Raw genomic sequence first — 72,089 nt, forward strand, 5'->3', positions numbered from 1 at the left:
ACGCTAAGCCAGGTCTCCTTAGTGCTAAGCAAGTCTTTCCCACTGTGCCCCTCAAATTGGGAGGTGCACAAAACCAGGATCTAGAATAACTTTGCTGTATCCATCCAGACCACCCCAACTCTGCTCAATTTAGAAAAGAGCTGAAGACGACTCTTTACAAAGGCTACCTCACTACAAAGTAATAGTCCGTCTTCCCTCTTAGAACCCAGTTTCTTCTTAAATTACTTGTAAGCTGTGTGCTTACCTTCAAACCTGGACAGTGCTCCACTGCCTTTGGGTTCGGTTTGCATTATATAAATACCACACAAGTACATTCTTACATACCATATTATCTTGATTTATACTAAGTTTCAGTTGTAAGGCAACAATGTTATGATTCCTTTTCAATTAATGATTTTAACCATCTTTAGGACAAAACCCAATCTGGCTCTTGTTTCCTATAAAACACTTGATGTAAGCATGGGTGTCATTTAGGAGTTTCCAGGGTCTCAGCAGTGACCCTTGGCTTGTCCCTTGTGACCCCTGGCACTGCCTTGGTGATGACCCCTGCCCTCGGAGGTGGCAAAATCAGTGGCTAGAACACAGGGGGTAGCTCGTCTTAATGGACGCCGGTTGGGGCACCACTTTCCTGGTTTTCTGTCAATTGTTTATATCACATAAATAGTGAATAACATTATTCACTATTTGTGTAATAAACATGGAGTACAGTTCGCTGGAATATGACCCTATCTGGCAGCTATGGTAAGTAAAAAATGCTTTCAAATGTATGTGGTATGCCTGCTTGTGGGTGAGAGTGTATTTATGTGAGTGAGATTGTGTGAATGTGTGTGCATGTGTAAGCATTTGTGTGCCACAATAAAGGTCAAGTGGCATGTGATGTCACTTCCGCTATCCCTGGCATTTTGATGAGTTGATATCCATGGATGTAAGGAACAGTGTTCATAACATGACTGATCAAAGGATATGACCGAGCCACATCACCATTAGACTGATCCTAATAGAGTTAAAAACTCAGTTCTTGAGATTGTTGTCCGAACATGACAAGCATGCAGGTGTGCAGTGTGCAAGATAGGTCTAAATTTAAATTATAGTCAAGTAAGGCAGTACAATACCGAACCTGAAATGCCAGTTCTGTTGTGTAGACATTTCTGGCACTGCTTACCTTTAGGACCAGCACATGTCCAATGGTGTAGCCATGCTGTACGCATCCAGTGCTTTGGAGAAAAGAAGTGGCATGAAAATCAGCGGGTGAATTAAATAGCGATTGTTTCTACAAGAAAATGCGGAGTTTTCGTTTTTCTGAAAGACTGTCATGGCATCGCCCAACATATCCGTCACAACATGCTTGATTTTGCATTTGGTTAGCAGTGAATCAAATACACTGGGGTCCACATTTATACTTTTTTAGTGCCGCATTTGCACCGCTTTTTAACGCAAAAGCGGCGCAACCTTACAAAATACAATTGTATTTTGTAAGGTTGCGCCACTTTTGCGTCAAACAATGACGTAAAAGTATAAGTTTGGGCCTGGATATCTTGAGACGACAAATAGTCAGTCCTGTCACCATGTTGAATAACTGATAGCTAGGAGAACTCTTGGGAATGTGTTACTATTGGAAACCAACACTCACTGCCCGCATACCCATTGCCAGAAGTCCTGCTTCTAAGGCCTCGTCTTCCAGGCGGCAAGCAATCCAAGGGGGATTCAGTCCGCACTCGCAGAAGACCTACCCAGTTAGGCTGAACTTTAGGTAGCTAGGGAATGGACGGTGCACGAGCATTAAGGTGCTTCTCCAATGACACTCAAGGGATATACCTCTGTGAGTGATAAGGGGGGACACTGTTCCCAATGGGCAGCCAATAACCTGCAGCCTAAACTCCTGATCTTCTGAGGTGAAAAATCCAGCTTCAGGGAACCGGTGCCAGAGAAGGTATAGTTTGCACTGTGGAAGTCAGGTAGAGTCAGGAATCTTCGCCCGCCATCACAAAGTTAAAATTTCGCATGGCCTCAGATAAAACAAAGTCATTAAGCTGTCAGTTGCTTTAGCAGAATGCTTGGCCGGGAGTCCTTGCTATATCATGTATGAGAGGTCTGATATCAGATGGACCCGTATTTCCTTACCTATTGGCATGAGACACTTAGAGGAGATGTGACACAGAAATAACTAGAATCTCTGGTTCAGTGACACCCACTTGGTGATATTCACGCGCAAAGTTCATGGTGCCAGTGTTGGGCTCAGGGTGTCAGAATATCTAATACCTGTTTTCTAGTTTGAGCTACTTTTTCTGCACTTGTATGTTTCATGATGGGTCGCATTTCGTATTTCAACGGCCACCAAAGCGTCATACAATTTATTTATGCATTTGGGGATTTATTTTTGATTGGAGAATGTTTAGTCGTTTAGTTTTTTTTGGTTTGTATTTATGTGCAACGAAAGGGTATCCGTATTGGCTAATTTTTTTCATGTATTAATTCACCATCATGTGAAAATGAACAACATACAAAATCGGTGGAAATGCAACCACGATCACACATTTGTCTTTCAATTTCTAACCATGTAGGACAGATCAGTAAATATCAATAAAGGGCAATGCTGGACTTCTTTCAAACTCAATCTAAAACATGCTTTGAGTAAAGATTTCATTGTACAATCCGAATGTGGTTTGAGTTGCAGAGCTTAGACTGTGTTTTCTTAAATCTGCTAAGAACAAATACCAACTGCCTTAATAAAGCTAATTTAATAAATCCTAATCCCAAAGCTAAATACTGGCTGTGGGGCTCACATCCTTGGCCTCCCAAGCATCAAACAACAAGTCTTCACTGAGCACCCTGGCTAAACACTAGACGAGGCTTCTCCTTTTATGTTCTCCCAAGTCAGAGAAAAATGTGCTAACTTTCCTAAGATGTCTCAGAAAAGAAACTGGCTTCTGCAAAAATATTTGGCACATGCAAAGTCACTGCGTGTTTGAGAGCAGGGACTTGTTTTCAACCTTTCTAAGCTCCCCCTTCCAGCTTCAAAGAATAAAACCAAAGTTCCATTTTCCCTGTCAAATAAATTTAAGTTATGCTGGTGTTAAAGTTGTGCCTTGTGGATTATTTATATAGAATATTTCCTCTTCTTAAATCAAATGGAATATATTGATGTAGAAAAGGGACTGTAAAGAGAGGACATGATTTAATCAAAAAGACAGTAAGGGCCCCATTACAAGTTAATTGTTTTTTTCTGACCCTGGATTAACCCCCTGTTTACCCACGGGTCGGAATTTCGCGTTGACTTTTATTTAGTGCATCCGATATATCGAATGCATTAAATACCTCAACCTTCACTATATTTCAGCAGGCCAAACCTGCTGAAATGTATTAGGAGAAAACCATACGCTATTATCCACTGTATCGTGCTGATTTTGGTGCATTAAACAACAAAATATGCATGTTATTCCCCAGAAACTCGCAATAGGTGCTATTTATCTTACTCAGTAAATAACGAACTCCGTGGCATTGTTATTTTCTAACTGCAATACATAGCAGCCATACTTGTATTCAGGAACTAAGTGTGTTAGAGCATAGAACCTGTAGGGGTGCATACATTTATTTTGTATAAATAACAAAGCAAACATTTTTGTTAAACAAACAAAGCAAACATTTTTCTTCTAGATTGCCTGAGTGAGTGATAGGGCTTCTCAAAATCAAAGTGGCAAACAAATTATTTCAAGCACAGAAAACATTCTGCAATAATCTACAAACCAATTATGCTATGGTTCGGTATTTTAATGTTAGGTAACAAATATGTATTTGAAAAGTCTTCCTTCTCTGAATCCATCAATGTATGTAGGTATGTATGTGGTATTTTTATAGTGCAAATCTAGCCGCAAGGCAAAAGAGCATTGTGTGGGGTCAAAGGCAAACAGGCAGTCAGCATGGAATAGGAGGGGCAAGTTGGTTTGGGGACTGTTACTACATCATGATGCAGTGCTCCTGAAAGCTCTTTTGTAAACTGGTGCATGGCTACAGCAGTCATGATGGATGTGGGAATATTGGTCCCAATCCTATGTGCATAGATGGAGACGGCTTGTCGCACTTTTTTATTTTTGCACATGAGTGCCCCCAACTGCAATAATGTATATATAGATCTGTGGTGCTGATTTTTGAGGTCAGGAGAACATAGATCATGTGTGTGCACCGTGGCATAGGCCTGTCTCATGGACTGAAGACTTTTGGGACCTGGGGGAGCTCCCAAAGCGCTACCATCATAGTGGTGAAAGGCTACTGACTTTGCAGGAGTTATGCAGCATGTGTATGGTGGTGGCAGCATACCGTGTAGTGATCAGTAGAAGTGAACATGACTTTTTACCTATGTTATTCGAGTGAGTCCTACAGGCTCACTCATTTAAAGTCCTGCTGCTGTGTGCTTAGCTCACCCTTGGTCTACATCATATTATTATATGTGTGGTATATCCATGTGCTGGGTATATGTGTGTCTGTGAATGGTTCAATACATGGAAGATATTGTGCTCCAAGGTGACCTTGTATGCCAGGTAGGCTGCCTTGAAGATTGCTGCTATGCTGATCAGGCCATAGCCTTTGTGCGGAATGAGGACAGTGACCCTGTATGCCACCAGGAAAAGACATAGTGTGGCCTAGCAAAGACCATCGATGAGAAGAAGAGGCTAACGTGGTAACCCATATGAACCCAAGGTCCAACAGTGGATGTGTACGAGGAGCATTAAATTCCTCCCCACACCTGTGGAGAGGAGCTAAGGAAACTTACTGGCATTGGAGGAGAGTTGAGGACGCCCTTGTCGCTGTTGCCACACGAGACCGCATGAGAAGAATGCAGGGACACTGGACTGCTGCCCCTGCATCATGTGCAATACTCACCAGACAGCCACTGACGCTTCCAAGCCTGTGAGGGGAGAGCTCTCCTAGACTTCTGTTGTGCAGGTCCTGTTGGTGTGGGTAAGACTGATTGATGGGCTAGAAGGCTCCAGGTAGAATTTGCCTGTCATAAAGTGTTTCGGCCCTGGAACACTTTGGACTTTAATTGGAGTTCGAGTGGGACACTTGTGAGCAGACTACTTACTAGTAGGGCTTAACCTGAACATTGCCTTTAGTGCGTGGGGAATAACCTCTGCTACTAGTGATAGGAGTATGTCATGTAATAACCCACCTATTGCAACACTAGAGCCCTGACTTTGTGGGACTGTGTATTGTTTGTGAATGCGCTATTTTACTTAGTTTTGGCATAATAATACTCCTTTTTTCATAAACAGCAAGTATATGACTGGACAATCATTTATTGCTGCTATACAATGTATTTGAGTCGTGAGACTTTGTTCACCCCCTCTGTGCCTATCTCCCACCCCCAAGAAGCCCTGTGTTGCTGGACCCATGCTATCACTGAGAGTCAAGTGTTGAAGGGGTACTTGGCCGAGTTGACCAGTATCCATAATAGGTAAGGCCCCAGGACATCAGGAGTAAAAAGTGTCAGCCCTCACCGTTGGGCCCAGTAGGTCCCAGTTGGCCTGGGGGCCTCTGAGCATGGGTTCAGATAGAGGTCAAGGGGGAAAATATATTCCCCCATTTTTTTTAAACAAATCTTCCACTTTCCTGTTCTAGTATGTTGGCATGCATGGATGCAACTTGCTTTAAAGTTGGTGTGGGCTTTGAAACCTCCAGGGCATCGCCACAATCGGGATGCTAGAATATGAGGGCTTGGGCGGAAGTTATGAAGTCACTTTCAGTGGGGAATGTTTTCACTTAAAGGAAGACAGCTGGATTCAGGACCTTTGAATACAACTTAAAAGAAATGAGGTTCAGGGCTGGAAGAAATGAATTATGTTTGCATACCCACTGTGCTTCTGCCACAAAAACTGTAATGAAGTGTGAGATTGCATTGTGACCCAGATTATGAGACCCACTTCGGCAGGAAGAGGTACAGGCCTCGCTGGAGTATGGCACCCCGGCTGGAAAACCGCAGCAGGATATATTTCCTGCATGTTTAAAAAGCTTCGCGAATGGCCTTTAGGGAGCTGAACTAAATATTGTGACCTTATACACGTAGAAGAACGGAAAGAACAGAGCTGTAGTTAGGCTCTTGGGTGTAATTACACAGATATGGATGTGGAGCACGTGCAGCTCATCCGGCGGGACGTTGCGTCTTGTCTTTGTGCGCGTGGCAGTCCAAGCAGAAGTGTTTCGGCGGGATGAACTCTGCGCGGTATTTTTGTTTCCGCTACGCCTCAGTGGCGCACGCGAGGCCTTTCTGCGCTCGGTCCGCGTGACTGGCATCCATTGAAACGCTGGCGGCGTCGGTCGCACTCTCCTGAGACTGTTTTCATCTGCAGAAACGGCTCCCAGCTATTCTTAGGCCCTGTCACTAGACAATGAATGCAGCTGAGAGGGCTGGTCTCCCAGTTTTACCGACTCCGTTATTCTGCCCTACTTTTCATCCAGGGCAGGGAATTGCTATATTTAATTCTACGAAAACATACTCGGCATACCTTCTTCAGTCTCACATTCTAAAAAAAACACACTTGGGACGTTCATTTTATTCCTGAAAATGAAAGTGGGTATTCTGCAATACTCCCGATTTACTCCAGTATTGCAGGAGTAAGCACGAATATTCTTGACATACTCCTGGGATACAGGAGTGACTCAGGAGGACTAGAAGAAAAAGTCACACATAGCAAGCTGTTTGTGAACTGAGCTCCCGTATATTTATATAATTTTTTAAATAACGGTTTGAGCACTTCATGTCATATATTGTGCCAGGAAGGCAAACGAAGGCAGCAGCAATTCAGTGAATTCGAATTTAAAATGTTACAAAATAGGGGTGAAAAAGTCAAAATCGGGCGCTTTACAATCATTGAATCATTTTAGAAAACGATTGAAAAAACACAGCTGTTCTGGTAGCTTGGACGGCCATCCACGATTTACTAAGTGGTCGGGTTAAAGCCACAGTCTCTAAGGCGCTTTAGGGCCGATTAGTAAATCTGCAAACACTTTTCTAGTTACACCCGTCTCTCGGTACCTCATGTCGAAGTTCATGGAGCTTCGATAAGGATAGGATTCCAGGGAAGAGAAACTTAGCAACAAAAACATTCACGAGATAACTTCGTGGAGACAGAGGAGAGAGGTGGCAGAAGGGCAGGAGGGGAGGGGAGGTTAAGGCTCGATAATGCTTCAGCAAGAGGGAAAAATGACAATATATTAAGCGGTAAGACACCTCAGTGGAATGATGCGCCCGCTGTTGACGTCTCTGTGCCATCTCCAAGCATTAGTTCGAAACTCATCATTTCATTTGTCTGATGTCAATACAATAAGTGCAATTGGAGCTAGTAATTGTGAAATGTTAGGAGAGTATAAGACTTCAGAATGTCTAACGCAGAGCCAGTTACACACCAGCAGTGCTTGCTTCAAGGCTCCTTATATTCAGTAGCATTGAACCATGCAGGACTACAGTGAAGGAGAGCTCATAGCAGGCCTACAGCTTTAAATGTATAACCTCCAAGTGCCCACAAGTTATGTGTGAAACATTCTGGATATAAAATAATATGAAAACTTCTCAGACCTGTTTACCCATCTCTTTCTCACACCACAACCTACCATAGTGGACCCTTCTAAAATAAAACAGTGAAAAAACAAATAAGAGAACTTGGAACCGCGGGTCTAGGCCAAGGAAGTCTGTAGTTTATTCACTTAGGGTCAAATTTAGGAAGGGATTTGTGGTAGCAAAACCTTCAGTTCGAAAAACAGGAGCCTTTTTGGTATGTACAAAGCCCAAATTGTGATTTGGTAACATGTTACCGAATTGCAATTTGGGTTTGCGAGTACATACTGATTCGCTATTGGGAAGGAGTGTGTTTACAGTGCCCCTTCTAAATAGAGATTTGCAATGCGATATATGAATGTTTTGCAATGGAAATCTGACTGCAAAACATTACTATTTTTCTAACTAAATAGCGGGAACCCATTCCTAAAGGCAAAAGGATCCTCAAGGGACCACTTCCCTTTGTTAATGTTTTAAAAACATTTTCCAGGAGTCAGGGCCGGATGTAGCAAAATAACATTTTGCGACTTGCAAATAGCGAGTCATTGCGACTCGCTGTTTGCAAGTCGCAAAATGTTATGCAGTACGGTGTCTCAGACACCGACTGCGACTCGCTATGGGGTCGCAATGACCCACCTCATGAATATTCATGAGGTGGGTCGCAAATTGCGGCCCCATAGCGAGTCAAGGCACTCGCAAACATGGAGGCCTGCTGTAGTCAGCAGACCTCCGTGTTCGTGACTGCTTTAAATAAAGCAGTTTTTTTTTTTTTTAAGTGTAGCCCGTTTTCCTTAAAGGAAAACGAGCTGCACTTAAAAAAAAAAACCGAAACCTTTAGTTTCGGTATTTTTTCAGGGCAGGGAGTGGTCCCTTGGACCACTCCCTGCCCTGAAAAAATGTTTTTGGGTCCAGTCACAAACTGGAAGGGGTCCCATGGGGACCCCTTCCAATTTGTGAGTGGGTTACCATCCACTTGAAGTGGATGGTAACTGCGATACGATTTGCGACCGCGTACGCGGTCGCAAATGGTATTGCATCCCACACAGACTCGCAAATAGGAAGGGAACACCCCTTCCTATTTGCGAGTCGGAAATGCATATTGCGAGTCGGTAACGACTCGCAATATGCATTTCTGAATAGCAAACCCACGTTTGCGAGTCGCAAACGGCGATTTTCGCCATTTGCGACTCGCAAACGGGTTGCTACATCTGGCCCACAGTCGTGATCTAAGGAACCTCTGCTTGCTCATAAAAATTCTTTGTATAGAAAGTTTCAATTTTTTTAAATGCATCTCATTTCCTTTGTAGGGAAATGGGATGCATTTAAAAAAATGCTTTTTTGAAAAGCATTCAAAGACACGTTGGTTTGCTGGCCCTGGCAGGGCACCATTCCAGTGATGGTAACCAATCAAAGTGGGTCGCAATTTGCGATGTCCCTCATGCATACTAATGATGAAGGCCACATTGCGACCCACGACAAATGATTTTGTGAAACGACCTATTAGTAATGCTGGAGCACGGAGATATCAGTTAAATATTGGTTTACGGAGCCAGGTTTACCTTCTCATCAGGGTAGGAACCCTAGCGTCACATGCCAATAGACCTTGGACGTCAGTGAGATTAACCAGGAGCTGCACATCAATCAATTAGTCATAACAGTCAAGTATTAGTTTTTCAATGAATAATGAGAGTTGGTGTGAGTTCAAAAGCTTTATTTATAAATCTTATTAATCAATTCTTTATTGAATCAGCATAAGAAACCATTAATCAATTAGTAAATCAATATAATAAAATATCATCAGAGCAAATGCATAAAGTGCGGTCTGTAAAGAAAAAGTCCTAATCTGAGTCTCAAAATGGGGTTGGGAAGGGCGAGAAAAGGTGTCAGTCAGAACCCATGGAGAGCTTCAAATAGACAGACTAAAGCATAACGCTTCAGAGTCAAATCTCAATGATCAAAGCAGAAACTTCCTTAAAGAAAAGTCCATGAAACTCAGTAGAGTCTCAAAGCAGCAAAGATCCAGGCTGGAAAATGAATGGACACAGAGCAAATCTCCTGCAGAGAGTCTGGAAAAGAATGTGCTAAGGAAAAGTGTCTGAGCCTTCCCTAGAAACATCATGTTTAAACTTTTGCAAAATATATCCTCGTCTTCTTCACGCCAGCCAATTAGCAAATTATGTCTTCATAGGAATAGGAACATTTTGTTGTTGTCTCAGTAAAATCAATAGTCCATAGACCATAATGTTTAACTGCAACATTTTAATCAAAATTTTATATACGTTGGTGTGGTTTCTCACCATTGACTCTAGTTAAGTAAAACTTCAGGTCAGGGGTAGGCTTTTACATCATTCTATTAAATCACACGCTGCCTCTTGATTCTTAAACTAAGCTACTGTGTGTTTTGCAATATTTAGTGGAATTAAGCTAAAACATTATAATACATTATTATATTGATACGAAAATATGCCAATGAGATGATTAAAACTAACTTCTTTTGCACTAAGTCTTTATTTTCTCAGAATGTTAGCTTTATTTTGTTCCTAACTTAGGTCACCGATGCAAACTGTAGTATCAGCTTTTCAAGTCTAGTGCGTATAAATGTGACTGTTTACTGCTTTTTACTTGAATTGAAACATTACATTTTCATCTAAAGTCCACATGTTAATTCTACATGTTATTGCATTCATTTTCATTACATAAAACGCTTCTTCAGCACCTTTATTGGTTTACAAAATTAGAATCGATTCAGTAAAAGTCAGTGTGCAAAGTGCAGCCACTTATACTGAACCAATTCTTAGCACATCTGGCCCTTAATTCCTCTCTCTAGCTAGGAGAAGATAACTAGCTTCAAAGGTGACTTTGGGCCAGATGTACTATGTATGAGTTTCAAAATACGAGTCACAATTTGCTACCAGTATTTGTGCTACCAGTGAAAATTTATAACTGACCTATGTACTGATAGATTGGATCAAGGGAGTAGCCAGAAAATTAAAATACCCCCCACTTTAAACTAAAGCTCTTATTGCAAAACGCAAATGAAGCAAGTCATTGCAACCCTCCCCAGAACAGCTTGCTTGTCTCTTTCATCCAAGCATCTATCCATTCATCCTTTCATATTTCTGTCTACCTGCTGATATCCTCTAGTTCACCTTTACTTTGTGTCATCTATTCAATCTTTCATCCATTATTCAGACTCACCATCCCATTTGTACGCCCACCCATATTCAAACATGTCTGTCCATCTTCAAACCTAACCATCAAAACTGCCCATCCATCCATCGTTTCACTCGGTCATCCATCCTTTAACATATACTTCCCTCTGTTATCATCCATTCATCTTTCTATCCATCCTTTCACTTAGCCAGCCATCCTTTCACTCATCCATCACTCCTTTGATCCATCCACTCATCTATCCATTTATCCTTTCACATATCCATCCTTTTGCTTACTCATCCATCCACAATTTCACTCATCCATCCATCAATTCACCTTTTCACTAATCCATCTGTCCACCCTTTGACTAATCCACCCATCCAGCCTTTCTTTGAGCCATTCATCTACCCTCCCATTCACTCATCTGTCCATTCTTTCACTCATCCATCCTTTCACTCATCTATCCACCCTTTCACTCCATCCATCCATGCACTCTTTGAGTCCATCCATCCATCCCTTCACTCACTCATCCATCGTTTTTCTCATCATCCATCCACCCTTCCACTCATCCATCTATCCATTTACCCATTCACTCATCCATCCACCCTCCCTTTCACTCATTCACCCTGACATCCATCCTTTCACTCATTCATCCACTGGTCTATACATTCATTCTTTCACTCACTCACCTTCCATAACTTTCACAAAAAGTATGACCCCTGTCTGGCAAGCTGCAGAGAGAAGAGGCCCACCCATGCTGTGGCTGCTGAAAGGGTGGGGAGGGGAGGGTTGACGACACACCTGGGTAAGATTGTTAAAAATCCGAATTATAGTGGGCTGGTATCTGACCTACCTCATAAATATTAAAGAAGTATGTTGCAAATTGCGAGTCACTATGATTGGATTCCCTCACAGGGATGGTGGACTGCTGGGATCAGCAGACCACAACGTCTGATCGCATTTCAATAAAGTCAACTTTTTTTTTTTAATACAGCTCATATTCCTTAAGTAAACTGGACTGCGTTTTAAAAGAAAAGTTTACTTTTTTTAAACAATTTTTTAACATTCATACTAGCAAGTATTCCCTTTCGGAATGGGTTACTACCTTAACTTGGGTATCTGTAACTTTTCAATGGTTTACGACTGCTATTTCGTACCTAATCCAACTGATACTTATGAGTAGGAATCTCTATATAGAAGGGAAGCTTACAACATGCCTCTTCCAAATAGCGATTGGTTATCCATTTCTAAGCCTGTTTTAGGAGTCTGTAAAAGGTTGACTCCTAAATGAGTTTAGTGTATTGCTAAAAACATGTTTTTGGTCACAAACTCCTTACTGGAGCGTTTACACCCAAAAAACTGCTTTGTACATCTGGACATTTTTTGTGCATCGGCCTATTTCACAATTGTGAGGAAGTACCAGTCCTGGTAAAGGTGGAAGATAGCAGTTTTGACTGTTGAATTCAACTGTTCACCGAAGGACATGAACCTATCTCTTTAAGGTGGCCTCACTTTCCTGTTATTAGCTTGACTGTCACCAAGGCTTTTATTCTGTAGTGAATGAAACAAACAATATAAACAACAGAAATCATTCAAAACAGTGAACTGGATAAGGAAGAAGATGTGAATCACAATTATCTACTAAAAGGCAACTCTTTTTTTCTTGTAGAGAAACCTCTTCTAAACCCTCATGAAATATGAGGGTGCCCCTCTCTGATTCTCAGCCTTGGACATGTAGTTAACTTTTCAAGTGTCCAAGTGTGGGAATGGCTGTTGGGGAATACCCACAAATGCACGTTTTTCTTTCTTTCATGCATTTTGCATGATGACCTCCTGACACCACCCCTTTCCTGTGCCTCACCCTAAACACAGTGGCGGCTGCTCTCAATGCTAAGAGGTGGGACAGGGCAGGGGCAAACACCAAAAAAGAAAAAACAAGAATGAAATAAATAAAATAAATGTAAAATAGTACTTACCAGCCGCTGCCTTGCTCCTCTGCTCCTGTCCCAATCCCCGATCTCCGGCATTCCATGGGCTGGTGCACACTGTGCAGGCTGCCAAATGCAAATCCAGACACTGCTGTCGTGCTGAGAATGCTATTACCCGGCATGAGAGAAGCACTACGATTGGTCTGAGAGGCCTGGTTTAGCACTCAGGCAGTGTCTGGGGGCCTGTGTCTATCCTCCACCTGGCTGCGCAATACAGCTCGGTTTCGAGAAATGCTAAGTGCGCATGTTGGTTTGGCTGTCCTAAGATGGGCGGCCAAACCAACATACTCATTTACAGTGACCAGCACTCCTCTTCCCTGAAGCTTAGGTTGGCCTCACCCACCCTAAAACTCGGCTGGCACAGTGAATAATAAAATGTTAATAAAATTGCTTTATTATCATTTTATTTTTCAAGTTTGCCTCTGCTGGCTATCAGCAGTGGTGCGACGCTCCTCCGCCATAATGGAGGAACCGCCAATGCCTAAACTTATGATAGTACAAGACTACTATACTGGTAGATTTTCCTCATTGCACGTAGACTTTTCTTAGAATAATCCTCTCACCACAGGTATCTGAATTTAGGATTGTAATTTTCTTATTCTTTTACACTTGGGACATGGCCCATACTAGGGGTGAGCCTTGCTGGTCCTCTCTGAGATGATTTTAGACTCATATAGTTCTTTTTAAAAAGCGGCTCTTTGAAAAAAAGAAAAATAACTGTGAAATTGATTTTATCTTTGGTTACTTGATTTACCCTTTTTTGGGAATCTATTGAGGTTGGGGGTGGGGGCGGGTTTTCACTTGTGAAGGGGACTGCTACCTGTGATCCGTGTTTTGTGGTCCAGTAGCTTTCACTTCATTCTGTTTTTACTTATTTTGGGGCCGCTCTTTTACTCGCGGCCGCCATTTTTCCTTTCCTGCCCTTGTGCCATCTGCGGCAGCCATCTTGGAAGGGTTAGCCATCTAGTTTTTTCTTCTAAATCACTAATTGCTGGTTCCAAGACTATATTAGGCGTGATGTGGCAAGCGTGCAGCGGGCGCGCCGCTGGCACGCCAAAGGCGAGCCAAAGGCAAACCCGTCCGCGCCAGGTCGGGCCTGGGGGCCTGTCCCCTTGATTCTACTTTGGAGGTAAAAGAGGCCCTACCAATTTATCGCTACTCCTCTAAGGATCTGCATGACATGAGACCCTTAGGTAATAAGGATTGTATTACATGTATAGAAGTCACTAGAGATATGTGGTGTTGCCCCGCCTGCCATTGGACTTTTTATCCGAAAGGGGTTGGGCTGGATATGGGTGTCAAACCACCGACCTCCTTTTTCTATACAAACTGCCGCTCATTGGCCACCCATAAACTCGACATTAATTTACTATTAACGGAAGCTTCCCCCACAGCATTGTTTCTAACTGAAACATGGCTGAATGAAGCCTCTGACCCTGACATTATCCTGGCATTACCCATAGGATATCGAATTGCTAGATTAGACAGAGGGATGGCAAGAGGAGGGGGAATCACAGTTATTTACAGGGATTTCCTGAACTTTACCTTTCAGCCTCTTCAGTTAGTGGAGGGGGAAGGTATGTTTTTTTTTCTCTTGCTCTTAACCCCCGCTATACTTTTTCAGGGATCCTATTATATCGCCCCCCAGGTCAGTCGGAGAAGTTTTTATACTCTCTTTTAGACTGCATAGCAGATTTTATATGTTCCAGACCTAGTCTTACTATTTTAGGAGATTTCAATATTTATGGTGAGATTTCTGAACATTCAGATTCAAGACGTTTACTTGGCGGGATGGAGGCAATGGGCTTGACCCAACTTGTAAAAGGCCCCAACCACGAAAGGGTACACACTATTGATTTAGTGTTTAGCAATACTCCTGCCTTGACATGCATACCCCCTATTCCACTAGCGTGGTCCGATCATTTTCTAATCCCTATTGAATTAGCCACGGGCTCCGTGGAAAGGTGGACTAAGCCCGCTGCTCAGGTTGGGAGATCGTGGAGTAAGTTGAACAGAGATAATTTTCTTGCTACTTTGGAATCTCAATAGTCCAACTTCTTGAACAAGGGGGAATCTGAAGTTGAGGACTCCAATGCTTGGATCACGGACAGCCTGGATATGGTTCTTCCCCGGAGGAAAAAAGTCTGCTTACGTAGGATCACCCCTTAACTACTTCTCCTAAAAAAAGAATGTAAAAAATTAGAGAGAACCTGGAGAAAGTCATATGATCCGATAGATAAGGAAGCATATAAGGGGGCTATCAGAAGATATCACTCTGAGATTAAGGTTGCACAGAGTGATTTTTATCAGCATAAAATTGAAGAAGCGGCAGGATCCCCCAAAGTAGTTTTCCAAGTCCTAAAGGATATTCTTCAAGTCCCGATTGAAGACAATCCTAAAGAGGCCTCTTTTGAATACAGCGACATGCTAGCCCAATTTTTCCATCAAAAAATTCTGGACATTTATGCCACTTTTGGGGACAATAGTCCTTCAATGGAAGAGGAGGAGTTTCTTATCGGTGATAGAGCAGTGTGCCTATCTCACTTTACTCCTCTTTCACAAGCCCAAGTACTAAATCTTTTGAGTACTCTCAAATCAGGATCCCCCTTGGACCCTGCCCCATCACACATATTGGTTCAAGGGGCAGAAGCTATAGTTCCTGTGCTGACACAACTACTTAATGAGTCATTAGCCAAAGGTTTAGTACACAGCTTATGGAAGCATGCTATAGTGAAACTGCTTTAAAAAAATCTACTCTTGACCCTACAGTGTTGAAGAATTTTAGACCTATTTCTCTTTTGCCCACCCCGCCAAAATTTCGGATAAATACATTAATCTTCAACTCTCTGCCTTTCTAGAAGAGAATATCTTACTCCATCCCTCTCAGATGGGTTTCAGAGCGGGTCATAGCACAGAAACTGCACTAATTGCGGTTATGGAAGAGGGTAGGAAGAGGGTTGACCAGGGTCGTACTACAGTGATCATTATGCTGGACTTAAGTGCAGCATTTGACACTGTAGACCACCAGGTATTGATTCAGAGAATGAAGGACATGGGAATCAGGGAACAGGCATTGGCCTGGTTTACCTCCTTCTTACAGGACAGATCCTTTCAGGTCCTAGACCGATCATTCCTCTCAAACAAACTACAGTGTAGGTGCGGTGTACCTCAAGGCTCTGCCCTTAGTCCAACACTATTCAATATTTATATGGCTCTCCTGGCCTTCCTGGTGGAATCATTTGGGTTAGCTTTGGTATCTTATGCTGATGACACCCAACTGGTGGTCTCGTTTTCTACCAATGAGACTTCAGAAGGTGTCACTCTTTCTGTGTGCATGCAATCGGTCTCAGGCTGGATGACCCAGAGCAAATTGCAACTAAATGAGGAGTAGACGGAAGTGATGATTTTGGGTCCAGAACCAAGGCCTGGAATCCTTCATACATGTCCTTGGGCACTTAGTGAGTTTTCGCCTCCCAAAAAGCAAGTTAAGAGTTTGGGGGTCAGTTTAGGCCCCCTTTTGAAGTTAGACCTTCATGCTAGGCATATATCTACAACTTGCTTTGCCCTACTGAGACTTCTCAGGAAGGTCTTTGTTATCCTTCCGGCATTGGCTAGAAGAATTATTGTGCAGGCCGTTATTCTCTCAAGACTAGACTATGGGAATGGCCTCTTCTTAGGTTCCCCAGTCTATGCGAAAAAGAAATTACAAAGAGCTCAAAATGCGACAGCTCGGCTACTACTCAATATTCCAAGAAGGTTATCCGTGCAAGCTGGGCTAGCGTCCTTGCACTGGTTACCGGTTGAACAACGGATTACATTTAAGGCCCTATGTCACATCCACAGGGCTTTGCATGACAGAGGACCTCCGCTCCTTAAGAATTTGGCTACTTTTTATAAGCCGAACAGAGATTTGAGATCCGGTACAGTAGCTTTAGCAACCGTACCGAAAATAAAGAAAGCCAGATGGGATGGGTCCTCTTTGACATTTTTAGGTGCCAAACTTTGGAACTCGTTGCTCCTCAAAATACAGCTGATGAGTCAAGAAATGGAGTTCCGAAAGGCCCTGAAAACATGGTTATTTAAGGTCTCTTTCTCACTTTATCTTCTTCATCCCTTTCTGTGGTTATGGTCCATTTGTGCTGGGAAACCCGAGGGTATCCATGTGCTCTATAAACTGTCTAACATAACATAACTTAGATGCAATATAAGTTGTGAACCCGTTCCATAATATTTGTAATAAACAAACTCCAACACACAACAAAAATGTAGTAACTGTAAACTATGTAGGTATTTGGCTTGCATAGCTCAAACCAAGCTACAAAATGATGGGGAGCTGTAGAAAATGCTCAAATAATGAAGTAGGGACAACGCAAGTACCTGAGATAAGAATGGGTATAGGCTGGTACAGGGGAGAGGAGGACAAAAGAGACAAAGGATTACTTCATCAGCTGAAGTGCAAAGAGTGCTAGTGTATGCAAGGAGAAGGTTCTGCTGAACTGCTGAATCTTCATCTCTGGAACAGAACAATGCACCTGTTGGATCTGGGTGGGGATAATATTCCAGAACCTAGGTACATAGCAGGAGAAGGCCTGTCATCTTGCGTTCCCCTAAACATTTTAGCCCTGGCGAGGTCGCTGTTGTGAGCCATACCAGATGTTTATCATTTACAATGGGATGCTTGAGTTTGCCACTTTGTTGATTATGGGGCAGAATGTAGATTTTCCTAGTTCATGACAGAAAGTCTTAATTTTATTAAAGACACGGAGGCGAGTATTATGCGTTCTCTTCTTGCTTTATTAAAACAGCAGTCAAGACAAAAAAGACTACAAATCCCATGTGGCTAACACAGACAGCCAATGGGATTGAAAACGTAGTATAGAACAGGTTGACCAATAGCAGTATTCCCCATGCTATTGTGACGTCACTTGACTGCAAGCAGCCCTCTTTTCTTGCAAATAAAGTCAATTGCTGAATAAAAGTGGAAACAGCGTACAAAGAATAAACATTGCCATTAGGAAAGCAAACACATCAGAAGCAAAGTCCAAAATTCTACAAATGAAGGCATATTCGGTGAAACCAGGACAGGATCCTGAACTTGTAATGAGTGAAGGATTCACCAGATGTGAGGAAATCGTATTAGGATGCTGATGGATTGGTCGGACTTGGCGCTGGAAGAAAGGGAGGGAGAACAGTATTTATTACCAGTGGTGGGATAATACTCGCCTCCGTGTCTTTAATAAAATTAAGACTTTCCATCATGAACTAGGAAAATCTACATTTTATGACAAGACCGGAGGCTCCTATTATGCGAGTTTAAAGCATATTAATTACATTAAATGAAAGATCATCAACAGGTTTGCAATAAAAGACTCTAAAGGTATTGTCATTAGACCAGTCTGCAGATTTTAGAATATCCTCTAAACGGGAACCCGCCCAGAAAGCTTTGGAAGCCATTGCCCCTCTGGTAGAATGAGCTCCAAATCTGGAAATGTCGATACCAGCTAGGGACATAATCCATTTCACCCAACGAGCTAAAGTGGCAGATGAAACCGGGTGGTAAGGTTTCCTAAAAGAAATAAGTAGTTGGGAGGAGGATGTTCTCAAATCTGCAGTCGTTTGTTCATAAACTTTAAGGCATTGGCCTACACATAATTTTGGTTGCTGTGGGAAATAAGGATAAAAAACTGACGATAAATTGGTTTTGGTACGTCGAACAACCGAAAATAATACCCCCGAAGGGGTAAACTGACGGTTGGAGACGTCAAGTGCTTTTACATCAGATAAACGTTTAATAGAGATTAGACATAATAACATTGTTAACTTAGCAGATATCATTTTAAGAGATAACAACGTGTTATCCGGCCATGAAATTAAAAACTTCAGAACAACATTAACATCCCATAAATGATTGTATTTTGTAAGAGGAGGTTTGGAAAATTTTACTCCCTTTAATAATCTGCACACCAGTGGATGCTCGCCTATGGGTTTACCGTTGACCTGGATATGATTAGAAGAAATAGCCGACCTATAAAGGTTAATGGTACGAAAAGCCTTGCCTTTACTAGCTTCTGCGGCTAGGAAGTTAACTACAAAAATCACATCTGCTGAAAAGGAATCAAGTTGCCTTCCCAAACACCAGCCGTCCCATAAAGACCAGGCTGCTTTGTAGGCTTTCTTGGTACCCGGGGCCCATGAATTTGAGATGTATTGAGAAGCTTCTGACGAAATGACAGGGCTAGATTGGGGATTCCTGAGATCTTCCAGGCGGACAGAGTGAGGATATTGTCTACAATGAGGGGATGGGGACGTTGAAAAGGGTCCAACAGTAAGTCTGGGAAGGATGGGATTAACAAGGGAAAGTCCACTGAAAGTTCCAGTAGAGTAGGAAACCATACTTGGGATTGCCAGAACGGGACGATGAGAATAAGGGATGCATTCTGACGTCTGGCATGAGCTAAAACTCTGTTGATCATGATAAAGGGGGGAAAGGCGTAATTGAGGGAGACCAATTTTGAGAGAAAGCATCTGATGCCAAGGCTAATGGATCTGGACGCCAACTGTAAAATTGGGGAAGTTGAGTGTTCAGACGGGATGCAAACAGATCTATGGAAAACGGACCCCATAAGGAATGGATCTTGTGGAAAACTGAAGGATGAATTTTCCTATCGCTGGAGTCTCGGAGGTGGCGAGAATGCCAGTCTGCGATTGAATTGAGAGCTCCGGGAAGGTACTCTGCATGAACCGAAAGATGGTTTAAAAGGCAAAATTCCCAAAAACTCTTGGCCAGATCCGCCAGAGGTTTTGATTTTGTGCCTCCACGATGATTTATATACCTGACTGCAGAGATGTTGTCCATCCTGAGGAGTATTGCGCAATTAACTTTGTGCTTTGCTAGGCTTCTGATTGCAAAGGAGCCGGCAAGCATCTCTAAACAATTGATATGCAATTTGGACTCCTCGGAAGACCATGTACCTCCAGTCGATATGGGACCACATCGGGCCCCCCAGCCCAGACGACTTGCATCGGATTCTAAGACAAGATCTGGGGCTGATGGAAATATACTTTTTCCGTTCCAAGCGTCCAAATGGTCTATCCATCATTGAAGCTCTGTTCGGGACTCTACGTCTAAGGGAATGAGGTCGGAATAAGATAGACCTTTTCTTAAGTGTTGAATCTTCAGTCTTTGAAGGGAGCGGTAATGAAGGGGACCTGGAAAAATAGCCTGAATAGAAGAGGACAGCAGGCCTACTATTCGAGCTAAGGTCCTGAGAGAGATGAGAGAGCTGCGAAGAATTTGCAGGATCTCTGACTTTATGGATCTTATTTTTGACGTGGGAAGAAGGAGAGTAGCAGAAATGGAATTGATTTGAAATCCTAAGAATTCTATGGTTTGGGATGGAGTTAGTAGGGACTTCTCTCTGTTTATTATAAAGCCTAGATTCTCTAAAAGAGAGGAGGCTGTTTGTAAGTGAAGTAGAAGAATTTGAGGAGATTGGCCTAAAATTAGGATATCGTCTAGATAAATGAGAAGCCTTATGCCCTGGGATCTTAGGAAAGCTACCACGGGCTTCAATAGCTTGGTGAAACACCAAGGGGCAGATGATAGACCGAAGGGCAGAGAGGTAAAGTGATAGGTTTGGTCGAACCAATGGAACTGAAGGAATCTCCTGGAGTCTGGATGTATCGGGACGACTAAATAGGCATCCTGGAGATCCAGTCTGACCATCCAGTCGTTTCGAAGAAGTATGTCCCTGAGGTGAAGAATTGTTTCCATTTTGAAATGTCTGTACACCACAAATTGGTTGAAGTGTTTTAAGTTGATGACTGGACGCATCTTTTTGTTTTTCTTTTGAACTAGAAAGATGGGGCTGGTAAACCCTAAAGGATGTGGTTGGGTGACTGAAATTGCTTGTTTTAGTAACAGGGAATCTACCTTCAGAGAGATTAACTGGATCATTTCTGTGGAGAATTGGGGAGAAGGAGTGTAAAATGTTTGAACTGGGATGGAATACAGTTCTATTGTGTAACCTTGCACAGAATTTAGAACCCATACATCCGCTGTAATTGTTAACCAATTTGAAAGAAAATGGCAGATGCGACCCCCGGTTGGAAAAGAACCAAGCTGAGGGCTTACCTGTAGGGTTGGAGGCTTTGGAGTGTCTAAAGGATCTGGAGCGATAGCCTCTGCCGCGCTGGGGATAGAACTGCGGTCTAAATTCATGTTGGTAGGAACGGTAATATCCTCTGGAGCCTTGGTTGATGGAACCTCGGCCGGTAAAGCGGCCCCTGCCTCTACCGGCCCTGGCAAAAACCCGTTGGTTAAACATTTTCCTCATAGACTGTTGTGCTTTGTCTAATGAGGTAAATGTGGCCACGTACTTGCTGAGATTTTTGATGAAAGAATCACCGAACAGCTGTCCTTCAGTATGAATTTGGGGTTGGACCGTTGCCAGATTAATCAATTTAGGGTCCAGTTTGATCAGGAGGCCTTTGCGTCTCTCATGTATGAGGGCGGAGTTAGCATTCCCCAGAAGGCAGAAACAACGTTGGACCCATAAGGATAACTCTTCTGGATCTAGAAAACTGCCATCCAGCCTGGCTGATTCGATCATGTCAAAGATTCTTGTAAGTGAACCTATGACATCCAATAGTTTGTCCTGACAGGACGACCATGCCTTATCAACTCCCTTACGAGGGTCCTTGCCCTGTTTAGTAAAAAATGTTAACATCTGTTCATCAATGGAGGGAGTGGAAGTAGCTTTGTGTGGAAGGACAGGGCCTGGACATTCGGACTTGAGCTTGGCTCTGGTCTGCTTGTCTAGGGGAGAAAATAATTTCTGAGCCACGTAACGCCCGACATGGTCAGCGGGGAGCCATTCGGTGGAATTGGGGCGAAGTATGTTGGAGGGGTCAAACATGGGAAACCCTTCTGAGTCAAACAAAGGGGGAGAAACAGAAGGACCTTTGGGTTTCTTGGGAGGAGGTGAAAAAGAATCAGTGTCGTCTTTGTCAGAGACATAGAAATCTGAATCCGCATCTGGGATATCATCATCCGAATTAGGGGTAGAGGTATGGGGAGTGGGGAGGGAAATGTGGCGTTGTTTGGCCTTACGTTTCAAAGAGGGTTTGGAAACCATATTGTTATACTCCTTGGCAGGAGCCTTGTGAGGAACCGCGTCCTCTGTCATATGTGAGGTAAACTCACTCTCCGTCTGTGCCGGAACCATAGGGTTGGCAGGCTGGCGTTGACTGCATTCCCCCGCAGACTGGGACGAAGATTTGGATAAAAGGTTAGAAAATTTTTACTCCAAATTCTTAGATAATTTTTGCATAGATTACGCCATAGCCTGTTGAACAGAACTTTTGATAAAATTACGTAACTCGTTTCTTAAGTCCTCAATTTCACTGGGAACACCCTGTTCCATAGCTGAGGAATTAGTTTCCATGTTAAGGATAATTAAATAACAAAAGGAATTTTTCCTGGTGAAAATATGGCTTTAAAAATTACAGGAATTAAATTCTATCGGAATTTCCTATGTGAGCTGGGCAGCCGGGGGTTAACTACCGAGATGGCTGAATATAAACAAGGAAGAACCCTCCTACACGAGGGCGGGGCCGAGGAAATTGGTGCCGTGAGGAGCAGGAAGGCAGCCGATAAAGGCACAAGGGTATTCGAGGTGAGGAAGCGTTTCGGGGCGCTCCGTAGGCTTTCCTCTGTTCGCGTCAGGCAACCGAGTGACGGTTGGTCCTGAACGCGAGGGGAATCCTCAAAGGAGCGGCACGCGCGGCGCGCGTTGCGCAAGCAAAATAATTGGAATTCCTGCCTCGGAAGCACCTGGTGTGTGCTGCCGAGGACAGGAAAGACAAAAACACGAGCGCGAACAAGCGCTTATGAAATGTAATGCGGCAACATGCCGACAACAGCAAATAACACTATGTACATATGCATACCACGTAATAAATATAAAAGAAAGATAAGACGATATAAAGGCGTGACTTATCTTGACTGCAGCAGCAAGAAAAGAGGGCTGCATGCAGTCAAGCGACGTCACAATAGCATGGGAAATACTGCTATTGGTCAACCTGTTCTATACTACGTTTTCAATCCCATTGGCTGTCTGTGTTAGCCACATGGGATTTGTAGTCTTTTTTGTCTTGACTGCTGTTTTAATAAAGCAAGAAGAGAACGCATAATAGGAGCCTCCGGTCTTGTCATAAAATTTGAGTTATCTGAGCAGATGGCGAGAGCTGATGGGGTTCTCTAAATGTAGGGTTACGCATGATGTATTTCCTAAGGCCTTTAATGAGAATTTCTGCAACATGGTGAGCATGAGGAGCATATATAGTGCATTGGAGTGACAAAGGGGCCGGTTTGTAGTTACCAAGAAATACCCATACAGCTCATGCCTCTTTGTGTCGCCCACCCTCCATACCGAATAAATTACTTTTGGATTACTGCTGTCCATACACTTATTATGTATACACATAATAGATAGACTGAAATTGATATCTAGATATTAATAGATGGATAGAGGGAGGGATAGAGAGGATAATGGATAGATATTTCATTGCATGCTTTTTGCTGAATGTGATGCCATCCACTCTTTTGGGGTTGATGCTCAGCAGTCTTAGCAAGAGCCCACTGAAAGTATCTATGTCTCACCCTTCTGCATTGCTGTAAAAGATTTTCAAGTATTCCGTGTAGCATTTATATCATGCCATTTTATTATGGCAACTGGCCAAACATTCTGACTTTCATGAAGCTTTCTCAAGACAAATACTTTAGATGTGTTCTTTATCTATTCTACGTTATTCCTTTCTTCAACCCACCATCAATTTCTAGACTATTTATAAGTGGTCTAGCAATCTCTTATGCCATTGTGTGGAATTCCGGAGAAGAAATGTTACATCTCTGAATTTCAGGCAGAATTTGAAAGTCAATGATTCTGGTGAGTCCTGGTTTGGAATCAGCATTTGTATGCCAAACACAGGGTTAAAAAAGATTGTGGAGATAGCGCAGCAGCAGTTGGAGACTCAGGAGAGGCCCATGAGAGAATTTCCTGCTGTTATCCTCTGCTATTAAGGGGTTACTTGAACGTGTGAGGCTTGCACATTCAACTCCAGTGTTAAAACAATATAACTGAGTACTCTGTGTTGTGAAGGTCAGTAAAAGTATTGTGGCTGTAAAGGTAACATTTCTTGGAGGTACTGAAGGAAGAATCATAGTTGTGTTTTGGGTTGGTTTGGTCATGTTTGGCTGAGGTAATGGTGTAGGTTGTCTGAGGTTGTGTGGATATGGTGTGGCTTTTCTTACTTCTACATCTAGGAAAACCTATAACACATACTCTTAGCGTTTCCAAAATTCCACAAGGAAGACCTTCCACTCCTGGTGTTCACTATGATGCTGCATTGTCTTTGTTCAGGCTTCATTAGTGGTTTATACTCTACCTTCTGTGTGTAGTTACGTATAGGGGTTTTCAGCCAGACTTCATCCTTTAGTGTGTGGTTGTATCAATAATAATTTTTTCCACCCTCTCCATTATGTATCAAGGGGCCATGCGTCAGCCCACTTCAGCCATTGGCTGGCTTCACTATGAATGACAGCTTGCTGCCCTTTTACAAGAAGCACATCCGCACACAAAGTAGTTCCCTTCAGTGCCAGGGAGCACTATGGTAATGTGTGCTTTTTGAGATTAAAGCAATACTTTTGTCTTTAGCCTGTGGTCTTTTAGATTGATTAGGGCCTAGTGGCTTTTGGAATAATAAAGCTTTGCAAAAACCACGACAAAACAAATGAAAAATTGCTGAAAGGCTGATGGTCAATGCCAGACCTATCTGCTTCTGCAGTGCTTGTTTTTTATGTTGTTTGTAAATATACCTCTTACTACTTACTTAGTGTAGTATCGTCCCACCCCGTCAGAAGAAACCACACGGAGTCCAGGTGAGTGGGTGCTGGTGGCAACCTTTATTCTTCCTCTGTATGTATGTAGCGTGTATCCGCTTCCCGCCTCCCAGTATATATATCCAGCCCCTCACTGACTGGAAGTGATGTCCAGTTCTTTGTCTGGTCGGCGGGCAAGTCTAGCTTGGAAAAGATGCAGGCTCCAGTGAGGCAGCTGATCTTGTCATTTAGATGAGGGTCTGAGTGTCGTTCTCTTTCTATGGCAGAGTTCAATAGGCGCATGGCAACACAAATTCGTATCTTTGACATGTTTTTCTTTAGCACACCTACGATGGAGGATACCCATGGTGTCGGTCCTTCCCCTGGCTCGATGATGTCATGTGCTAGCAAGCTTTTCAATTCTTCTTCTACCTGCGGTTGGAGGTGTATAGGAACTCTGCGGTGAGTCTGAGCTACTGGTTTGACTGCTTTGTTGATGTGCAAAGTGACTTGTTCATCCTTTAGCTTTCCGAGCCCTTCAAGAAGTGCAGGGTATTCTTTCCTGATGTTTTGATGGTCAGCAGTGTGATATGTCATGGCGAGGAGACCCATCACTTGCGCCTTGACGTTACTGAGCAAACATGGCGCTGGAACGTCTCCCTGTAGGACATGCATCTCTTCTTGCACGGACATGTTTTTCTATGTAAGCGTCTCCACTAATTTTCCATTGCCATGTTCACTATCAATTGTCTCGCTCCCCACGTGAACACATCAACGGTAAAGGTCAGGAGTGAAGGTTTGTGTTTAATTTTCCCATATTCCGATAAACACATGATGTTGCATGTGGCTCCACTGTCAAGTACGAATCACATGATGTGACTTCGGACCTGAATCGCTACCTTTGCCGTCTTCTTTATTTATCATTTGTCCACTAGTTGGACGTGTTCAGATGTGCTTTACTGAGTCGGGACATCTGACATGAGGTGGAGACGTTCATTTGTACCACATGTACTGGAGGCATCAGAGTCGGCAGAAAAGCTGCGATTTCGTGCTTGCACATGCCGTGGGCCTTGATTTGTCCACCCATGCAGATGCTCACAAAGTGATTGTCGTGGTTGCATTTCCTTATGACATTTGTGTCCCACAGCTGGACATGTGCCAGCATGTGGGTATTCTAGGCTGCAGCGGTAGCAGGTCTGTCCATGATTCTCTTTCTGTAACAGTGATGGCTTGTCTTGTCTGTAATAGCCTCCGGCCATGTGATGAGCCTGTTCCATTGTTCGCGCTCTTCCGGTTTCCATTTGGATGGCATGTGAGGTAGCCCTGGCCTCAGAGTGTGCCATGGTCAATATCTTGTCCAGTGTGTACATTTCTTTCAGTACTTTTGTACGGAAACCAGTTGAATGGTATCCTTCAATGATGTGCAGGAGTATTGCTGCCTCATTGTCAAACTTCTCAAATTCACAGTAGGTATCTAATTTGCGCAGCTGCGTTGCAAAATCGTCGAGGGATTCCTCTGCTCATTGGTAGGCTATGTTGAAAGTGTAGCGCTCATAGTCAATGTTTCATTGCGGATCGAAGCTGTCTGTGAGGCATTTTATGAGGCCTTTGTATGTGGAAGTTGCAAGCAGGTCTTCAACATCATCCCCAACGAGTTTTAGGAATATGTCTGTGGCCTGTTCATCCATGTGACCTTTGCAAGAGGCACTTAGATATCGTTCAAATTGCCTGATCTATTTTTCCCATCGAGCACCTTTCGTTTGGGAGTCAGTGAGATCCAATGGCAGCGGGCGCCTGATGATCACTCTTGGAATTGCACCTTCGTTGCTCTCCGTCATATTCGCAGGCACGTAGGGTTGGGATGCATCTATTCTGTACTTGGTGGAGTCTGGATGGCTTGAAAAATCCTTAGACAGCTTATTTTCTTGGACTTTATTGTATGATTAGGCGTTTATTGTGTTTCAGGCCCAAATATGCTTCTGACAGTGTACAGTCTAGTTATTTTCCACTGTCGTGAGGGTGCTGGTGGCAACCTTTATTCTTCCTCCGTATGCATGTAGTGTGTGTCCGCTTCCCTCCTCCCAGTATATATGTCCAGCCCCTCACTGACCGGAAGTGGTGTCCAGTTCTTTGTCTGGTTGGCGGGCAGTGGATTTGTGGTCCTAATGCCTTATTCTGACACTTAGGTGCCTGCTAAATCTGGACATTATTAGCATCTTTGTTGGGCTAGTGCATTTAACAAACATTACTACCATATAAAGTGAATAAAAACTACTTTCACAATGCGTAACACATGATGGGCACACTTCCCAAAAATATTTTCAGTTGTAAACATATCTTTACAGCTAAAAACACCTTGTGCATCTGTGGGTGTTCACAAACAGCAGCTCTACCCACCCTGGAAATGGTTGGACATTTACTAAAGCAATGGGCTACAGTAACTCCCCTTCCAAGATGGGGAGGGGAACACATCGCTCCCACATTTGGTGGTGTACTGAAAGTGTTTTCTCTCCATGAAAATTAGTTTTCGCCACAGAAAAATAAGTGCATGTGCACGGCAGGATCCATCCACCCTGTGCCTGAATCTAATCAATATAGATTTACACACGTGGGGGTTAGGAACCTGGTTGAGAAGTCACATGACATCCTAGTAGTAAGCCTGGAAACCTGTAACTGTCGTAGTTTTTTTAGCCATACTTCTGGGAATGTTTGTAAATTGAAAAGAAAAATAAATCAGGCAAAAACGTAAACATCCATTCGTATGTTTTTTTGTATTAATCGATATGTTTTAAATATATTGTGGCCTTAAGACTTTGAGGACGATGATAGTCTATTTCGGAGGATTAACGTTTTACATGCAAACCAAACTATGGGGCAGATCTATGAAAAGTGGTGCTGAGCCTAGAGCACCGCCACTTTTCTTGCAGCCCTTAGTGCCCCACTAACACCACCATGGTAGCGCTGTATTTAAAATATGGCGCACCATGGCAGTAGTTAGGGTGACTAGCATCTTAATTTTTTACCTTAGTCCAGTGCTTTGCAGAATTAGCGTAAAAAAACTACCGCTAAATCTGCAAAGCACCCAGAGGCCCATTGTAATCAACTGCCCCACCCAGCGCTGAAACTGCCCCCTTGCATACATTATGCTTGGCGCAGGCATAATGAGGCGCAAGGGGTTACAAAGTGGCGCAATGCAAGCATTGCAACACTTTGTAAATATGGCGTGGCGTTTTTCCCCTCCCAACTTCACATTAGCGTCAATAAAATGGCGCTAATGTGGCATTGGAATGGCGCAAGACCAGCATAAATCTGGCCCTATATGTATTGTGCAGCTAAATGTCAGAGTTTTTTTCATATGATTCATCACTAAACGTTCTCTTCGTAGCAGTATGTAATGTAACGCGTCTGTGACTGTCTTGTTCTGGTTCCTTGCTATTTGCCTGTTTAGTGCTAAGACATAAGTGATGGAGTTGCTGTCTGGTCCCAGCCCACACAGCGGTTGACACATCATGCAGGAAATGGCACCTACGTCTTGCACCAAACTAAGCATCTTGTAAACCGACAGCAGTGCCATTCATTCATGAATGAAAGCATTTATACCTCGCCAAATGCTCCTGAAAATAACCCAGGCTTTCTGTGGAGCTGGAAAGATACATGGAATTTAAGTGACTGTGGAAGAGCACACAGTGAATATGATGAGGGCGCCTCAAACTTAAACAAGTGTGTTCTCCCAATTATCGTATTAAAGGGGTCGTCCAGTAAATTATGTCACAGCACATCTGATCTCCTCAGTTGACATCAGCAAATACACAGACAGGAATACCTTTTTGTTAGTAATTGTTGTGTAAAGAGAACTGTGGGTTTCTCCACGCTGGAAGCACCTTTAAGCAGTCTCTGTCTGGTAATGTGCCGCCTCCATCAAAGTCTAAGGGTTAAATTGCTTTGATCCAGAACTTTGCTCTAAGCCCAATGCGCCCCATACTATGAGGCCATGACTTGCGAAGAAAGGAACTTTACATTCGTTCATTCATTTATTCAGCCCTCGCTCTTATAAGTTATTAAGGATGCTGCAGTGTTAACACAAAAAAAACGTTTTAGTGCATAAGGTGTTCTCTTTCATTGTGCTGTCTGGTGTTAACGACAGAAAATCTAGAAATTAGAACGTGGTTTGCCTTGTTTGTTACTGTGGTTTGAGGTCATTGGTCTGTTCAGTAGCTACAAGGGTCACATATTAGGGCTGGTCCTAATGTGTATAAGCCTAACTTTTGTAAATGTTGTTCTTGCCTTTCTACTTAAATGGGTATTGTGCTGTCACTAGGCTAGTCCGTGGGCTAGACTGCTTCTGTGTGGATGCTGATGCAAACCACCTCTTGTTGGGTGCCGTGGAGTGCCTTTTTATCTAGTGCATGATGGTCATGAGTTTGTAAAGCGCACTACAAGGTGGTGGATGAGGTGCAGTGTACTAAATGATGACAATATAGCCCACTGCATAGGTTTAAGGTTTAGGGTAGGGCTTTTAGGTTTAGGGTTGGGTAGGGGTTTAGGAATGGTGAGGGTACAGGGTAGTAAAGGTAGTTTAGGGCTGGGTGGGTAAGAGTATTAAGTGGTAAGTGTGTTTTTTGGGTTTAAGGGTGGGTAAGGAAATGGGGGATGGGTATGTTTTGGGTGGGTAGGGGTATTGGGTGGAAAGGGTGTTTTTAGGGTTTAGGGGTGGGGAAGGGTATTGGGTGGTGAGAGTGTTTTTAGGGTTTAGGTTGGGTAGAGTGTTCTAAGGGTTTAGAGGACAGTAAGGGTATTGGGTGGTAAGAGAACGTTTAGGGTTTGAGAATGGATAAAGGTATTGGCGGTAAGGGTGTTTTTAGGGTTTAGGGGTGGGTAAGGGTATTGAATGGCAAACAAATCTGTGGTAAAGGCATGCATGGTTTTGGGCTGTGCTGTAATGTCATAAAACCCACCTGGGGCAGCTATCTCCCAGCAGAGCATGACATTGTTTACTGAACTCAGGAGTACTTTGGACATCTCTAATTATACAGATACCTACAGCTCAGGCATGCACTCTCTACACTCGTTGCTAATGTAGAAAGACTCTCAGCTCTCCCGGGTCCTTAAATCAATTTTCACATCCTAGATATGTTTCATATCCATAGACAAGCCAGGGTATCAGACCTAGCTGCTCTTGAAAATGCAGACTGACAGTTTGCCCTTAGGGTGCCCTGTATCGGCAAGGCTTCACCTTATACATTTCAAATATTTACACCAAGTCTACTTCACAAGACAACAACTATGGCACATGCATAAAGTGTACTGTACATGCCTTAGGTGCAAAATAAAAATAGGTGATTTTCTTTGTAGTCTTTTTGCAGAAGTCCTCACTCAACTTATCATCCCTTAGATAGCCCACCTAAACATTCTAAAAGACCTGGGGCTATTTCTTGCAAAAAGAGATATCAAACAAAACTCAGAGAGTTGCCAAGTAAAAAGGAGGCCTAGACCCATGCAAGATATTGAAGCAATCTACCTATGAAGCCAGAGGATGTCAATAGAGCCAGAGGATGTCAAAAGATAGGGGGAGAGGGGTTAAGGGTTTACAATATCAAGGCCACCCTAGAGGTTTGGTGGTCTAGACTGAAGATCTACTAGATGAAAGTGGGCTCTCACACTTTTGCTAATTTTCTCTGCCATGTCCCTGAAAGGTGGGCTGGATGTGCTGCTATTCACTCGTTCGTTGTTGGGATTGCTGAAGGTTTTTATTAAATGCATAAGGGCACTAAAACGATGATGAGAAACATGCACGTTGAGTTGATTGCATTTGTTTTATTATTAATCAGTGTTGGCCTCAGTCTTAAAATGGCTAAAGTTGATTGTATCAATCTTTCAGTATACAGTAACATTTCCACTTTAATTCTACCCAGCATACAGACTATTCATGCACAAGCAACTTTGTAAAAAATGTTCTGAGATGTAATGTCACTTTCCCAGGCACGCGGTGGTGTGTTTTTTTTCCTTCAGAGTCTGTAGCAAGCTGTTTCTCTGGGAGTGGAGTTTTACAAGGTCTTGCTTATTAGGACCACAGTGTGATTCTCATGAGAACTTCTTGTATATTAAGTAACAACATTTTTACTAACTATTGAGGTGCCTGAAGAACACCAGGGATGGGAAATGCACTATGTGAATCTGTGGTATAATGTTGAGAATATGAACTCAGAAACTGTATTATTGTTTCTCTGATGTTATGGGTTTGAGTCTTACACAATTGTATTGCATGCATGATATCCATTGTAAAACGCATTATAAAATAACCTCCTTCTTGGGGGTGTTGGACTCATTCTCTCTTGCCTTTTGAGAAGGCAGCACTACATCGGTCTGACCTCTGATATACGACTGTGATTTATTCATTAGAGGTTAACTACACCTGTTGTATTGTTTTATTTGTTGTTATGTTGTTTAAAGACCATCAGACCAACACATGTTTCACCACTTGATGGCACACATGTCTGGGGCTTTTTCATAGCTTAATGTTGTGGTATTGGCAGCAATTCATCAACTGATTAGTTCTGTCTCATATGTTTTCAAATGTTCACTTTCTAGCTCAGAACACTGGTGTTATGATGGAAAAGCCCATCTGCATAGCTCAGGAGATCGCACACCCCTGCCTCAGCTTCCCCATAGCAAGTATCAGTTGTTTTTGCCTCAGCTCACATGACAATTATATATGTGCTGAGGGTTTCCTGTGACGTGAAATGAGATCTGGAAGGGAACACCATGTGCAGCCTCTGAGAATGAGTGGTCCTCAGCATTCAGGCTGTAGAAGACTGACAGTGGTGGCAGCAAAAGATGCTAGTGTCTGAGCAGACTTTTGTTTAGCTGTCGCCTGCCATGGAATACCACCCATGGGCATCTCCTGCATTTTAGTTTCAAAGAAAATGAGCACACTGCCTACACTCCAGCAACAAAGTATGACCCCAAAGTATCATGGTAAATGCAGTCGAATTCGAAGTCCATTCAAAAAGTAATAAAGTCTCACCTTTGTAGGTGCAGCAAGTGCTGTATATCCCTGTACACATGTTTCTGGGTTTAGCCCGTCATCAGCAGGGAGCAACATGGTATAGGGGCTTGCTTGAAATGCGCCAAATATCTTCTCTGGTTTAAGTACCACTCATGGCGCACAGGTGCCTCCCAAGGCTCATCAGCCGTTGCTCAAGGGAGCCGTCAATAAGGCAGTTTCTGAGAAAGGGCGCACACTGCCTACACTCCAGCAACAAAGTATGACCCCAAAGCATCATGGTAAATGCAGTCGAATTCGATGTCCATTCAAAAAGTAATAAAGTCTTTCACCTCCGTATGTGCAGCAGGTGCTGTGTATCCCTGAACACGTGTTTTGGGGTTTAGGCTGTCATCAGCAGGGAGCAGCATGGTATAGGGCCTTGCTTTAAATGCTGCCAAATGTCTTCTCTGGTTTAAGTACCACTCATGGCGCACAGGGGCCTCCCAAGGCTCATCAGCATGGCTCAAGGGAGCCGTCAATAAGACAGTTTCAAAGAAAGGGCACACACTGCCTAAACTCCAGCAACAACGTATGACCCCCAAAGCATCATGGTAAATGCAGTCAAATTCGAATTCCATTCAAAAAGTAATAAAGTCTTTCACCTCTGTAGGTGCAGCACGTGCTGTGTATCCCTGTACACATGTTTCCGGGTTTATCCCGTCAGCAGCAGCATGGTATAGGGGCTTGCTTGAAATGCCGCCAAATGTCTTCTCAGGTTTAAGTACCACTCATGGCGCACAGGTGCCTCCCAAGGCTCGTTAGCCATGGCTCAAGGAAGCCGTCAATAAGACCGTTTCAAAGAAAGGGAGCACAATTCTGTATTTTGAACTGGTCTATTAGTCCGCTGCAACCTGATCATTTACTCTATCCACGTAGGACATGGTTGGGACACATGTGGACAGTCTATACCTTTACAGGTGAATGTGTGTGGCGTAACTGCTGCATGTGGGTGTGTCAGCAAAGTAATTATATGATTTGTAATCTGTAGACCTGTCAAAGAGCTCATGAGATAGTTGTAGGTTTGGAACAGGATCCCTCCAAACTAAAATTTATGCCTTGGACTCTTTAGAAAGATTGTCTTCATTGTGGGTTCCAAAGATAATGTTAAAACAAAATGTGATGTTATGGAATTATAATTATTACTATACCAGAGATGATCAACATGTTTCAGTCAATACAAATGCCATGAAATGTCAAAGGCTTTCTTCAGGACCAGGAATCAGTCAATAAAATACACCTTGTCTCAAATAGATCATTCACACAAAACCATATATTCAGAAAACAGCTTGATATTTATAGTATTCTTATCTTCAGCCAGTATCTCATTAGCAGGAAACCTAATCAATATTGTAATTTAGCCCCAGAGTGGGCTTAAAGGAGGTAACCTCCTGTAGTCACATATTAATCAAGAAGCCGCTGTTGGCATCTTGCCTACTCACCTGGAGCCTCTGAAGACAGGGATAGACCCTGATAAGTATTAAAATAACATGCTTTGATATGAAACTTTTCTTATCTTCTGTTCAAATTATGTAGCAGCTGTGATGGCTTGCACTTAGAAAGACAAGACTAAGATGGGTAGTTAGAGCAACACAATTAAATCACCTTGAGAAATTTTGCACTGGAAATATGTTCACTCGCTGTGGATAGGGGTAAGTTTTGTTTTTTTTGGATTAAGACTGTGACCCAGGAAGGCCTCTTAACTTATTTTGAAAGGCAGGATGTAAGACATTTGATTATTGGTTGAGGGGGGTAGAAGCCCCACTCAAGCAACAACCACAATCCTTGTCAGGATGAACCATAAAAGTCACTAACTTAACTCTTGTAGACTGCCACAAAGACAGTCAGGCTTAACTTAGAGGCAATGTGTAAAGCATGTATGCAGCACACAAACAGTAATAAAGTGAATACAGAAAACGCAAAAAATTCCAATCCAATGTAGAAAATAGAGTACATTGTAATGAAAAAGATTATACCAGAACAACAGAAATACAATCAGTAGAACTAGAGATATTACATTTTAACATTTTTAGTGAAAATAGCGCCTAAACACAAAAAGCGCCACTCATGGTCATCTGGTTGTGCTAGACCAGTGGAAAGTCACCAGCTCAGGCCGATGGAAATCGAGCAGAGATTGGATACAGGTTAGTCCCACTGAAAAGTTACTTTTGAAGTCCAGCACAAAGAGTTCCGTTTGGGTGGAGGTCTCAAGGAGGAGGCTGAGCAACGTGGATGGTCTTCGCTGTAGTATGAAGAGCAGGTTGGGCGCCATAGTTAGTCCTTGCTGTACAGAGGAGAGCGGTCAGGTGGTGCAGACTGTCATTGCTGTAGCTTCATGTGGTGGTCACCATGGGCTGTCGTTGTTGTAGGCCAAAGTGCAGGTCTCGCATTGCTGGTCGTTCACTGGTGGTTGCTGTCTATCCGAAGAGAAGGTCTCATTGGAGCTTCGCCTTGGCGGTCGTCAAGGGAGTGGCAGTGGCAAATGGGCCTGTTCGCAGTTGCAAGTTGCCCAGACTTTAGGATTTTCACCTTTTCTTGTGAAGAAGTACACTCTGATGCCAGAGAAGGGTCCAGGACCTGGGGACATACATCTTTGGGATCGGGGAATCACTCTAGAAGGGGCTAGCAGGGCTCAGGTAGTTCCAGTTGCAAGTCCAGGCAGATCCAGTTGCAGCAAGTCAGCTCAGTAGTTGCATGAAGGCATCTGAAGCTTGGTGTGTCCCTGTAGCTCACACAGGAAGTCAGGCAACTGACTCTTGGCGTCATTCTGGTTAGCCTAGGATGAAGGCAAGCAGGTCCAGTCTCCGTTCTAAGACAGCAAGACAGTCCTTTAAGCAGCATGTCAGTCCTTCTTCTGTAACTCACACAGGTCCAGGAGTGTTCTGATGAGTGGCTGTGGAGGTCCAATATTTATATCTGGTGCCAGCGTTTGTGGGGGGAGAAGGGAGGTCCCTGTACCTCACACCTGGTTCTGGAAAGCTTGTCCCCTGTCAAGAGTCCTGTTAGAAATGGGGTCTTTAGTTGGCAGTGGGTTTGCACCCTGACCAAGTAGGGACCCTCACTCTAGTCAGGATAAGGGAGTTACCCAGCTCAGATAACCCCTGCTCACCCCCTTGGTAGCTTGGCATGAGCAGTCAGGCTTATCTCAAAAGCGATGTGTAAAGCATTTGCACATAACACACAGTATTACAGTGAAGACACTACAAAAGGATACCAACCCAGTTTTAGAAAAATAGCCAGAATTTATCTATATAAAACAAGACCAAAACAAGGAAAATCCAACACACAATAATAAAGATATGAATTTTGCAATAATTAACTTAAATATACAGTTCCTTGAAGTCAATAGCTCCGCCTAGGGCTATCATGGTATTGTGAACAAACAAATCCAACAGTTCAGGACGGCCAGCTACACTGTCTGGAAGACCTGCAAACAGTACCTGTGACATCTAGGGCGTTGTGATCCTCTTGATGAGATCCGGACTGCGGCGTCGCTGGCGTCGTATCCAGAGGTTGGTGCGGGGCTCGTCGGGCCCTTAAAGTCACACGCATTGCAGATCCAACTCCGAGCTGATGACATTAGGTGCGCTAGCATGGATGACATAAAGGCTGTGGTGCAAAGCAGGATGATGCAACGTGCTGTGCCCTCATGTCACGGTGCAGGCAGCGGTTTGATGATGGCATCCTTTGGCGTTGTGAGACCAGGGCTGCGGTGTGAAGCAGAGCGGTGTGACGTGCGTTATCTCCAGGTCACGGTGCAGGCAGCATCGTTGTTGTTGCTGAAATGCTGTCATCGGTAGGCCCAATGCGGCAGTGCTGTACGGGGTGGGCTCTGTGTGGCACCCACAGGTCGTGGTGCAGACAGGGGTGTCATTTGACGATGCTGGAGTCAAAGGCGCTGGCGTTGGTGGACCGGGGCTGCGGTGCGGAACTGGACGGTGCTTTGTGTACCTCTTGAGGGGTGTCCACAGGCCACGGTGCAGGCAGCGGCATCAGTGTCAGCGTGGAGCATTGTCGTCAGGGATGTCAAGGCTGCGATGTGGGCAAGGCGATGCGGAGTGCGGGTTCCATAGGTCATGGGGCAAGCAGTGGCTTGGTGACGGCGTCAGTGAGACCAGGGTTGTGGTGCGATGTGGGGCACAGATCCGTGTGGCATTATCAGGTCACAGTGCAGGCAGCACCATTGTTGATGGCGTAACAGTGGTTTTTCTTCTGGCTACAGCACAGGGAACACAGTTCCCTGTGAAGTAGGCAGATGAAGCTGAAGTCTCTGATGTCCCTGAGACTTCTAACAGGAGGCAAGCTCTACTTCCAGCTCTTGGAGAAACTTCACAAGAAGGATACACAGCAAAGTCCAGTCTTTGCCCTCTTTAAGGCAGAAGCAGCAACTGTAGGCCAACCCAGCAAAGCACACACAACAAAGTGTCAGTACTCCTGCTCCAGCTCTTCAGCTCTTCTCCTTGGCAGAGGTTCCGCTTGATCCAGAAGTGTTCTAAAAGTCTGGGGTTTTGGGTCGACTACTTATACCCCTTTCTGCCTTTGAAGTAGGGAAACTTCAAAGGAAAGTCTCTGTTGTTCACAAGATCCTGCCTTGCCCAGGCCTGGCCCCAGACACACTCCAGGGGGATCAGAGACTGCATTGTGTGAGGATAGGCAGAGCCCTTTCAAGTGTAAGTGTCAGCTCCTCACTCCCTACTCTAGCCCAGGAGACTCATCAGGATATGCAGGCTACACCCCAGCTCCCTTTGTGTCACTGTCTAGAGTGAATTTAAAACAGCCCAATTGTCAGTCTGACTCAGACATATAATACACAAGCAGGCAGAGGAAGAGAATGGTTTAAGCGAGAAAATGCCCACTTTCTAAAAGTGGCATTTTCAAACTGACAATTTAAAAAACAACTTTACCAAAAGGTGTATTTTTAAATTGGGAATTCAGAGACCCCAAAATCCACATCTCTATCAGCTCCCAATAGAAAACTGCACGTACAAGATATTTAAAGGCAGGCCCCATGTTAACCTATGAGACAGCTAGGCCTTGCAACAGTGAAAACCGTATTTGGACGTACTTCACTGGCAGGACATGTAAAACACATCAGTACATGTCCTACCTTTAACATACACTTCACCTTGTTCATGGGCTACCTTGGGCCTACCTTAGGGGTGACTTACATGTCGTAAAAGGTAAGGTTTGGGCCTGCAAGTGGGTACACTTGCCAAGTCTAATTTGTAGTTTAAGACTGCACACAGAGATACTGCTGTGGCAGGTCTTACACGTGTTTACAGGGCTACTCATGTGAGTGGCACGCTCAGTGCCGCAGGCCCATTAGTAGCATTTGATTTACAGGCCCTGGACACCTGTAGTGGACTTCATTAGGGTCTTACTAGTAAATCAGATATGCCAATCATGTAAAAGCCAATCACCAATACAATTTACATAGGGAGCACTTGCACATTAGCACTGATCTGCAGTAGTAAAGTGCCATGGAGACAATACTCCAGCAAAACAAATCAGAAAAAACAGGAGGAAGAAGGTGAAAAGTTTGGGGATAACACAGCAAAAAGGGTCATTTCCAACAGGTCCAAAATGTCTTGCATGACAAAAGGCCATGCAGTGCTGGTGTCAAGTTCCATTGTGCGTGCAGGAGACAAAGCTCTTTGAAGTGTAGGTGGAGCTTGGTACAGACCCACCCTCATCATCCTGCCCAGATGGTCCACCTGGTCCTCACCTAAGACCTTTGTGTTCCTGTCTAGAAGCAGTATACAAACCCCAATAGCAGAGCCATTCACAGTCATGTGCCCCAGGGCACTGGCAGAAGTCACAAATGGGTAGGACAAGAAAATGCCAACTTTCTAAAAGTGGCATTTTCAGAATTGTCATTTATAATCCAACTTTATCATTCAAGGGGAATTCAAATTACAATTCTTTTGAGGGTAAAGAGCATATCTCCATCTTCCCCCAATCTAACATTATCACTTGTTAAAGGTAGTAAGGTTATCCAGTGTTAGTCAATGGGAGAGATGGGTCTTACAACAGTGAAAAAACGTCTTTCTGAGCTTTTTACTGCCAGGACATGTAAAATTAAATACTCGCATGCTAATTTTTAAATACAGTACACCCTGACCAGCCTTTAGGGTTTACCTTAGAGTGACTTAAAAGTATTACAACGTAGGGGTTAGGCCTGGCAAATGGTTTATTTTATAACTTGAAATGGCAGTTAAAAACTGCACTATAGGCTGTAGTGGCAGGCCTGAGACATGTTTGTAAAGGCTACTTTAGGTGATGGCACAATGAGTGCTGTAGGCCCACTAGTACCATTTAATTTACACCCACTGGGTACATCTAGTACCATTTAAATTTAAAAGGAGCTTACAAGTAAATTGAATCTTCCAAATAGGTGTAGTCCAAATTTACCATAATTGAAGGAGAAAGCACAAGCATTTGAGCACTGTTTAGCAGTAGTGAAGTGCACAGAGTCCCAAAGTCAGCAAAAATGAACACAGGGGTAGTGATGGCAAAAGGTTTGGGGAAATACCATACCAATGATGGCCAGTCTAACACAAGTTTTTGTTTGGCCGCAAATTAGTTTCTACAGTGAGGATGGATTCTCCTGACTGTGACCAGACAACATTGTTCCCTCTCTCTTGCCAGCACACACATCGCCCTTTAAACTTGCAACCAGAGATGTGCGTATGCATACCAGAGACCACGGTAGAGTCTGCTGGGCCAGGTATAGAGCAACATGGCTCCCACCCCCAGCTGGCAACATCAGGCTCAGCTTGTGGAGGAAAGAGAAGCCACGTTATTTGTCCTTAGTCTTTTTTTGGTGGGGTGGACCACATTTTGAGATTTCTTCTAGGCATGTAGTTTATGGGCCATTTTCATGTTTTGTATATGATACAGTGCTCAATTTGTGCTGGTATTTTCCGGTGCTCAGCACCGACACTTATTTGGAACACCGGCACCTATCATAGGATTACATTACAAAGTGGTGCTGTGTGTCTAAACGTCTGCTGAATTTATCAGTGCAATCTTCACTTAAAAGTGATAATACTAGAAAATAGGTAATGCTGGTGCTTGCATTCGGCACTAGTGGCAGGACTGTTGGTGGTGCCGGCTTGAGAGGACTCCTATGAAGTGCCTTGGGCCTGGCACTTAATTTATTTAACAAATTAAGCACTGATATGATCAGATTGCCCTTGGCATCATGACCACATTAATACTGAAGTTTCTCAACATATATTGTATATTTAGCATATATTCCCTTTTTTAAATATGAGAGCACGCAGATTGCAAAAACGATTTGTTAATTGGGTGCTATAAATTCATCACATTCCTTAATGGTGCTGCAGTTTAATAATTGCGTGAGGAGGTGGTCAGCTGCAGACAGCAGGCCTCTGTTACTTTGGGCCAGATGTAGGAAAGTTTTTGCACCTCGCAAACAGCGAATTCCGCTGTTTGCGACGTGCAAAAACCACATTGCGATGCCCAATCCCCGTTTTGCGAGTTCGTAACCCAATCCCCGTTTTGCGAGTCCGCAAGACGGTACTGCGAGTCACAATTAGGAAGGGGTGTTCCCCTTCCTAATTGCGAGTCGCAGCATAATGCTGCATTGCTTTGTGACCGCGAATGCGGTTTGCAAAAGGGAAGGGGTCTCCATGGACCTTCCCCTTTGTGAATGGCCTGGAAAACATTTTTTCAGAGCAGGCAGTGGTCCTATGAAACGTTTCATTTTTTCATTTTGGAATGCATCTCGTTTTCCTTTAAGGAAAACGGGCTGCATTACAAAAAAAAAACCTGTTCTATTTAAAAGCAGTCACAGACATGGTGGTCTGCTGTCTCCAGCAGGCCACCATCCCTGTGAGTGCTGCGAGTCACAAGGGGGTCGCAAATTGTGACCCACCTCATTAATATTAATGAGGTGGGCATTTGCAACCCCCTTGCGAGTCGCAGATGGTGTCAGGGACCATCCTGCATCTTGAATTGCGACTCGCAAATTGCGAGTCGCAATTAAGGAATTTCGTACATCTGGCCCTTTGTTCCTCAAAGCTGCGATGCATAGGAAACATCGTGCAGTATGTAAAACGAGTTGTGGAAAATACTAACTGCATGTGCACGGATATGATGTGTACTTACAGTTCTTGATTACACTCACACATTTTATCTATTCTCCTACCAACCCATGGTGAGGGCCTTATCAACCCCAAAACCTCTCCCAGTAGGTCATCCATCCACTCTCAATCTTAAAAAGGTGTACCTATGTACACAAGGAGCTGCTTTATATATTGAAGGGGGTGGGGATCCTTCCCCAAACTGCAGGGTCCTCAGGCTTCCTTCCCTTTTAATCCAGGAAAGGGCTTTCAAAAATCCGCAAGACTGTGACTTGTCTGCCTTCAGCAAGAGTCCTGGTGCAGATTTATTTAGCCAAGAAGCACCCTTCCTGAGCACACACATCCTCTCGACCCATGAAATCATAGGCCATTATTCAAAGGCTCACTTCAAAGGAACCAACAGATCTTTTAAAAGTTTCTTTTTCAAGGCATGTCGGGTTTCTTTTTCAGCTATATCAGAAAATGAACTAAGGAAACTAATAAAAAAAAGGATAGAAGTATCGCCAAACCTTAAGGAAATCCACTGTCGAAACTTAACCGTGCAGTGTAATCGCCCTCATCGAAGACAATAATATTACACGTTGACCTTGAAATATACTGTGAAAGGGACTTCCAAGAGTTGGGCTTTATATCACGGTTTATTATTTCCTCTGTCTAATGTGCAGTTTACGCCCCCTGGGACCAGTAACAGAGTTGTGCTGTTGGCAGCTACAGACATTTCCAAAAGAGAGAAGATGAAAGTAATTTCTAAGTAGAATTTTATTTAATAACCTCTATCAAAAACCACTTTCATGAAATCACAAAAGGCATTGCAATTGGCAAAATAGGTCTTGGCGGTTTCACAAATGAAAACAGCTTTATTTTCTTTATATTTTCTACACATTACTCGGAGCTGATGTACAGAAAATGCAAGATGAAGAGCTATATATGTAAAAAAAAGCACTCAAATATCGTCGGACATAGCATTAATTTACCTAAGGATACATGTTTTTCTACTGCATTATACTACGTCATATCATGTTATTTTTTAAAATGTGCCTAGCTATTCAAGTGTCATAATTGTCCCATTTGGCACTTTCTCACTCTTGCGTGTCGCCTGAATTCTGCTGACCAGGTGTTCTCTTTGTGGCACTTGAACTTTGGCATCAGAGATTCAAGGCGCTTTGGTAGTAGTGTCCTCAATTTGCCAATAACCATCATCTGTTTCCTTTTTTTCCTCCTGTACGGGAGAGCAATTATGCTAATAGTGAGGAGGGAGGTCTTGCACCAGCTCTGAAGGAGAGCTGACCTTGACAACCTGAATGTAAATTCACTCTGAATTGGAAGAACATGCAGTTACAGTATTGCTTGTTCACCAAATGCTGTTGTCTATCGGCGAGTGCTCCCTGGTCGCCCTGGGCCTCGAAATTCTGTAGCATTGGAAACTATTTGGCTTTTTGTCGACTTGAGGAATTTAGGGCCAGATGTAGGAAAGGATTTGCGCCTCGCAAATGGCGAAAAACGCCGTTTGCAAGGCACAAAAGCCTCTCCGCGATGCAGAAATGCATTTTGCGAGTCGGATCCGACTCGCAAAATGCATTTCCGACTCGCAAATAGGAAGGGGTGTTCCCTTCCAATTTGCGACTCACAACGCTATGCAATTTCATTTGCAAATGAAATCGCAGTTACCATCCACTTGAAGTGGATGGTAACCCAGTCGCAAAAGGGAAGGGGTCCCCATGGGACCACTTCCCCTTTGTGAATGGAAACAAAAATATTTTTTCAGAGCAGGCAGTGGTCCAATGGACCACTGTCTGCCCTGAAAAAAACCGAAACTAAAGGTTTCGGTATTTTTTTCCAAGTGCAGCTCATTTTCCTTTAAGGAATACAGGCTGCAGATGTGAAAAAAAAAACTGCTTTATTAAAAAGCAGTCACGGACATGGTGGTCTGCTGTCTCCAGCAGGCCACCATCCCCGTGAGTGCCCATACTCGCAATGGGGTCGCAAACTGCGACCCACCTCATTAATATTAATGAGGTGGATCTTTGCGACCCCGTTGCGAGTTGCAGAAGGTGTCTGAGACACCTTTCTGCATAGCAAATTGAGACTTGCAATTTGCGAGACGCACGGACTCGCAAATTGCAAGTCGCAATTTGCTTCTTTCCTACATCCGGCCCTTAGGTCCCTGGTCTCCCGCTAGTTTTAAGTTCATGCCTAAGGAATAGTTCAGGCCGCTTTCCCGTGCTCTTTTGGATAACGAGGAGTGGCTGGCCTTTACCAGTGTCACCACCAAGTTCAGACCTGTATGTCAGAATATCTCGGTGTACACACGGAATATCGACTCCAGAATATCAACAGGACAAAATGTGGAGGAAAGAATATTGGAAAAAAAATGACAGTAAAGTCTAGGTTTTCTAAACCTAGATCCATATATATGTACCTGCATAGTACATATATATTTAAGGTACATAGTTGTTGAGTTAGGAATAGTAAATCTATACCTCCCTATATGCACCTTCCTTTCGATATTTTGTGCCTCAATATTCTGTCTTTGACATTCTTGTACCACGATATTCAAAATCAAACATATGGTAGCTAGACTATCAACTACCACAGTAATGTGAAGGTAAGTTTGGATAGTTAAGTATAGATTTACTATTCTTAACCCCACAGCTACATAACTTAAAGATAAATATATATATATATCTTTTGAAAAAGTATATGTATGTGTAGTTAATAACACTAAATGTATGTCGCTAGTTTTGTGGAATAACGTATCAGTGCTCCATACACAAAAATACTTCACTATCACTCTTTGGAAACAAATGCCCATACGAAATGTATATGAAATTGAATTGAAATTATGCCCTATAGAAGCGACAAAAGAATATATTGTAGTCGTGAAACATGTGTTCATCTTTTTGGACTAGAGTTGTCTTACGAATTGGGTATAAGTCGGTTTCTTTGAGTTTGTGGTTATGGTAGTGCACCACCCACCAGAGGTCTCACACTGCTGTGTAATGTAAGAGTACCTATCCACTGTTTAACAGGCACCAGTGTGTAGCTAGTGCCTTGCATCTATCTTGTTATAGTGCGAGAACAGGACTTTTGGTCACGCTTTTGGCAAATCAGATAGCAATGGTAACAAAATCAAGTGCTCTGTTGCACCTAGGGTGGTGTTATCACAAATATGAATATCTCTCTTCTTTGTCGTAATTAAATCATTTTACTCTCTAAACAATGCACTTTATCAGTACGTTTATGTCTCATCTGAGTCTTCTAGCCAAGCACAAGGATTGTGCGTTTTGGAGTGTTGATTGTCAAGTCTTTATTTCTAAAGTATACCTTAAATATTTCAGAATGCTAACCAGACCATTCTCGAGCCTGGGCAATAAAGGTATGGCGTCCACCTAAAAAGGGCAGGGATTTGAGTAAAAAGAAAAAATAATCCCAATGCAAGAGTCTAAACTATTCACAAAGGAGCTACAAATTGAGGGCCTGATTTAGACATTGGCGGATGGGTTACTCCGTCACACTGGTGACGCATATCCCATCCATCGAAATCTAAATGCCAAAGGACATAATGGGATTTAGATTTCAGCAGATGGGATATCCATCACCAATGCGACTGAGTAACCCATCCGCCAATATCTAAATCAAGCTCTAAATCATTCACTTGCCAAAGTGCATGACTTAGAGTTCGGCAGACGGATTAATCCGTCACAATGAGACAGATATCCCATCTGCCGTATTACAAGTGCATTATATCCTATGAGACTTGTAATATGGTGGATGGGATATTCATCACTTTTGTGATGGAGTAACCCGTTCGTCAAGCTCTAAAATAGGCCCTAGGACCATGGACTTCAATTCACCGAATTGCCAGAGGTAGTGGAGGTAACATCACATGCCCTTTGACCGTCACTTTCACTCACACACATAAACATACACACAAATTCACACTCACACACACTCTTTCTACCATAAAGACACTCAACCGCAAGCACACACACAACATACATTTAAAAGCATTTTTTACTTACCTCAGCTGCCATGGAAGGGCATATTCCAGCTAATTGTACTTATAGTGAATAATACCATATCATTCACTATTAGTCTGATAAAAACTGACAGAAAACAAAGAAAGTGTATCCCAACTGACATCTATAAGGACGAGCTATTCCTGTGTTCCTGGCACTGAATTTGCCACCTCTGAGGCCAGGGGTTGGAGAGGCAGTGCCAGGGGTAGCAAAGGGCAAGCCAGGAGGTACTTACCAGCAGTGCTTAATTTGTAAATAAAAACGTGCCGGTGCCCAAAGCCCTCCTCTTGAATACACTGCTGCTGCAATTAAATGTGCGAACACGGAATACTGAGGCAGCGTAATCCTGAAGCCATCTCGGGTCTCTTCAATCTATTCAAAGCCACTTCCTGCCCCTTCAGTTCACTCTTGCAGCTTTCTGCTTTTCCCCTTTGTGACGCTTTTTCGTTTTTCTCTTCCTCCCTGTTTCTCATGTGTCTTTTGCTCACAGCAAATGCTGAGGCAGAAAAATAAGTGCGGGCCCTCAAAAATAAGTGTTGGTGCTCCGCACCAGAAACAACAAGCACAAATTAAGCATTGCTAACCGGCTACTGAGATTGCATATCTGTTGGGTATGGTACGATGTTTTGTGTTTTCTTTAGGCCACACTGTACCAGCTTTTGTAGCTGTCTGGAGTCATTTTCAGTAACTTCTGTGAAATCTGAAACTACTCCGTGCCACAAGACATGCACTGAGGAAAATACAGGGCAGTTTATATAACTGCTTGAGAATTGGGATAAAAGATAAAAGTCAATAGTGCCCACGAACTTGACCAGACATTCAGTTGCGGAGGGATATAAAGAGTAATATGGCTTCCACTATCGTTTGTGAGAGTTTTGGATGCTGCTAAACACTTGCTTCCGCTAAGAAAGTAATATGAGAGTGAGGGAGTGATAGAGCGTTCCGTACTGATAATTTACCTGTATTTTGGACGCTCTTTAGGCCGATGAATCTTTTGGCTAAGTGGGACTCTCTTCACCCGAGACCAGCCAACTTAATGTAATTGATAATCAATAACGAACATAAGCAATACCTTGATCAACATAACACTTAACAATTAATCCAGAATACATTTCGGCGAACCCTGACCTTTCAGTCAGGAATAACCACAACAGTTTATTCAAAGTTAGTGAATTTATTTCCCTATATTAACAAAGCTAGCACAATATAGATGTGTCTCAACACCAAATGATAAACATAAATGAACATTAATAGTTGTCCATAACGGCGGAAAAGATGCAATCTATGCAGCATTTGAATAACAAGGCATTCGATAATAGCAATGCAAATCACTAATACTATAATCTGTAATTAACTTATTGCATACATTTAGTCAGCATAACAAGGTCTCAAATTGCATCGTGCAACAAAAGGAATCCTTATCTAACCTCAAATTAGCATCGGCATGTGGGACTTCATGCAAAAACAATTTAGCAACATAAATTTGGAAAACTCCTAGCTAGGGATCTTATCAAAATCAGCAGTTGGTTACCTAAAAGAAACACAATGCAATTTTACAATTTCCTTTCATATTTACCAATCACGATCAGCATACAAGGAAGCCTTCGTCTCACAGGTACCGTTTCTCGATCAGCATGGGACGGGGCAAGGGGGCAAGGTGGACGGGGCAGTTGCCTCACGGCGGCAAGGTAAACTACTACTTCATGCAAAGGGGCAAATCAAAGTTAAAGTCTCTAGGGTAAGAATCATTTAAAGTCTCTTTCTCTCGATTAGAGAAAGCATCAAAGTCTCTTTCAAAATGGCGTCGCAGCAAGGTGGGCCATAGTAGCTGCAAAATGGCGCAATGGGTGCGATGTCGGGTAATAGCTGGTAATGGCAATAATGGCTGCTTTCTTCTCGTGCACCTGGTTTAAATAGACAACAGTTCAAATCCAGTAGGGTCTTCCATTGGAGGGTTCATAGGTTGGCTTCAAATTGTCCAATCAAAAACAACAGTTCTCAAGCTTTTACTTAAGCATACATTATCCTTGGAGACGGGTACGCAAGTTGCAACATTTTATACCAATTAACTCACTTTCAGAGCTTCCATTGTCCGCACCTGCAGATTGACCTTGGAGCAAAGAGAAAAATGCCAGGCTGGCACGAAACCTTAAGATAAGCATGTGAACGATCTCAGTGGAAAAGTACAGCTTCAAGCAAAAATACACGTTTATTAGCACATTGGAAAAATACGAGCATCTAAACCGTGAGACCAGGCAACTAGGCCAAAGCCTCCACTAAAGTTATGCTAAGCTAAAACATTTCAAACAAGCAAATCGTAGCACACGTTTATGATTATGTCGGATTAGTGCACTTCTAATACATCACGTTATATAAAGCACGCTTATAAACGTTGGCAAACTACTCTAAGGGCACATTTTGTCCCCGTACAATCTTTATTAGTTCGGTTAAAGTCACACATGATTATTTCACACTACGTTTATGCGCTAATAAATGTAAAACCTTCATTTCTGCGTCATCAATCCCTCCTCTGATGACTACTTGTCATCACACAAACTATTCCCACAAATTTTATTCCATTAAAATTCTGTCAGTTCTCTTTTCCTTTTAATTCCCCTAGTTTTCGCTTTGTATTCTTCTGCCATTCTTTTCATCATTTTCTCTTCCTTCCTTCTTTTAATTCTTGCCATAATCATTATTATTCCCCTTTTTATTCCCCAAATTCCAAAAATACAAATCAGTACTATTAATATTCCCTGTATTATTTTTAGTAATATTCCATACCAAATTCTCCCAATCCAATTTCCCACTGAAGCAAGTCCTTTTCCAACCTTCTCCCACACTCCTGGTTCTTTCAATTCCTTCAAGTCTGCACTCTCTTTTGTTAGATTAGCAAGCATAGTTTTAATTTTCACACTGTTGTCGGGAATATACGTGCAACAGTGGCGCGCACCAAGCATTTTGCAAACGCCGCCATCCTTTGCTAAAAGAATGTCTAAAGCAAGCCTATTTTGAAGAGTCATAGCTCTTTCCGCTGCAAGTTCAGCATCTATCAGGATTATAGCACCTGAAAACTTTGTCAACATGTTATCCACTATAGTAGACAACTTTCTTATTTTGATGGAATTCAACACAACTCCCAATGAAGGAATCATGGCTCCAAATATATCTCCTACCACAGCAGCTGCGGTCTCTCTTTTCTGGATACGATGGGATCCAGATGTCTTTTGAATCATCGATAGGTCATCCAGTTGATAAACTTTTGGGAACACTATACCCAAATAACATCTCCCCCACCATCCCTTTGGAAGACGATAATAGGCATTATACCCACAAATGTAATATACACCTGGTATGACAGGGTCAAGTCCGTTCATCATGAATGTCCATTTGGCCTTAAAGATAAACGTATGTTTACACTCACTCGCTCCTACGAAAATGTTATCATAATAAGATTCACCTCGATATATACAAAATTTCCCTACATGCCAAGCATCTAAAGCTATTCTCCCTTGTGTTTTTATTGCGGCAAAATCATAATGATCTACTGAAGTCCTCTTACTTAGCTCCTTTTCTAATTTCGCATTCATTTGTGCCCTTCTATCATCTGTGCGATCTAAAAAGCTTATTTCTACGGCAGAGAGCGAGCAGGTAAGGTTTTCCCTATGAGCGTGAGCCGTTTCAAAAGGTTGCATTGGCTCGAAAAATTCCCTCATTATTTTGGCATCCCAATCTTTAGCAATCTGGCTTAGCTGCGCTATTATAGGAACATATGCAAAGGTAACATTATAATTTGAGTAAAAATACTGTATGTTAGTTTGACCATAAAATCTAGACATTACTATACTACATGTAATCCCGTATGTAAGAGGCATGTGGTGATAAGTCACCCCTTCCTTTACTGATGTCGGTATCTGTGTACACACATAACAATCTTTCGCATCCATAGTCTCAACATATTCTGTTAGCAAGCGATAGAAAACATTATACGAAAGTTCTTTCTTATCATGCAAGTGTCTCTCATCTAATTCTAGTCTTTTCAATGCGGTTAGTTCAGTGACAGTAACAGGAGAAAAAGTAGAAGCATCAATTTTCTCATTCTCACCCTTACCATGCATTCCAAGCACGATTGCCATTATTATTAGTACACATGCAATTATCAAGCCTATACACGCATATTTACAATATTTCACTCTACTGTTTTGTGTAGCCATGATCTGTATAGAATCAGAGAGCTAGAAGCACCTATAAAGAAACTATTTAGCAATTCAGTTACAAAGCTGAACGAGCGCAATGTTCACACAGTTTTCTTCAAGAGGCCAGTCACTTCTCGGTTAGCAGCATTTGTCTCAATTCGGCAATAACTCAGTCTTTATCAGTTCAGCAAGTGTCTCATCCGGTTTAGCAATGTCTCAGCTGGTTGTATCACGTTAGCATTTATCACCCTTTCAATCAACAGCGTCCATAAAACTTTTCTTTTCTATTGGTATCTCTTCTTCTTCGTTCTCGAGGCTTAGAGATACAAATTCGTCAGTCCAATCGTCATTGACTACATCTTTTCGATTCTGCCTCACTGGTACTTTCCTCTTTGGCCAAGTCTTTTCCTTCACTTGAGGATGATACCACGACAGACACTTCCTTTCTTTTCTCTTTCACTTTTGGCCTTTCTCCGTCGTTCAAATTTTCTCTAGTTCTTAGTTTTATTGGTGATATACTTAGTCTCCTCTTTGCACTGTGTCCATTTGATGGACCTGCGATCTTTTCTGTGGAAGTTGGAACAGTTTCGTTCTGTTCTGCCTTATCCCCTCCTTCTGGGGAATCAATCACGTTTTCTTTTTCTTTTTCTGTATCGTCTGCTTCGGGGAAAGCCCTCCTCTGATCAGGCTCTCCTGCTTTTTCACCTCTTTCGAGCCCTTCGTCACCGTTACTTTCGTCAGGCTCTTTATCACTTTCAGCTGCTTCAGGTTCTTTGTCACCTTCAGCTGCTTCAGGCTCTTTTCTACCCTCAGCTGCTTCAGGTTCTTTGTCACCTTCAGCTGCTTCGTCGCTGTCCGAGGTTTCTCCTTGGTCTTCCCCAAGTGAGTCTGTTGCTTCGTCCTCAGAGAATATTTCTCTCTCTTCTGTTCCTGCCTGTTCGCTTTCAGTTCGGGTTTTCTCTGTCTCAGCACTCAGCACTGTTCTATCAGGCACTGGCAGTTTCAGCGCTTCAACTTCCTCATCTGTGGGACACAACACTTTCTTTGTGTGACTGGCGTGAATCCAGTTGGGAACTCCCGTACACTTCACAGCGGTAGTTGTCGTCAGGATCACTTGGAAAGGGCCTTTCCAACGGGGTTCCAGACACGACTTCCTCACGTGCTTCTTTACCACGACCCAGTCACCTGCTTTCAGTGTGTGTCCTGGACCTTGGATCGGTGGTAAGGTGGTCGCTTCCACCTGGTGAGAGAAAGAGCGAACCACGTCAGCCAGGCCTTTGCAGTAGTCTAACACCATATCATCTGTAATATTCAAAAGCGCGTTTGCGGGAACTGCAGGAAGTCTCATAGCCCTGCCCATGAGAATTTCGTGCGGAGACAACCCAGTCTTTCTGTCAGGGGTGTTTCTCATTGACATTAACACCAAAGGCAATGCGTCAGGCCATTTCAAATTTGTTGATGCACATATTTTCGCCATTCTCGATTTCAGTGTACCATTCATCTGCTCCACCAGTCCTGATGCTTCAGGGCGATAGCTACAATGCAGTTTTTGCTCAATGTTCAGCGCTTCGCAAAGTAACTTTATCACCTCGTTATTGAAGTGACTTCCTCTATCTGATTCTAAAGAGATCGGGAATCCGAAACGTGGTATCAACTCCCTCAACAATAGTTTTGCAACTGTGAGGCTGTCATTTCTACGTGTGGGGTATGCTTCAATTCAGTGACTAAAAATGCACACGATCACCAACACATACTTTAGACCTCCATGCACAGGCATCTCAATGAAGTCTATCTGCATCCTACTAAACGGGCCACTCGCCCTACCAATGTGGCTCGCGTTCACAACCGTTCCCTTCCCTGGGTTCATCTGCTGGCAAGTGACACATCGATGGCAAACTGCTTCTGCAGCTTGACGGAATCTGGGGTTAAACCAATCAGTTTTGAACAATCTTATCATGGCATCTCTCCCTAGGTGAGCCTGCCCATGATAGAACCGCGCAAGCTGTGATAAGAGACTACTTGGCAAAACAAATTTTCCCTCATTTGAAACCCATAACTCGTCTGGTCTCTTTATACATTGTGATTTAATCCAGGAATCTCTTTCATCCTCCCTGACATTATTCTGTAATGCTTTTAGTTCATCTATTGTATCTACGACCTTCAAGGCAAATGCTTCAGCTGGTTCGAGTTCTGGTTCACTTATCGAATTCCATTCATCCCTGAGTAATATACAGTTCAAGGCACAAAATCTTGCGACTTGATCCGCATATGCATTTCCCAGAGAGACATAGTCCTGTCCTTTTGTATGAGCACTACACTTTACCACTGCAACTTCAGCTGGCATTTGGATGGCGTGTAACAATTCCCTTATTCTCTCCCCATTTTTCACTGGGGATCCTGAAGAAGTCAGGAAACCTCTCTGTGACCATAGTTGTCCAAAGTCGTGCACAATTCCAAACCCGTACTGACTATCAGTGTAAATGGTGACTTTCATCAATGTAGACAATTGGCATGCTCTTGTAAGGGCTACAAGTTCTGCTACTTGTGCAGAATAGACTCCTTGGAGCCAGGATGCTTCCAAGACACCTGTTACAGTACATACAGCATATCCTGCTTTCAAAATTCCCATCCCATCTCTTAGACATGAACCATCAACGAAAACAATTTGGTCATTTTCATCAAGCTTAGTATCCTTAATGTCAGGTCGAGGTTTTGTGCAAAATTCAGTCACCTGAAGGCAGTCATGCTCGACGTCTTCAGCGTTCTCAACTTCAGCATTTTCACCAGGAAGCAAGGTTGCTGGATTCAACGTAGTGCACCTTTTCAGCTGCACATTCGGTGAGCCCAGAATTACCGTTTCATACCTTGTGAGTCTTGCTCCAGTCATGTGTTGCGTTCGGGAGCGGGTCAAAAGTATCTCAACTGAATGAGGGACCATGACTGTTACTGGGTGTCCCATCACTATTCCTTCACTCTGAGTGAGGCTGATACCAACTGCTGCTACGGCGCGCAAACACCCTGGAAGTGCTGCTGCGACCGGATCCAAAGTAGCTGAAAAATACGCTACTGGTCTGTTTACGCCACCATGGGCTTGAGTCAAGACAGACAAAGAACATGCATCACGTTCATGACAAAACAATGTGAAAGGCTTTGTGTAATCAGGCATACCTAAAGCTGGAGCCCTGCACATGCATTCTTTCAATTCAATAAAAGCATCCATCTCATCTCCTTTCAGCTCAATTTGATCCAAGGCATCCTTCTGGGTTAGTTTCAGTAAAGGCTTTGCTAGAGTTGAGAAGTTGGGAATCCACTGACGACAATAGCTTACCATTCCCAAAAACTTCCTCACCTCCCTCCTCGTCTTTGGTGGACTCATTTGGAGTACACTTGGTATTCTTTCCTTCATTATTCTCCGTGACCCTTTCTCTATCTGGTGACCCAAGTATTTCACTTTCTTCTGACAGAACTGCAATTTGGAAGGAGACACCTTGTGTCCATTCCTTCCCAAATGGTTCAACAGAGCAATGGTATCGGCTGTGCAGCCACTTTCTGTCTTTGATGCAATCAGTAAGTCATCGATGTACTGTACTAGGGTTGATTCGAATGGCAATTCTAACGCTTCCAAGTCTTTCTTTAGAATCTGATTGAAAATTGACGGTGACTCAGAAAACCCTTGAGGAATTCGACACCAACTGTAAACTCTGTCTAAGAATTTGAAACAAAAGAGAAATTGGCTGTCCTCATGAAGAGGCACTGAAAAGAATGCTTGTGACAAGTCGATGACTGAGAACCACTCGGCATCGCAAGGGACTTGAAACATTATCACAGCTGGATTTGGTACGACAGGGCAACATTTAATTATGATGTCATTTATTTTCCTCAAGTCCTGCACAATTCGGACCTTTCCACTCGGCTTTATTAGTCCCATTATTGGTGAATTACATGGACTGCTTAACACTTCTTTCAGTACTCCCTGCTTTACAAATTCGTCAATGAGTTGGGCAACTTTCATGAGGGTGTCTTGTGCCATGTGGTATTGTGGGGTCTGGGGAAAGGTTGCATTGGGCTTTACAGTCACTTTCACTGGTTCCACTCCTTTCATCAATCCCACCTCTTTCCCTGTCATATCCCACACTTCCTTTCCGACTGTTTCCCGTAATTCAGCTGGAATATCTTCTTCAGTTATCATCGGAAAAAGACAAATCAGAGGATACTCTTCATCGACAGTTTCCATCTCATCCCCCTCTACACTGTCCTCTTCTTCCCCATCACTGCTCGTCTGAATTTTAATTCCCTCGTTCGAACACATAATCGAACATCCCAACTTGCACAATAGGTCTCTCCCTAACAGTGCTATCGGGCTTGAGTCACATACCACAAATTTATGTAACCCTTGATAGTTGCCAATGCTGACGGGTACCGGATCTGTAATTGGGTTTGTCAGGTGCCTGTTTGCTACTCCCACCACTTGAACTGTTCTCCCTGAGAGTGGCAAATTTGGTACTTCAATGCTCTTAACAGTTGAACGTGTGGCTCCTGTGTCAACCAAGAATGAGACACGATGACCCATTACTCTTCCCTCCACGTACGGACCCTTTTGATCAACTTCCAAGGATGCTGCAAGCACACAATCTCCTTCCTCCCCTGAACTTTCACTCTCCCACACATTGTTTATTCCACTCTCACTGTGTAATGGGAACTGTTGTACGGTGCCATTTGTATTCATTACCTGACCCGAGACCTGTGGAGGAACCATCACTTGCTGCTGACTCATTGGTGCCAAAGGTATTTGCATTTGCTGATTAGGTACCATGGGTAACTGCTGTTGCATTGGCTGCATTTGCGTCATCTGCATCCGGGGCATCTGCATCTGCTGCGGCTGCATAGGTTGTAATCCCTGCAACTGATTTATGGTCTGAAAATTTGGGTTTGGACCTCTCATTTTCGGTCCCCTCATTGTCTGAAATGCATTGACATCATTGTTTTGCTGACCAACACCTGCACCTTCCTGCACCATCGGGCACTCGCGTTTCCAATGACCAACAATTCCGCACACGTGACACGGCATCACCTTTTTCAATGCCTGCACACCATTCGGAGTCACAACAGTGTTCAAATCCGGACCATTATTCCCGAAACCTCCTCTGCCTCTGCCTCTCGCCTGTGGCTGAAACATCATATTTCCCTGCAATTGCGGCTGTGGTTGCGGTACCTGCTGTTGGAACCCTTGCAACCCTTGCAACCCTTGCAGACCTGTCTGAGCTGCTTTAAGTTGCATCATCATCACTTTCTCTTTCAACTTTTTCTGTTTCACTTCAATTTCGTCGCTACAGTATTTCGCATAATTCAACACCTCATCAATCGGTTTCAATTGCCAACAAATCAAATGCGACTTTATCATCTGACTTATCTCTGGTCTCAGCCCTTCCACAAATCTAAACACAAAATGAAGCATGTCCTTCGCCTCTATTGTTTCTGTGCCACTGTAGTTCTTGAACGCCTTCAACAACCTCTCATAGTAGCTATGAATCGACTCTTTAGCCTCTTGGGCAGTTCGATCGATCTTCTGCCAATCCACATTTTTCGCGGCAACCTTCGTCTTCAAATGCTCAATCACCTTATAGTACAAGCTCATCACCATAGGTGATGGTGCACCCGTATCCCTGTCTCTCTCCGGTTCACTTGTCGGCCAACCTACAGCTCTTTTGCAATCCTCCCACAAATCTGCCGGAACCACAATCTCAAAGAGGGTGTTCAGGTCTTCCCAGAGACATTTTGCAAGCTTCACAAACCTATCAGTCTGTTGATACCATTCAATCGGTTTCTCTCTCAGTTAGGGAAAATCATCCGTAAAAGACTGAATGTCGCTTCTGTGCCATGGTACATTTATTAATTTTCCCCCTGCTGTCTCCCTCATTGGTAACATGGTTACTGCATCACTACTCTGTGGTCTTTTCTCGTTGAGCTCTGGAACACTGTCTTTCCTCTTTTCCTTTCTCTTTACCCATCTGCTTTCCCATTTGTCTAAGCACCTCCACACCTGTGCACTCTGCAGCAATTCTCTAAGGTGCGCCTTCATGCCTGCTGACCTCATGTGTTCAAAATCTGTGGTCCCGAAATCCAACCTGTAGCTCCTGCTCAAGTGTTTCGTCTTGTCTATGTCAACCCCGTTTTTGTCAGCTATTTCTTGCAAGCTTCTATGTACCTTGTTCACTTCTCTCGTAATCCTGGGACATAGATATCTCAGCTCTTCTTCTGAGTAGGACTCTAACCTATTCACACCCATAGTCCCTTCCACCAATTCTTGTGCTTCCATGTTCAACCTGACCCTATTCAGATAGGCTTCTCCCTTCCCACTGGCTGAGCTTTGTGTGGAATTCAGACTGTTGAACCACTGTGTCAGCTGTTGCGCATTCAACCCCATCAGTGTAGCGTTCACATCGACTGCCATAGATGGTTGCGGCAACTTTTCAGTATTCGATGGCAGCGGTATCACCAGTGGGGGACTCGACCTCACCAGTGTTGACTGAGCACATATGGGACTAAACTCCATCAAGGACCCAGATCCAGTTGGCTGAGCCGCTATCGGAGTTATCCCTGGAGTGTTTTCTATGCACCTCCTTTCTGTCCCATTCTGCAGCATTGATCCCTGACCGCTCATACCTAGGTTAGGCTGACTGTACAAAGGTACCGGTGGACCTACAGTAATGGGTAGTGATATCGCATCTGGGTTCTGTCCATTTCCCATGTTCTGAGACATGTTCATTCCCACACTATGGGTCATCATTGCCGGCATGCCCATCTGACTCCCCGTCATCTGAGCATGTGCGTTTCCCCCCTGCATCTGCTTTTGAGGCATCAAAAACTGGGTTGATTCGGCTTGTGCCAATGTCAGGTTGTGACCATTCTGTACTCCCATTACGGTTGGATCTAAAATCATTCCTGCACTGTTGTCACTGCTGTAGTACCCTGGGATCTGCGGCTGATAATTTTCTGCTGGTTTCAACATGGGCACATCTGGATATATTCTCCTAACCTGCGGTATCTGCGGGGTGAACAGTAAACTCGGGTCCTTAGATCCCGATGATGCTCCTGAACTCTGAGTTTCACTGTTCTGTACCGGTGCCGGAGGGGCAGAACTGGTACTTGGACCTTGTCCACTCTCTGCATAAGGTGGTGGACGGTCGTTCAGCAATTGCATGATTAACTCCTCATCCTCTAACTCCTCTTCTCTTCTCAACTTTTCCTCGTCCTCGCTATCCTTCGAACACCTCCTGTTTGTCTTACAGGTAGCTTTCTTACCTGTCTCCTCTTCTTCCTTAGTAATTGCGGGAAACAATTTTATCCCCTGCAATACATCTGACCTCCACACCTTCTGTGCATTATCCCACCGAGCGTCCGCTAGTGTCTTTTCTACCTTCCTTATCCTAGTCTCGAACTTATTTTGCTGCTGCTGTCTAGCCATTAGTTCCCAAATCGCTAGAGCCTCAAACTGTGCTGGCCTTGGAGGTACCTTCATGTCGTACATCGCGAATCTCAAATTCTCTAGGATCCTTGTATTGAATGTCCCATGGATCGGGAATGCTACGCTCCCATGTTTCTCTGTCAGCTTGTGCCATTGCTTTAGCCAAAGGCACGGAGCTACCCCTTTTTCCTCCATTACAATGTAAGCTGGTGTACCTTCGGGTGGCGTCTCCTCTCCTACGCTCGCTTTAATGTAAGACTCCCCCTTCATCGCACTCTTTAATGCTTTAAAAAATTTCATTTTCTCGTATTTTATTTCACAAAGTTTGTAATCAATAGGTGACTTTAATTCCCGGAATACTCTTCGCTTGCCTTTCCCCTTCCAATCGAGCCCCACGGACTGCGTCCAATCCGTGCGCGACCCTTCTCTGCAACCAACCTATCCCAGCGCGGCTCCTAGTGACGTCACACTCACACACACCGCGGCTGACAAAGCCTTGCGGCTAGTCCTCCTTCACTCTGCTCCTCTCGTAACAACTTCTGGCATGTATCGCGAGCTACCAAAAAATTTATAATAAAACAGATCTGTCGGTTTACTACAGGAAGGGTAACACAATCGCTTCAGGACCTTAGGGATTTTTCACTAGCCTCGGCAGTTATTCCATCTTTCTCGGTCCCCACTTTCGCAAGCAAATCTGACCCGCAGACCTACTCTCAACTTGTCAATGATCTATTCTAGTGCACTTAGAATTTTGTCAAAGCCCGAAGTCGAAGTTTTCTTTCACTCCCTTAACACACGTACCGACTCGTTGACCACGCCCGATCAACCTACTAAACCGACCAGACCACAACATAAAACAAGTGTCTCATACACTTTTCAACATACTCCGGAGTCTCTTGACCTCGCAGGGCCCGTCTCAACAACAACAACCATGTGGACCTTTTTATGCACAAAGCGCCACATGCACATGAAGTTCGACGACTTCCCTACTCTCACACTCGGAGTCGCACCTCCGCTATTTTCTATGAAGTTCGACGACTTCCCTACTTCTACACTCGGAGTCGCACCTCCGCTATTCTCTAAAATCCTCGCAACCTTTTCACACAATCTGCGGCAATAAGCTGTGCAAGCGCAAAATCCTAACTTCACTCATACCCTCACTAGTACCGCCAACGCTGATTCCACACCTCCATTCTCTTCATTCGCAAGCTCCGAGATCCCGGGAAAGTCGCGGTGGACTTAGCCCATCATCATTTTCTCAATCTGTTTTACCCAAGAAAAATCTAATTCAACTTCTCGAGTGGGATCTCAAAAGTCGGAACCGTTAATTCGACACCATGTACCTCTCGAATGGGGTCCCAAAAGTCTAAACCGTCCTCTGCTACCATCTACTGATAATTTACCTGTATTTTGGACGCTCTTTAGGCCGATGAATCTTTTGGCTAAGTGGGACTCTCTTCACCCGAGACCAGCCAACTTAATGTAATTGATAATCAATAACGAACATAAGCAATACCTTGATCAACATAACACTTAACAATTAATCCAGAATACATTTCGGCGAACCCTGACCTTTCAGTCAGGAATAACCACACCAGTTTATTCAAAGTTAGTGAATTTATTTCCCTATATTAACAAAGCTAGCACAATATAGATGTGTCTCAACACCAAATGATAAACATAAATGAACATTAATAGTTGTCCATAACGGCGGAAAAGATGCAATCTATGCAGCATTTGAATAACAAGGCATTCGATAATAGCAATGCAAATCACTAATACTATAATCTGTAATGAACTTATTGCATACATTTAGTCAGCATAACAAGGTCTCAAATTGCATCGTGCAACAAAAGGAATCCTTATCTAACCTCAAATTAGCATCGGCATGTGGGACTTCATGCAAAAACAATTTAGCAACATAAATTTGGAAAACTCCTAGCTAGGGATCTTATCAAAATCAGCAGTTGGTTACCTAAAAGAAACACAATGCAATTTTACAATTTCCTTTCATATTTACCAATCACGATCAGCATACAAGGAAGTCTTCGTCTCACAGGTACCGTTTCTCGATCAGCATGGGACGGGGCAAGGGGGCAAGGTGGACGGGGCAGTTGCCTCACGGCGGAAAGGTAAACTACTACTTCATGCAAAGGGGCAAATCAAAGTTAAAGGGGGTGATTCTAACCCTGGCGGTCGGTGTTAAAGCGGCGGCCAACCCGCCAACAGGCTGGCGGTAAAAAATATGGGATTCTGACCCTGGCGGGAACCGCCAACACAGACAGCCACCTTAACACTCCGACCGCCACGGCGGTACAAACAAACAGCGCGGCGGTCACCGCCAACAGACAGGCGGCAGACAATGTACCGCCCACACCATTCCAACTCACCAATCCGCCACCTTTTCCGGGGCGGGAGCACCGCCGATAAAAACACGGCGGAAACAGACTACGGACGGGAAAACGCTCACCACTACGCACTCCAGGAGGAAGGAGGACAGCATGGAACCCGAATTAAACATCCTACCTGCTCTCGTCTACCTTCTCATCTACCACGAGTACGAAGTCCGGCGCAGACGACAACGGTGAGTACTGCACCTACGACACACGGGAGGGGGAGGACGAAAGGTTACGGGCACACACATATGCGACCCCCCCCCCAACTATGTACTCACCAATGCAGCGCACCAAGTCACAGTGACACCACCCAAACACCCCTGAAAAATGCTAGGACATAATCATATTTTGAATAAATATTTATGTACCAAAAAGCTCCAGAAAATTAGCGTACAACCATGAAAGATATCCACAACAAAACTAATGACACACACATCAGTGTATAACTGAAGTACCAAGTCCTGCACAAACTACGATTCCACCATGTCCGTGGGCCAAAGTCTTGAGAAACAAGGGCAAAGCCCACACAGGAGACCTGAGTCCTTTGGAGAGAACACTGCAGGGGCATCAGATGTAAAAACTACAGGCACCTCAGGGGGAAGGGAAGGGGGGGGCACCACAGCCACATGAGTCCACGACGCCAGATCCACGAGGAGCCACCATGCCCACTGGACCATCCTGGGGAGTGCAAAGCCACAGTCTCTCAAGTCTCTGCAGTGGGTGGATTGGCCACTGGACCATCCTGGGGAGTGCAAAGCCACAGTCTCTCAATGTCTCTACAGTGGGTGGGCTGCCCACTGGGCCATCCTGGGGAGTGCAAAGCCACAGTCTCTCAATGTCTCTACAGTGTGTGGGCTGCCCACTGGGCCATCCTGGGGAGTGCAAAGCCACAGTCTCTCAATGTCTCTACAGTGTGTGGGCTGCCCACTGGGCCATCCTGGGGAGTGCAAAGCCACAGTCTCTCAATGTCTCTACAGTGGGTGGGCTGCCCACTGGGCCATCCTGGGGAGTGCAAAGCCACAGTCTCTCAATGTCTCTACAGTGGGTGGGCTGCCCACTGGGCCATCCTGGGGAGTGCAAAGCCACAGTCTCTCAATGTCTCTACAGTGGGTGGGCTGCCCACTGGGCCATCCTGGGGAGTGCAAAGCCACAGTCTCTCAATGTCCCTACAGTGGGTGGGCTGCCCACTGGGCCATCCTGGGGAGTGCAAAGCCACAGTCCATCAGGTGGATGACAGTCTCCACTGGTCAAGGAGGAGGCATGGTGGGCACAGTGAACCATAAACGGTGCTTGCGACGGCGGTGCCCAGCGGAGCGGTGCTTGAGAAGAAGGGCCCAGCGGAGCGGTGCTTGAGAGGAAGGGCCCAGCGGAGCGGTGCTTGAGAGGAAGGGCCCAGCGGAGCGGTGCTTGAGAAGAAGGGCCCAGCGGAGCGGTGCTTGAGAAGAAGGGCCCAGCGGAGCGGTGCTTGAGAGGAAGGGCCCAGCGGAGCGGTGCTTGAGACGGCGGGGCCCAGCGGAGCGGTGCTTGAGAAGAAGGGCCCAGCGGAGCGGTGCTTGAGAAGAAGGGCCCAGCGGAGCGGTGCTTGAGAGGAAGGGCCCAGCGGAGCGGTGCTTGAGAAGAAGGGCCCAGCGGAGCGGTGCTTGAGAAGAAGGGCCCAGCGGAGCGGTGCTTGAGAGGAAGGGCCCAGCGGAGCGGTGCTTGAGACGGCGGGGCCCAGCGGAGCGGTGCTTGAGAAGAAGGGCCCAGCGGAGCGGTGCTTGAGAAGAGGGGCCCAGCGGAGCGGTGCTTGAGAGGAAGGGCCCAGCGGAGCGGTGCTTGAGAAGAAGGACCCAGCGGAGCGGTGCTTGACACGGCGGGGCCCTGTTCAGCGGTGCTCTTCTCCACGGCGGGCCCTGTTCAGCGGTGCTCTTCTCCATGGCGGGCCCTGTTCAGCGGTGCTCTTCTCCACGGCGGGGCCCTGTTCAGCGGTGCTCTTCTGCACCACGGGCCCTGTTCAGCGGTGCTCTTCTGCACCGCGGGCCCTGTTCAGCGGTGCTCTTCTCCACGGCGGGCCCTGTTCAGCGGTGCTCTTCTCCACGGCGGGCCCTGTTCAGCAGTGCTCTTCTGCACCGCGGACCCTGTTCAGCGGTGCTATTCTGCACCGCGGGCCCTGTTCAGCGGTGCTCTTCTCCACGGCGGGCCCTGTTCAGCGGTGCTCTTCTCCACGGCGGGGCCCTGTTCAGCGGTGCTCTTCTGCACCGCGGGCCCTGTTCAGCGGTGCTATTCTGCACCGCGGGCCCTGTTCAGCGGTGCTCTTCTCCACGGCGGGCCCTGTTCAGCGGTGCTCTTCTCCACGGCGGGGCCCTGTTCAGCGGTGCTCTTCTGCACCGCGGGCCCTGTTCAGCGGTGCTCTTCTGCACCGCGGGCCCTGTTCAGCGGTGCTCTTCTCCACGGCGGGCCCTGTTCAGCGGTGCTCTTCTCCACGGCGGGCCCTGTTCAGCGGTGCTCATCCAGCAGGTCAAGGGAGCCAGACCTGGCCTCGACTCCCTGCTCAGTCGCCCTCGGACCGTGACGTTTCTGGACCCTTCGGGGACGGACTCCTGGCCTCCTTAGTGTCCTCCTTCCCAGCTGGGATGTGGCATGTGGGGTCCACCCTCTCCGCGCTCCTGCTGCCCTTCCGCTCCTTTGATGGGGCTCTCGGGCCCTTGCCTCCCCCAGATGGTGTGGGTGGTGAAGTGGCCGCACATTGCTCCTTGGGGGCAGCCCTGTCGGTCCTCGCACGGCGGTCCTTGGTTTTGCGGGTCCTCTTGCCGGGGGGGGGGGCTGGACGTGTCCTTGCTGCAGCTCGATGTGTCACTGCTGGCAAAGGGTGGGCTCCAGAACCCAGGCACAACAGTGACACCCGAAGCTGGGCTGGTGGTGGCTGCGGTGCTCTTGGGACTCTTTGAAGATGGATGGGGGAGGACATCGGGGGGAAAGAGGTTAAGGTTAGCCAGGAATTTTTTTTTAGGGCCAAGGTAAAGGGTAGGAGAAGTGGAGATGGAAGTGGAGGTAGAGGAGGTGGTTGTAGGAGAGTCAGGTGTGCTGTCATTGGGTGAAGGTGCTGGTGCTGTAGGCTGTCGTGAGGTGGATGGCTGTTGGGTGGGTGGCTGCCTGCGTTTGTGTGTCTTGGAAGAGGGGGTGACAGACACAGTGGGAGAGGACACAGGGGACGTGTACATGGCAGTGGGGGTGGTGACTGCACGAGTGTGGACTGTACTGGAGGGTGAGGTGGTGATGGAAGCACTGGCTGATGTTGGGGTGCATGCAGGTGTGAGTGTAGACGTCACAGGGAGGGAGGAGGGAGACGAGGAGGAGGGGGACACAGGGGTGGCAGTGGCTGTTGGCATGTCTGCATCTGGGTGTTGCTCGGGTGAGTGTTTGCGGGATCTGTGGTGCTTGTGTTTGGATGAGCTGCTCTTGGGTGTTGAGGTGTGTGCAGGCTGGTCTGATGGTGTGGATGGGATAGGCTGAGGAACAGGAGACAGAGACAGGCTGGAGGCAGTCAGAAGAGGGAGGCTGGAAACAGGGACAATGGCTGCCATCAGTGCTGAGGCCAGAGCAGTGAACGCTCGTTGATGGGCAGCCTGACCCGAATGAATGCCCTCCAGGTACGCATTGCTCTGTTGCACCTCCCTTTGCACACCCTGGATGGCATTCAAAAGGGTCGTCTGCCCAACAATGAGCGTCCTTACCAGGTCAATGAGCTCCGCACTGAGGGCAGCAGGGGCAACAGGGGCAGGGGCTGAGGTGCCTGGGGCGAAGGAGACGCGCGCCTTCCTAGGCGAACCGGCACGGAGCGAAGACTGAGGGGCTGCTGGGAGGGCGGGGCTGGTGCGCTGGGTGGCGGCTGTACCTGTAGAGGCGGGGGGCACGGATGTTGCCGCCACCCCTAGGGAGCTCCCATCCGAGGACGTGTCGCTTTCGCTGCTCTCACCAGCGGTCCCCGTCGTGGTGCTCCCCTCGCCCTCCGGATCACTGGTGCCCTCGGTGTCTGTTCCTGGGCCCACCGGGGCCTTGTGTCCTGCAGCTCCCTCGTGCTCCGATGCCATATCTCCTCCGCCTGATGATGCTAATGCACACATGCACAAGAAGATGAAGAGAAAGGGTGGGGGGAGAAAAAAGAAGACCATGTTGAGTGCATGCAATGTCAACACCGTTGGCGGAGAGGACAGACACAGGTGCCTAATGCACTAAGCCGCGCATTCGGGGTACACTACTCAGTACTACTGACTAAGACAACAGGCCAAGAGACGTCAAACGCGCACATGGGAGATGCTGGACCTTCAATGGCTGTACTTGTCACCCTACCGAGGTGGGGGCCGGGGGCACAGGGCCATGTCTAAGGGAGAGGACTACACTACAGAAAGCGCCCTGGCCTAATGTCACCCACAGCCCTCCTCCCCCACCCAGACGCCTCCACTGCGCAGAAACATAGGAGAATGTACTGATACTCACCCCCTTGTGTCTGCTGTGATGTCTTAAAGCGCCCATCCAATTCAGGGTAGGCCACCGCCAGGATCCGGGACATCAGGGGGGTCATGGTGCGACTGGCACCCCTCCTAGGTTGGGAGGCCATCCCCAGCAGTGACTCGGCGGTCTTCCTGGTTCCGCGGCGGATGTCCTCCCACCTCTTGCGGCAGTGGGTGCCCCGTCTGTTGTGGACCCCCAAGGTCCGGACTTCCTTGGCGATGGCACGCCAAATGTCGATCTTCTGATGGGCGCTGACCTATTAGACATGTACAGGGTGGAAAGGAGGAACTCATCAATGACCTGCATGTTAGATGTAATTGCCCCCCCCCCACCCACTTTGCCATATGGCACATGCTCTCATCTGTCGGGCGTTGCACTCCTCATTCGCCCCCCACCCCACCAACTTACATCCACCCCAATCCACACAGGCATAGCCCATTCCATTTGCACCCGGTGTACTCACTTGTTGGTCTGGAGGACCGTAGAGTAGCGCATACTGGGGGAGGACCCCATCCACGAGCTTGTCCAACTCTTCAGACGTGAAGGCAGGGGCCCTTTCCCCAGGCGCAGCAGCCATTGTATCTTCCAGACCGAGGTCACAGCAGCACTTGCAGTATAGGTCCTCTCCTGTGGATGATCAGGTCTCGAGTGATTAAGCAGATAGAAAATGGCGGTCACGTCCGCGGCGGTGCGTACCGCGGCGGTGCGTACCGCGACCGCCGGCGCACTTCGTTATTGGCTGCTGAAACCCATAGGCTTCAATGTTAACCAATGCGGCTTTGCGCCGCGGTCTGCGACCGCCTACCGCCACGGTGTGCCCCGCCAGCGCATTGACCTCACATCCCATTGTCCCACTTCACAGGTCAGGCAGCCGCCATTTCAAGGGCCCACATGGCTTAATTTTGACTGCGACACACAGGCCTAGGCCTTGGATTGCCACACATACACGCCTTTCAACCCATTGCCATTCTTTAACTGTGCAAGCTGTCTGTACGTACCTGTGTTTTGGCTGACTCTGTGCTCCATGTTGTCCTTCCTAGGCACCGTCCGCTGGGACTTGCGATGAGAAGGAGGAATCCTCGCGTGTACCGACCGCTGGTGGACCTGTCGACAATGGAAGAACGCCATATAATACTTCGATACAGACTTGACCGTGCCACTATCCATGAACTGTGTGCCCAGCTGGAGCCAGCCCTGATGTCCCCCATCCGCCAACCCACAGGGATTCCCCCTCTGGTGCAGGTTTTGTCAGTCCTCCATTTTTTGGCCAGTGGGTCATTCCAGACCACAGTGGCCATGTCATCTGGAATGTCTCAGCCTATGTTTTCTAAGATTTTGAGCAGAGTGTTGTCTGCCCTGACGAAACTCATGCGGAGCTACATCATTTTCCCCGAGGAGGGTGACTTGCCTACAGTGAAGGGTGATTTCTATGCCCTTGGACACATCCCCAACATCATTGGTGCCATTGATGGGACCCATGTGGCTTTGGTACCCCCAAAAGACGATGAGCAGGTGTACAGGAACAGGAAGAATTACCATTCAATGAATATCCAGGTGGTCTGTTTGGCTGACCAGTACATCTCCCATGTAAATGCCAAGTTCCCTGGGTCAGTGCATGACGCGTATGTGATGCGAAATAGCAGCATCCCCTATGTGATGGAGCAGCTACAGAGACAACGTGTGTGGCTAATAGGTGACTCTGGTTACCCCAACCTGCCGTGGCTACTGACCCCAGTAAGGAATCCCCGGACAAGGGCAGAGGAACGGTACAATGAGGCCCATGGGCGTACTAGGAGGGTGATTGAGCGAACCTTTGGACTCCTGAAGGCCAGGTTTAGGTGCCTGCATATGACTGGTGGATCCCTAATGTACTCACCAAAGAAGGTGTGCCATATCATCGTGGCCTGCTGTATGCTTCACAACCTGGCTTTGCGACGCCAGGTGCCTTTCCTGCAGGAGGATGGTCCAGATGGTGGTGTTGTAGAAGCCGTGGAGCCTGTGGAGAGTGAAGAGGAGGAAGACTCAGAGGACGACACAGACAATAGGGATAGAGTGATACAACAGTATTTCCAGTGACACCCAGGTAAGAATCACCCACGCCATTTCCCAATTGCTTCTAGCCTCCTGCATCTGTACTTTCTGTAGTTCCCCACAGATGTTTTTCAGTAATTTTTGCCTTTCCCTTCCCTTCTCAGTGCTGTCTGACTCAGTACCTGACTTCTGCTTGGTTCGCCCATGAAATACAGCGTATTGACATTGGTATGTTGTCATGACTAATTGACAGAACAGAAATTGAACAGTGATATGTAATACATTTGTTAATAAGACAGCATGACTCAAAACAGATTATTGTGCAAAATGTGATTTATTTACAGTGCTAGATATCGGTACATGTGATTCTAAGGGTGATGGGTGGGGGTGGAGGAATATCCATCGCAGAGTCCAGTTCTCAGTCTCACAGGTGCATTGTTCTTTTGCCTGGGGAAGGATGGAGCATAGGCAGTTCATGGTTGGACAGGCTGGCAATGTGGGACAGTGGGAAGAGTTCAGGGGGTATGTCCTGCTGGCGGGGGTCTTGACATCCTACTCTGTCTTTTTCTTTGGTCTCAGGCTCCTCTTACGGGGTGGTTGTTCTTCAGCAGGAGGTGGGGTTCTGGGGGGCTGTCGAGGTGTTGGGACCTCCTGTCCACTAGCGCCGGCGGAGGTGGTAGGCTGTTCCTGGTCCGGCCTAGTGACAGGGGCCCTGTGTGGTGCACCATGGTCCCGCAACGCGTCCTCTATCCTGTGGAGGGCCAGGACGATGGTCCCCATTGCGGTCCCGATGATTCTCAGCTCCTCCCTGAACCCCATGTAGCGTTCTTCCTGCTGTGCCTGGACCTCAGTGAACCTGGCCAGTACCGTCGCCATCGTTTCTTGGGAGTGGTGGTAGGCTGCCATGATGGTGGTGAGGGCCTCTTGGAGAGTGGGTTCCCTGGGCCTCTCCTCCCCCCCCTGTCGCACAGCAGCCCTCCGAGCTGCCCGGTTTCACCCGGCCTCTGTCCCCTGGCCGGTGTGCCCGCTCCCACTGCCCCCAGGTCCCTGTTGTTGTTGGGGTGTTGGGTTAGCCTGGGTGCCCTGTAGTGGCGGACACACCGCTGATTGAGCTGTCCTAGAGACAGAGGCATGGGCCCGCTGGGTGGGAGCTGTGCTGGTGTCGGCAGAGGGGGTCGGGTCTGGTGTGGCCTGTAGCTGCCTGAGGGGAACCGACTGCCCAGAGGTCCCCGATGGTCCGGGCTGGTCATCAGGTTCACTGTCGACAGAGCTGCTATCCTCAGTGTGGGCCTGTTCCGGTGGTGGGATGGACAGTTCTGGACCCTCCTGGCTGGTGTGTTGTCGTTCGGGTCCTGCATGGGGTAAGAGAGTTTGGTTATTGTTTCTGTGTGTGCAATAGCGTGCGTGTTATGGGTGCCCTTGTTCCCCAGTGCAGGCATTCCCTTGAGGGAGGTGTTGTGAGGGTATTTAGTGGGGGGGAGGGGTTAGTGCAGTGGTCATGCATAGGTGATGGGTGCCCATGAATTGTGTTATCATGCAGGAGTTGGTGTTGGGATGGGTGGGTTGTGCTGGTGAGACATTGTCAGGGAGGATATGTGCTGGGGGGTTGGGGGTGAGGGTGGGGGTGTGGGTTGGCATGCTGGTGGGGTGGGGGGGATATAGTAGTTGAGATTGGACTTACCAGATTCCATTCCTCCGGCTACTCCAGCGAGGCCCTGAGGATGCAGGATGTTCAAGACCTCTTGCTCCCACGATGTAAATTCGGGAGGGGTGGGTGGGGGTCCGCCGCCAGTCTTCTGGACCGCGATGTTGTGCCTGGAGACCATCGATCGGACCTTCCCCCGTAGGTCGTTCCATCTTTTGCGGATGTCCTCCCTATTCCTGGGATGCTGTCCCACCGCGTTGACCCTGTCCACGATCCGCTGCCATAGCTCCGCCTTCCTGGCTATACTGGTGTGCTGCACCTGCGAGCCGAAGAGCTGGGGTTCCACTCTTAGGATTTCCTCCACCATGACCCGGAGTTCTTGGTCCGAAAAGCGTGGGTGCCTTTGGGGTGCCATGGGGTGGTGTGGGTGAGGTGTTGGGTGGTGTATGTGATGATGAGTATGTTGGTGTGTGGTTCTTTGTGCTACTATGTGGTGTGTGTGATGGTGTAGTGTGCCTCAGTGTGTCTTGCTAGGGATTGTCTGCTGTGTCTCTCTCTCCTTCTCTCAGTAATTCTGGTCGCAGGGGTTTGTGGGTGATGTGGGTGTGTGTTTTATAGTTGGTTGATTGTGTGGGAGTGGTGTGTGTATGTGTATCAGGTGTGTGTATTTCAAATTGTCCAATGTGGCTGTGTTTTGGTGATGTGTGTGTATTCTGACCGCGGCGGTGTGTAGCGCCAATGGAATACCGCGTTTGAATGACCGCCGTGTGGATTCGTGGGTCGTAATGGCATGGGCGTATTTCTGTTGGCGTGACGGTGGAGGTTTGGTCATCTCCAGTTTATCGCTGCCCGCCGATGTGGCGGGCTGCAGTGGAGGACGGATTTTTGGAGGTTTGGCCGTTGTGGGTCAGAATGACCGTGGCGGTTGACCGCGGCCGCGGCGGTGTTATGGCGGTTTTATGACCGGCGGTAAGGGCATTTTACCGCTGAGGTCAGAATCACCCCCAAAGTCTCTAGGGTAAGAATCATTTAAAGTCCCTTTCTCTCGATTAGAGAAAGCATCAAAGTCTCTTTCAAAATGGCATCGCAGCAAGGTGGGCCATAGTAGCTGCAAAATGGCGCAATGGGTGCGATGTCGGGTAATAGCTGGTAATGGCAATAATGGCTGCTTTCTTCTCGTGCACCTGGTTTAAATAGACAACAGTTCAAATCCAGTAGGGTCTTCCATTGGAGGGTTCATAGGTTGGCTTCAAATTGTCCAATCAAAAACAACAGTTCTCAAGCTTTTACTTAAGCATACATTATCCTTGGAGACGGGTACGCAAGTTGCAACATTTTATACCAATTAACTCACTTTCAGAGCTTCCATTGTCCGCACCTGCAGATTGACCTTGGAGCAAAGAGAAAAATGCCAGGCTGGCACGAAACCTTAAGATAAGCATGTGAACGATCTCAGTGGAAAAGTACAGCTTCAAGCAAAAATACACGTTTATTAGCACATTGGAAAAATACGAGCATCTAAACCGTGAGACCAGGCAACTAGGCCAAAGCCTCCCCTAAAGTTATGCTAAGCTAAAACATTTCAAACAAGCAAATCGTAGCACACGTTTATGATTATGTCGGATTAGTGCACTTCTAATACATCACGTTATATAAAGCACGCTTATAAACGTTGGCAAACTACTCTAAGGGCACATTTTGTCCCCGTACAATCTTTATTAGTTCGGTTAAAGTCACACATGATTATTTCACACTACGTTTATGCGCTAATAAATGTAAAACCTTCATTTCTGCGTCATCAGGAGCTCCAGAACAATGAATATATTACCGAAGGTAAATTAAAGATAACACAATGGCTACCATATAGTAGTTTCTGTAGCAGGTGATTGTTGGTTGAGTGGTAGGCGAGGCAGGCCTGATCTGAGAGCATAGAAACATAGAAACCTGCATCCAAAGGGAGCACTCAGATTCCAACTTTATTTCATTTAATCCTCTTGATTTCCCATCAGGCGTAGCTGTGGGCAGCCCTAGACATTCTCTCATTCTCACGTGTGGTACTATACCGAATCCACCAGCAGCCCTAGGGATTTGAGAGCCAAAGTATTGCAACAGCACAGTGCTCTCACTGAGATGTTAGGATGCCCCCAGGTGTCTAATGAGAAGGGCATACAAGAATGGTGGTAATCTATATTCGGAAAGAGCTAGAAATAACAAAATAATTCTCTATTCAAAAGTAGTTATTATCCATGCCAAAGCATATTTTGTACATATGGGAATGTGTTCTTATAGGAATTATCCAGAACAATATTTATGACAATGGGTCAACAACAACACGAAAATGAAAGACAGATTACAACGTAATGATGATGAATAGTTTACATTTCAACAGACAAAAGAAAGACAGTGAACTGATTATCCAATGTAATCAACAGAAGGTGCTCCAAGATGGCACAGTTTAAGTGCAGTACAATGAGTCATAAAACACAACAACCGTATGTCAAAAACAAAGAAAAAATATGTACATTTGTACAATATATACACTGGGTCCACACCCATTGGATACATGAATGCATCAATAACAGACTCACTGGTATGGTCATTTGGGTTTGGAAATCTTACGGTTAAAGATATGGGTAGGCCCATAAAATGTCAATGTTTCGACCCCCTCAAAAAGAATCACCTGGGGTCTTTATCAGGACAAAGGACTGGTAGTGACCTAGCCAGACCAATCTGGATCTGAATATCACACTCAAAACTGAGCCATGCATAGTCATGTTTGGTCACCAGCGCATTCTCAGCGAGCTTCAATACATCACTCCTATTACCTGGGTTTATAGCCCACCAAATGCTCAGTTAGATGTATTGTCTCCTTTACTTGCTTTTTATTTGATGGCTTTTTGTGTTGCAGTTTGTCACTCTGGTGTTTTCCCTCTACTGGAGCTTGGCCTCTTTTCCATCCCTCTGAGCGGTTGGCTTTTATACCTTCTACTGCCAACGTTTAGCAAATTGTGTTTTTCTTTTAGCCTAAGCACTCCATGAGAGCAGATATGTTTTACAGCTGTCTCCATCTCAAGCTTCTCTTCACCCATGGGCTCCGTATTGGTCTCTCTCGCAAATGTACTTCTCTCTTACAGAGAGCCACCCTACTCTCTTTTGTCCACCATCCCTGGGGTCTTGTTCATTTCTTACTGTGTTCTTCTCTGTCCCCGTACTCAGTGTTGCTCTCTTGCCGCTGTGCTTTTCTCCCTCACTTGCACTCCACGTTGCTTTGTCTTGCCCGCATTGTTCTCACTCGTTTGCTTCGCCAGCCCTGAGTGGAACTTTCTTACCCTTTACTTAGATTAGGTGTGAATTGAATTGAAATTTTAGCAATTGGCAAAATGTAAGAACTTCTGTTCATGGCAAGATATATTATACTGCCATGATGCACACTTTAAAGAAAGCTTTGTTGTAATAGGAAACTATGACTCTCCTATGGTTTTGGCGAATTATTCTAGCTAAACTTAATTTACATTTAAAGTTTTGCTTTCTTGCACATGGTTTTGCCAGTGGTCATTTACCAGAATTGAGTTGTCTTCTGAAAAGGCTTTTTTTGGAATAGAACGAGGCTTTAATTTGCATCAACGTGATGTGCCTCTCAAAAGAAAAAGTAGGTAATCATTCCTCTAATTTTAGTAAACATAACCAACTTGCCTACTCATGTTTGACCACATACGTAGTCACACATTGCATATCTATGAATGATGTCTTGGTATTGTCTTGAATGATTACTGTTATGTTGCTGTGGTTAATACTGTAAGGCCTTGCATTGTGAAGAATGATCCACAAATATTTCCTGTGCTGTTAGGAACCCTTACTGTATCCTGTGTCTACTTCTGGAATAGATGGTCTTCTCATAAAGCCAACCCTTGAAGTATTTATGTGGCATCTGCATTACACAAACCTAGCCTAAGGCCTGGCTGTATTTTTAATTGGAAACCCTCTCTGCCTCCACTTCCTGCTCTAGTTTAGGAAGTGGTGTCCACTGTCTGAGCTGGGGAACAGAGAAGGATTCGTGTTTCTGAATATTTTTTCTCTTTAAGAACATAAAAAGAGTAGTGATATTTTATATAAGGGTGCATCTATTTCTGTGCAATTTGTGGAATACTTTATTTGAGACCAAAGCTAAGCAAAACATACCACCTGTAAACTTCCCACTATATCAAAAGATTGTTATGTAGGAGGAAAGTTCACCCTTGTCTGTAGGTTTTGGTAGGTTTATTAAATATAGCTACAAGTATTGAGCAGGTCTGCATCAGGGAGCTGCTGTTGTTCGCTTAGCACTTTCACACTCTCACTGAAAATTCACAAGAAGACTGAGGGGCATATTAAGGACCACAACAGATAGGACATAACAGAGACATCCCAATAGTAAACAGCAATGGAAAAATTGACTCTTGGGGCATTAATGATAAGTGCCCAAGAGGGTGTTGTGATATTTATTGTACCCAATGAAGTATGATATCTTGGAATTTGGAATTTACTGGATGTGATTAATAGCACCCATGGGGCATGAAGTGGATTTTGGAGCTTTCCACATAAAAATGTGAAGGTCCTTTTATTTACTGGGCCCTAATCCCCCTATTAAATTTCATCATGTTCGACCAGCTCGAATTCATCTGGGGACTTTATCCCACCTGGTAATTGCAGAGTTTGGTAATTTTGATTCCTGTGCAACCTGATGTTTGTTAGGAATTGTTAAATCTGAGGTGCTCATAGTCAAGGCATTTATGAACTGTGTATCCACACATGCATGGAAAATAATAGGTGCATGAAATATTTATATTGACCCTACTGCATGTTAATAGAGAACACAAAAACAGCAAACTGCATGACATGTAGCCAGATACCTTAAACCACTCCCTGAGTGAAGAAGGAGAGGCTTGATCTCAAATTGTTCCAGTATTAACAACTGAAAAAAGCATGAACTCAAGTTGTATTTATGATTAAGGTCTATAGAGATGAAAACGATTCACAGGTATGGTGTCATCTGTGAAGGAAAACAGTGATTGGCAATAGAGTTGATTCGAAATTCAGACCTCGCAGTAATGACTCTTGCCAAGGTGATTACATCTTTTTGGCAGTATCACCATTGATGGAGATGCTTTAATTATAGTATAAGAATCATTGCTTTATTTATCACTATTTCAGGTGACTGTTGGCTGGCATATTACTCCATAGGGTTGATGAATGTTTGCTTGAGCTCGCCGCTTGAGGCTACAAGGCACTTATACATTTGTTCTTACCACATTTCAAAGAGACAGAAGCCAAGATGTTCATTGTTTCTAAATATTTATTTAAGCAGACATCATTAGGTTCCTCTGCCAAATAAAGTTTGCCTGTCTCTGCTAGAAAAGTGTGAAAGACTAACACATATGATTTAAGATGAATGTTTAAAATTTGCCTTTTTAGAATTTTCTGAACAGTGACAGGAAATAATATGTTGAATTTTCAGACGTTATATTTTTGAGATGAATAAGTTGCAATGATTAATTTAATATGAGTAGAGCAAGGGACAACTCATTCCACATAATAAAGGGAACCAATGCTCTCTGAGCTCATCATAGGATGTTCACTGATCTTTAAACCTCAATCTTTTGGTAAAGTCATCAAATAGAATCCCCACTGGTCGTATACGTTTTTGGTAGTCGACTTTCAATGACATCAGTACAGTAACACAATGATCAAAGTGTGATAGGTTGAACAAGTATACATAAACATAAATAGTGTAAAAAGTAGCAGCTATTTACTGGAGCATCCAAGCCTCACCACAGCAACTGACAACTGACAAAGAACACTCCATAGAACTTGGAATATGACATGAACCTCAACAAAGCTAACCGATTGGAAACAAAGACCATACAGGTGAGCACGACAAGCTTAGTAATGGAATGTGAACGTTAAGCAATGGCTAAGACAAAACAATACCCATGTTATGACTACTTCTATAAAAATAAAACAAAATACAATACAATGAATCACTACATAATAGAATCCTTAAAACAAAATAAAACAAAATAAAGAAACAACAAAACAATACGGAACAAAGGGCCAGATGTAGTAAAAAAATGTTTTGCGACTTGCAA

The sequence above is a fragment of the Pleurodeles waltl genome, chromosome 1_2 (genome assembly GCF_031143425.1).
Source record: "Pleurodeles waltl isolate 20211129_DDA chromosome 1_2, aPleWal1.hap1.20221129, whole genome shotgun sequence".
Classification (NCBI taxonomy): domain Eukaryota; kingdom Metazoa; phylum Chordata; class Amphibia; order Caudata; family Salamandridae; genus Pleurodeles; species Pleurodeles waltl.